General features: G+C 34.1%; 1 protein-coding gene across 1 annotated transcript; it reads right to left on the bottom strand.

The window, feature by feature from the left end:
- Positions 1-33,215: 33,215 nt before the first annotated feature.
- On the bottom strand, positions 33,216-33,566 carry LOC129219514 (uncharacterized). The gene has a single exon (XM_054853873.1). It carries the CDS (start codon positions 33,564-33,566, stop codon positions 33,216-33,218), a length of 351 nt encoding a protein of 116 aa, XP_054709848.1.
- Positions 33,567-72,089: the final 38,523 nt, after the last annotated feature.

The raw sequence follows: 72,089 nt of genomic DNA, 5'->3' as shown, positions 1-72,089 counted from the left end.
TATTAATTATTAGATTATTCCAATTTTAATCAGTATCTCGAATTATGTTAAAACAAATACTTTTCGTGAAACAAGTAAAACCAAAAAACTTAAAATAAAATATTAGTTTAAAAATTAAAAAAAAAAAAAAAAACACGCTTTTGTTCCAAAAAAAAAAAAATTAAATAAAAATTCAGTTGTCTAAAAAGTAAAAAATAATCTTTGGATGTCAAGTATGATAAAAAAAAATGACCAAACAGGCGATTTATCGGACGTTTTTAGAGCTCGACTCTTACACCTTAAGGGTAACAGTAAGGAATAACATTATTCTTTTTAGAGTTCGAGAGATCCCCGCTTCGAATGTTGCCTGAGCCTTTTAGTCATTTTGGAGAGGTGGGAGGGGGGGGGGGGACTTCATGAATATAGGATATCTCAAATTATGTTAAAATAAAAAAAAAAATGGAAAACAAGTAAAACTAAAAACAGAAAGGAGAATAATATTTTTAAAAACTATAGAAAAAAACACGCTTTTGTTGCAATATGAACTAAAAAAAAAATCTTTGGAAGTATGATAAAGTATGATAATGACTAAGCAATTAACTTTGATACAAAAAAAGCGTGGAGGGCTTCATATCAGTTGTCTTAAATTTCTTCTATTTGTTGTCCTTGCAAAAATGTAAAAAAAAAAAAAACAGCACCCCGCGGTTTTTTTTTATACTGAAGTTAACTGTTTAGTTAATTATTTTATTATACTTCACATCCAAAGATTATTTTTTAATAGTAATAATTTTTATATTGGTAACGAAAAACATTACCCTCACCACAAAAGAGAGAGAGAGAGAGAGAGAGAGAGATTGTAATCAAAGTATTTTTTTTTTAAATTTCAAATGCAGAAATCAAACGTTACAATGCTTCTTCTTCTTTTTTTTTTAAAGGAAACATTAGCCTATTTTGATGATTAGATTAAATTTTAAGGGTAACTATAGCTGGGAGAGAGAGAGAAAAAAAAAGAACTTCCGACCGATGTGAAACAGACAAAAACAAAATACAGATGTGTTTTCACAAATCTTTATCTATCTTTGTCGCAAAAAATTTTTCATGACGATATTTTATGTTGGCACTGGAAAAATAAATCAAGTAGGTTTAGTACATCGTAAATTGCGAACAAACATGGCTGCCCTTGTAGTTTCGTATGCAACTCAATGAGGGCATCGTTCGTTTTTAGCTTTCAGTTTGGCAGACGATATCAGCTGACGGATTTAATGTTCAGATAAAACGAATGAGCTCTGGTTCCATTTGTTTACTTAAGTTATTTCATTGTGACGTACGAACTCTTTCCTAGAATGAAATTGTAAAATCGGTGTGTCAGCTCCTGAAGCTCCGTCCTTATTTCAAAAATTTCCACATTTCATTATTGCAAAAATGTGTGCATGAAACCAACTGCATTTAAATCCATAAGTGAATTATTTGATAAGGAAATTTATCTTTATATATAATTTCAACAATATGAAGATTTTGAAAGTGAGAAATCTGACTTAGAAATTTAAAATTGAGTTTTCACTATTCTTTTTTACAAACACAAAACTGTTATTTCCTTTGTAATACTCCAGTAGATTGATTTTTGATCACTTTTTCGATTCTTCATTCTCCTAAAACGAGTCTTACCAGTCAAACAGTTAAGCTACCGGATCCAGTTTAGCCTTGTCAAAATAAAGCATTTCCCTGCACGTCAAACATTGCCAAAAAATATTATCAAATATCATACTTTGGCGCGAATTTCATGGTTAGTGACGTCAGCGTTATTCGATTGGTGCATTGGCTATTATAGATATATATGAGGATTGTATGAATTCAAATCAAATGAGTTGTTGATTCTTTCATCACAAATAAATTTATAATATTTGCCACAGAATAATTGCTGTAAGTTTCAAATGTAAAAACTGAATGACACGTTTACAGAAATTGACTTCACATCAAAAAGTATTATAGAAATGATGTATTTCACTCCGACAACAGAAGTGGTACAGCTAAAAAATTTGAAAAAGTGTTTTTATAATTGATTCGAATCTAAACTTCATGTTCTTTTTTACCACACAACTTGCACAAAGTTAGTTTATAGTGTGTAGTGGTGTATTAAAGATGTAATAAATGCTAACACATCATAAAAATTTCATTACTTAGAAAAAAAATCGTCTTTTTAAGTATACACTATTATGCCTTGTCTAGTGATCAGAGAAGTCTGTCTGCTGATGGGGAGGTTCTGGGTTCGAACTTCGGCTCATGCGTGTATGTATTTTCTCTCTCCTTGTACTGGTCATTTCTTTGTGTGAATGTGTTGTTATGCTGCGAATGGTTGTCCTCTATAAACTGGTCGTACTGTCTTGTGTGTACTGTAAAAGTCGAACTTTGCACCTAATTACGGTACAATTGAGAAACTGAAGCAGTTCACCAGAATTTGCCAGCCTAGCTGGCACGAGACAACAACAAGGAATGAAATAAAATCAAAGTAGTTTATTTTAAAATTCAAAAGCAGAATTTAAAAAGTATGGAAAATTAATTCCGCTAATCAATAGCACAGCCAGGGGTATGCTCTGGTGGGGGGGGGGGGGGTGGAGAAGGGACACCTTTTGACTCTGGCCCGATAGCCTGAAGAGGGCACGAGTTTTCTCATATGAGGGGTCAAATAAATGTAGAAGCGTAGGGGTAAACGATCTCGGGGGGGGGGGGGGGTAAAAGTCATTCATGACGGGCCCCAAAATTTCTGTACACGCCCCTGAGTACAGCTATGAACTTTTCTAGAGGGGGAGAAAATTGCGTAGTATTTAAAGGGTGTTCTAGGTGTCGTTATTAGTCAAGGGTGTTGAAAGATTGTTGTTGTTACTAATCTCAGATTGCCTAGCAAAGCGAAACAATTTCCAGAAACCTAATCTGAAGGAAGTTCAGGAACAGCAGTGGATCCCAGAGGATCTCGTCTTTATTAGTGAAGTACAAACACTCCAATATATATAGTCTGGGGAGGCCATGTCGATTGTTTTAAGCGTGTTTAATTTAAATTCTACTTGTTGAAATGAGGTTGTTTCCTTCAGTCAAAAGTAGTAATTTTTGTCACTAAAATTGATAGAATAAGCAACAAATAAATAAATAAATAAATAAAATAAAATAAAAAAATAGCATGGACCCAGGAAATACTTTCATTTTCCCCATCAGTTACTTTTCAATAATCTTTTTTAAAATGTCCTATTTTTGAAATAAAGCGTGGTCTTGACGACGTCACCAATGATGTTCTTTGGCGCATCTTTCTACCGCGTTTCCACGTTATGAAAATCAAGAAGCGAATTAAAATTGCGCTCTACGCTTGCTATCAACCATATCATTGCCAGTGAGTAAAGATGCGAGTTAAATATTGGGCTCTGTGAATGGCATTTCATCATTTGTGATGTTGTCGGACAGAAGCGTAAACAATAAAAGCGCACCGATTTAAGTATTTTTTTTTTTAAAATATTGAACTTAAACAAATTATTTAAAAAATGGTCAGATCCTATGTTTTTAAACATGTTCTTTTAGAAAAAAAATACTTTTAAAATTTTGGAAACGACCCCATTGCAACACATTCAAAAACGATTTAAAAGAATATTATGTCCTCTGAGAGCTTTGAGGCTTTAACCGCCACATCCTTGAGCGAATACTTAAACGCTATGAATAATCATGACATGTGCTACGCAGTAAGTTACCGTCCCTTTGCCGGGGATGTAGTGGAACAGCTATCTTTGGAAACCTGAGCTCATTCCACTCTACAATAATGAAATTCCGTAAACTTTCCAACAAATTTAACAAGATTTGTAAGAAGTAGATGCAACTCGGTAAATCTTTTTCTAAACCTACTGCAACTTTTAATTCCTCTTCATCTTCCACAATTGCCAGGAAATAGAGCTCTGATGAATTGAATCTGCAATCTCTCTCTTTATCTGTTGCCGAAAATTCCAGGGTTTTTCTTGTGTTTTTCCTGTTTAGAATCTTAGTTTTAGCTATTCTTTACGTTTCCAAATCTCTCTGGCGAATTTTTAAAAAATTTTATGCTGGGCCAAAGTCGGTCTTAAGTTTTAGGTTAAGAGATATAATGTCATTGTCAATTAAATAAAAAAAAACCTAAACAGGAAGGAGAAGTACAACTATACTACGGCATAGAGCATTAAATAGTGCTCATAAATGGGTACCTAAAAAACTCTTAGCTGATGTAGAACTGTTTCTACATGGAGAAGTTTGATAGGGTTATGAAGGCACATGTTAGCACAAGGAACTTAAAAGCGCTAGTGTTGGTTTTTGAGCAGAGCTATAGAACTGTTTGGTATATATAATTGAGTACTTGAGGATGCTTTGTTGTGGAATCTGCCAAAATATGTTGAAAAAATTGCGCCCTGAATGTCGACAGAGGACGTAAAATCTTTTTCTCCATTTGGGCCAAAGAAGGACACTAGGGCCAAAGTAGCCCGCGTTTACGGTAGTAGTAATAATGATAGTAATAATAATAATAATAATAATAATAATAATAATAATAATAATAATAAATCAACTACCTAGGATGTGACATCACATTTGCCCACGACAATGATGTCCAAAACAAACTACATAGGTTTCAATATTTATGTGGAACCCTTACAAGAACCCTAAAGGGAAAAACGAGAAAGGAAACACAACTGAAGTTCTATAAGGTTATGGCGGTGCCAACCTTACTATACGGCTCTGAAACATGGACTTTGAACAGTCAAGAAACTAGTAGAACTCAAGCAGCAGAGGTGAAGTATTTGCGATCACTGAAGAACTGCACTATCCTAGACAAAATAAGGAATGAATCTATTCGAAGGGAATTACAGATATTCAGCCTCAATGAAAAAATTACGAAATATCGTAACGATTGGAAAAACCATGTTCGACGTATGGCACGAGGGAGACTTCAAAGAGCTGCCTTTTATCAGGGGTGGACTGGCCCTGAACTTTTAATGTGGAAAAAAAATTTATGCCGGCCCCATCCAAAAAAGTTTGGCTATAGTTTTCCAAACCTAAAAAGTTTCTAGTGTGTTTTTCAAAAAAAAAAAAAAAAAGGTTCCTCCAGCACCCCCTCCCCCCCCCCCCCCGCTGAAATACCAAGATTTTATTTATTTATTTTTTTTTCAGAAATCCTTATTTAACTTTTCATTTCAAGCAAACTAGTGGGCAGATTGATTTAAAACAAGCATGCAGCAAACGCCCATAATATATAGGTGATATTTCAAGGATCTAACTTTCTCAAAAATATTTGCAAGCTTAAATTGCTCTACGCAATAAAAAAAAAAAAAAAACACTGAAAACTGTGTGGCTTCTTTGAAAATCCGCATTTAAGAGTATTTCGTTTATGTAAAAGTGAATAAAAATCTTATTTTAAAACAAAACGTAATACATTTGAGGGAGTGAGAAGCAAAGGGGTGTAAATAGACATTTTCAAGTTTTGAGTAAAACTCGTATAAAGATTACATCTTAGGTTGGCTTTCATTGAATTTTTTTCTAAATCATGCTGTACAGCGGCACCTACCAGGGTTACTAGTACTATCTCTTGCCCCAAGACAGAGGAGGGGTCCACCTACCATTTGTACTGGTTATTTCCAAATTTTTAATTTTACCTCTTGTGCATCCCTTTGCTTCTCACTACCTCATATGGCCATGAGCGGTACTATTTACCCGTTAGAAAAAACTCTTTATTTTAAAAACATCTTTCCTTAAAATTGTATTGTACGTATTCAAACTAATGAAAATTTTCATGTAAACCAAACGTAATACATCCGTTCAGAATGAATACATCACAGATCATGAGACAGTGAGAATTGATCGGAAATATCGGATAAGCCCGAATTACTCTACGAAAAAAAAGAGTTTCGCTCGAAAAAGTCGCCATTTGTCTCAGTGAGAAAATTGATTTTCAAAGGTATCTCTCAAAATGTTATCTAGTGAATGAAATTTATTTGTCAGGTTCTAAGAACTAAAGTGAAAATCGTGGGGCTTGGGGTGGGGGGATTGCGGTCTCCTCCCCGGGCCCTTGGTTTTAACGTAGATTTAGATTGCCAATAATTTTAATACGGTAGTTTATATGCATGTAAAGATGGTTATGATCAAACTCCCCTCCCCTCTCCACAGAAGGCAAGTTCTGGCCGCGCTTGTGCTTTATGGTATATGTGTGGCCTATGCTACATATTAACTTGCCTTTAATAATAATATTCCACTGACTCACAACGTTTTCAAGTAAGAACAATTTATTTATCAGCTTCCAAGATTTAAAGTGAAAACGGAGAAATGTATTGGGAAAAGCAATAAGATATGCGCATTCTTTTTCGTAAGTAAATATGTTCAACTAGAGTTTAAACCGATTACCCCCAAAAGGTTGATTTGGTTCCTCCAGGGGGCAATGAACATTCAAAACAAAAATTTAAATGATAATTATAATAATAAACATAAGTAATAAACATAAATCATTATATTTTTTCAATTTTTAAATTCTAATGATTTGTGTTTATTAATATTAATAAACATAAATCATAAGAATTTAAAAATTGAAACAAAACAGCAAATATTCAAAGTGAAAACGTATGCAAAATCGATGGTCCAGAGTTTAGACAAAAAAGAGTTTGAAAAAGAAATGAAGTTTAAAAAAAGAAATGAATTAAGTTCAGGAGGGCCATGCACATCCTCATATCTTGGACAAGTACACGAAATCCTAAATTTTATACAAAAAAAAAAAAAAAAGAAAAAGAAAAAAAAAATGAATAAATAAAAATGTTTTGCTGTCTTTGAAAAGGACATCAATAATCTTAGTTTATTATCTCCCTTCAAAAATTAATTACTCTTGGAAAAAAAACATAAAAAATGTGTGTAACAATTAGTGGATAAAATTGGTAAAGTATTTAGGCTTTAAATTAAAATTAAGTACAGTAAAACCTGTAAAGTTGACTACCCTTGTAAGTTGACCTCTTTTGTCAGGAACGGAATTAGTCCTATCTTATATAACGAAGGAAAACCTCTGTAACTTGACCACCTGTCTATCTTGACCACTAATGTACGCCAAATTTGGTTTGGAGTATTGTAAAAAAAAAACCTTTGTAAGTTTACCACTTGGTTTATTTTTTAAAACTTTCTTCAGTAAATTATTTTATTTTATTATTTATCAATTTATTATTATTGTATTATTATTATTATTTGATAGCTTTCTAAGAATGTTTTTAATGCTTTGGAGACGGACTAGCATTTTACTAACTCAACAGCAGCATAAAGCTTATGCTGCTCTTTTTTTTTTCAAACTTGTTTTTCATTTGTTGTTCTATTTGAGCTAGTTTTTTGTACTTTGTTCAATAAAAATAGGTGTCAGTAGAAAAGTACAAAGTGTTTTCTCTCAGTTGCAATAGGTTGTTGCAATACTGGAGTTGTGCTAAGGCTTGGATCTGTACATTTTGGGCCCTCTGCAACAAAATGGGTAGGGCATCTCCCTAGTAGTCAGCAGAGTCTATTCGTTAAAGTTAATAAGTAGTTTTTTTAAATAACTACTTAATGCTAGCTTTTTTTCTTCAATTTTTAGGGTCGTTAGCTCCCTTGAGGAAGTGAGCTCCCCGCACTGTGGGTACGCAGATACGGGCTTGCTAAAGAGCCCTTCTGGCTTATTTCGGGTGCAAGGGATTAAGATATAGGACATTTTAATTTTGCCTTTATGAACTGAGAGATCGAGCTTGTTGCTCTTTGTGCTATAAGTGTTACATAAAAATAAAAAGTATGAAATATTAAAATGAATTGAAAAGGGAGAAAGCCAGAGAAAATTAGCTGGCACGTATGGAATTTCTAAAACTAGAGTGTCTAATATAGTTTAAAACAAGGAAAAAATAACAAAACTATTTGAATAGTATTTTTAATTATGGTTTCACTTTCAATAATGTTAAGCAATGAAAGTTAGTTGAACAGAAAGAGTAATAAGGGTGAATTCCTCGAAAAATGAATATACGGTGCAAGAAATGACAAAAAATATTTCAAAAAATCATTTCTGCCCTTTATGAGTTGACCACCGGTCTAAGTTGACCGCCAAAGTACTGCACCGCGAGTGGTCAACTTACAAAGGTTTCACTGTATGCAAAAAATACCTAATATTGATTTTACGTAGCTCTAAAATTTGCTTTTTTCAAGGAAAAGGGTAAGGGGGGGGGCGACGGATAAAAAAATGTTGGAAATCACTGTTTTAAATATTTATACTTTTGTGAATTTTATCTTTGCTAAACGGAAATAGATGAATTGGACGGTGTTATACAAAAATGAGCTATCCAACAAAAACTTTCAAAAAAATAATGAGTTATTCACATAGGTTGGCTGATAAACTGATACACAACGGGGATACAAAGACGATTTAAGCCCAAATTCTGAATTAATATACCATCTATGAAGTTCAGCTTAGAACTCAATTTACTCAAAAGTACTGCTTGGTGGGTTGACCCATTTTTGTGCAACACGTCAATTTGTTTTTACTATAACCGATAGTTCAAGTTCTTATTATTTAAAGTGCTGATGACAGAAAAAAAACATGATGATTAAAAATACTTACTTAACTCACTTAGAACCACCTAAAAAAGATTCTTGTCACCCTTGGATTTAAAACACATGCAATCCCATTGAGCAGTCAACACGGTGTATGACTCGTTTTTTTCTTCATAGACGAAATTGAGGAGATCTCAAAATTATCTAATTGGTTGAGAAAGTCATGGATCTATCTATTGCAAAGTGCTGGGAAACATAACAAGAAAACGAAGGATGAAAAGGAAAAAAAAAACCTTTTTAGCAGTCGTTTTGCTCCTATACATTCTATTCTTAGGATGGCGCCTTTCTCTTCTTTCATCAGAAAAAGGTTCAATGTAATCTTTTCCCAGACAGTCTCAGATGGCCACAAAAAAAGATTCCCACCCCCAATAAAACTCCTTACCAGAATTCCAGGAAACATCAATCCCGAACAGATACGAGAGACACCCATGGACCCTGAAGGCTTCGCTTTGGACGAAGACCACCCAACAAAGACATTGTTTCGTTTTCCCTACGTAACAAGATACGGTAATAGTTAGGCAAGAACAGAGTAACGTCCTGAGAGTGACCATTGGAAAAGGGTCCTCCTCTCCCTCCCCCCCCCATTCAAAAAAGAGCAGTTCTGGCTGTAGCCCTCGACACAAGAACGGTCGGCCTAGCTAAGAACTTTTTTAAAAAAAAATAAAATTGAGGAAAACGGTACGTACACCTTGAATGCACAGAAAACGGCCCGAGTTAAGGACGGCCCATGTGGAAATTTCCACATCTCACACGTGGCCAGTCCGCCCCTGCCTTTTATTAAAGACCAAGGGGCAAACGAGACCGTGGTAGGCCCAGGAAGCGGTGGGGCGACCAAGAAGCCGGAACAGGCTTCTTGGTCGCCTGATCCTTGAAGAAGAAGTTTGTAACAGAAAATTAACTATTGAAAATGGAGACGAGTGTACGATAACAAATTTATCTTATTTTGCTCTCTATTTAATGAATAGATTATACTTAAAACATCTTATATTTAAACGAAAATAGCAATGGAATTTTAATAATGTCTACGAAACTAGTTTTTCAAAGTGTTATTTTTCATCATCAGCTTTTTTTTCGTTTTAAAGCTTCAAAACACTTTTCGTTTAATTATGCAATTCCAATTGTGTCGTTTTCGAGCATAAAAGCTTTCGTGTATACACGATTTGTTTACTTAGAGTACAATGGCTTTTATGTGAATGTGACTCTACCTTTATGTAAGCAATCGCAAGGTAAGGACTCCAGCTGTTTTTCAAGGACAACTTGTAAACGATGCAATTTTGTTTGCAAATGCTCTGCAATTTAAAAACAGAGCTCTTTGTTAGTGTTGTAGATTTATTTCTATGACACAATGGCAATCACTATTCGCGCGACTTTAACGCCAATCAAATCGCGTATTTTTTAAATTATTTGACCGACTTTTATTTTTTAATGTATTTCTTCCCCCTTGATTTCAGCGTTAATGTTTTTTTTTATTTTTATTTTTTTTTTTTATAAATAATGAATTTCATTTTTTTGGAGGAGTACTGGAAAATATCGAAGCGATTGACATATATCTTCGATTAAAAAAAAATAATAAAAGCGTGTAAGTAATGAATATTGATACTGTAGAGAAATCGCTCCTCTGAAGCATTTTGTTCGAAGTACTGATGGGGAGGTTTGACTCACCCCATCATATTTTCACATTTAAACACATTTTTAACTGATGAGCACCGGAGGGCAGCATGATATTTAGTTAAATCGAAAGCCGTTTCCATTTTTTAGCCAATTTGAAGTACATTTAAGAAGAAATCATGTGTAATAGCTGTTTTACGCAAAAAAGTAAAATTCTTCGTTGCTAGTTCTACTACTCTGTGCGATTTACCATTCACTTTCAGAGGAGTAAGCGTTTTGCTAAGCACTTTTAGAGAAGTAAGCATTTTTTATGTACTCTGATTCAAGGGCGCCCATATAGGGGGGCAAGGGGGGCTCAAGCCCCCCTTTAGAAATTAGAATTTTCTTGCTTTTAATACTTTTTTCTTTGCAAAAATGTAAAAACATTTCTTTTCCAGCTGTTAATGAATAAGTTATTAAAAATGTCAAATTTTTGTGACTCTAATCTGTCCTGAAATCGGTTTCCATGGGGAAAATATCCTGCTAAACCATGGTTAAAATATTTGAGCCCCCCCCCCCCCTTACAATTTTGCATATGGGCGCCCATGCTCTGACTAATATGCTAAAGCCTGTATACATACTTTTAAGATTCACAATTTATTTTAATACGTTTTTTATTATATTTTCTAAAATAGCTATTAAGGGAGGTTTGACCCGGGTGAAACCTTCCCATTTAACTTCGTTTGATGGTGTAATATTTTTTCAACGACGTACTTTATTTTATTTGTTTTAAGTGATTGTGTTTAGTTCAAATGAGAAAAAGTTGCTCATAACTTGTAATTAAAGTCATTTTACATAGTACAGATAAGAGTCATTTGAAACACTTTCTGTTTGTGAATAATTCTGATCAAACTAAAAACAACTGAAATTTGCTTTTCTACTTTGTTTAATATACTTATTAAGATATTCAACTTTTACAGGCCCTTATTAATCCAATCCACAACTCGTAACATCTGAACAGCTGCGTCCATTTGCCAAAGCAGGACCTAAAAAAGTCAAAGGAGGTAAAAAACGGATCACATCTAGCATTTTGACAGACACCCCTGTCAAAGCTGAGATAGAAAAATGCACAATATGAAAAAGAGTAAGAAAATGTCTAAAAACATTTTTAAGAAGCAAACAGTAAAACGAAGATTACACTCGTGTTCAAGCAGTGAGTAGAAACGTGAAATATTCTCATGTCATTAAATAAATTTATGGTTTTTCTTTTGATATAATTATTGCTGGTATCATACAATAGTAGTAAATCAGACATATTTACATTTTAATAGTTTTTATAACTTTTAATCTCTGTGGGTCAAAACTCCTTCAAGTGGGGAGGTTTGACCCAGTTTGGACCCTCTTGAAAAATTGCTAATAAAGAAAATAATTTTTTATTTAAATAAAAAGCAGCAATGTAAAAAGTTGCTCAGATATATTTACTTTCGAAAAAAGTCAACCAGGAATTTTTCTTTTGGAAAATATTTAATAAAAAAAAATACCCTTGTAAAAAATGGGTCAAACCTCCCCAGTTTTTCTTAAATATCGCATTATGTAGCAAAACAGTCTAAGATATGAGTAAAGTTAGACAAATTGAATAAAGGTTAAAAGTACGAATGAAAGCATAAACAAAAGTTAAAAGCGTAAAGTTCAAGTTTAAAAACAAAAGTCTTTTTAAATTCTTTAATTTGTACTTTTATTCATGTTGCCTAATTTTACTCAAATATTGCTTTATTTGATAAATTTGCAACACCTCCTTCAGACAATATCTTAGATTAATTTAGTTTTTCTCGTTATGTTTTACTTCACGGACAAAATCTGCATCTTTCCACATTTTTCGGAGTTTAATTTTTTTTTTAAATTAGAACTATTTTTTTATTTCTACATAAATTGTAAGAAATTTAAGTACATAAAGTGACATCTAAACATAATCATCAAGCTAGGAACAAAGCCAGCAGTTTAGTGCATATAACATAAAAAATTTATAAATTCGGATAAAATAGAAAATCTTATCTTTCTTCTTTTTAAAACTGCAAGCCAGTCGTCTGAAAATAGGTTTCAGTTACTGTAAATGAAGTTTTTTAAAAAATCGTGAAAATGAAGATATCGGTTATTTTGCGAGAAGAAAATTTCGCGAATTTTATATGAACAAAACAGAAAGTTGAAACAAAGCAACATTTCGCGAATCTTAAATTTTAGCGAATAAGGCTGACTAGCAAAAATCGCGAAAATTAAAGCCTCACGAAAATAAGTGCATTTTCAGTATTCAAATGTTCGATGCAGAATAGTTTAGTAAAGACATTAAAAAAAAAAGAAGTTGTTAGGGGATTTTAAAAAGGAGCGAAGTCATTGTGGAAATAAAGTTGTTGTAAAATGAAAAGTGGAATAAAAAAAGAAATGGTAATAGATGCATAAAAATAATGAACTAGCTTGAAAAAAGTGTCTGATGCAGCAGTACTCAACCTTCTCTTTCTCTCTCGGGTCTTATACACATGAGAAATACTGCACATAGGCTTCAACATTAAAAAACAAAATGTGCGGGGGTTTACTATTTATTTTATTTCAAATTATTTTTTACCAAGTCTTTGAATTCACCTGACAGACGATCGATCTTAAAATCATCCAAATTGCTTTTGAAAAGGGGGGAAAAATGTTTTTGAGTGTACCAACAAAAAATAAGTATATACCATGACCATTCAAATAAATTTTACTGGGCTATTCATAAAACTCGGCGGGGCGCAGATTGAATAGCCCAGAGTAAGAAACTTTAGCTTTTCCTTTCGTCTTCAAGCAAAAGCTATGGAACTTGCAATTTGAAAACGAAAATATTTACGTCAAGAACAAGCTATTACGCCGCAATTCAAAGTTAAGCAACCATCGAAAAAAAGATTATTAACCACAGGACGAGAAACTTTCCCCACGTAACACCACGGCTAGAGGGAAAAGCCGACTAGCAACAAGTTGTGAGGGAAATCCCGGTCTCCAAGGTCAGACATAACTGAAGCGAACGACTTTGGCACGCTATTAAACGCTTCGATGTTAACCTTTTTTTAACCTCCAAAGAGGTGATAAATGCCATCAACCTCAATGGACTTTTGCTAACGTATACTTACTTACTAAACGAAGCATGTTTCATATTTTACTTTTGTTTGAAGAAGTATTACTATGTAGTTCTGTGTGATGGACAGGTTTGTTTAGAAAATGAGGAGTCTAGAAGAGAACATTTTGACAGACTGTTATTTATAACTTAATCAATGTTAGTGGCATATTGTAATGGATTAGCTGTTACAATGAACTTAAATGATATGACGATGTACTTTCCCACTACATGACTGACCAAACATATTGCAAGTTTGAGAAATCTATCGTTTTTCAAGATAAGTCACCAAAAGTAGTATTTCTGAAATTAAACAGATTTTTTTTTAAATGCAAATGTTGATAAGAAGTTTAAGGAAACAGTTAGTAAAGTCTGGCACCGTGAATCAACTAAAAAAGTGTTGCAAAACCTGGTACCTTCCATGCCTATAAGATCGGCTCATGAAATCAAGCGAGAAGCGGCCCAAAAAATATTGTTCTTTGGTTCAGTTGCACTCACTTTTAAATTTCTTTTTCCTCAGACTAACGTAAAACTGTATTTTTATTTCTTTTTATTTGAAGGGAGCTGAAATATGGATTCCAATTAGTGATAACAGGATTTTTTTTTTACATATTATACTAATTTTTATGAAATTAAATAGTTACTTGTATTCACTAACTAAATGGTATCTTGTCTTCAAACTAATTTAATACTTTGACGTAAAAAAGTACCAATTGAATTGGAAAACAAACAAACCCGGAGGTCTTATGTTTGGAAAAATACTAGAATTCTCAAACTCGAAACACTTTTGTCCAGTACTGGACAATGAATTTACGTGATTCAAATGTAGTGAGAAGCAAAGGGATGTAAGTGGACGATTTCAAGTCTTGTGTAAAACGCGTAAGAAGTTCTAACCCTAAGTAGACTTTAATTGAAAAGTCTTTTTTAAATCATGTTGTATGGTACCCAGTAGCGGCGATTGGGAACTATAAGTGCAAGGGAAAGAAATTTTTGCAAGCTGATTTTACTTTTGGCTATTTTTGGGTGACTTAAGGAAAGAGAGGCTTCGGAAACTCTTTGCAAAAAAAAAAAAAAAAATCGAAGCTGAAGTAATATACAAGAAAGGTCTTTGGTGATGTAAAGGTAACTTCCCGCAAAAATCCTGAAATTGGTATCTTAAAAAGACAAATTTAGGACATCTTTAGCTAACTAAAGGCAAGGCGTTCTGGGGTTCTCTCCCGAAAGTTTTGCAAAGTTGAATCGTTTTAAAAACGCTATTTCATGATATCTTTGAATGATACAATAAAGAAAGAATGGAGTTCGGAGCAGGGCTGTGGAGTCGGAGTCGGAGTCGAAGAGTCGGAGTCGGACTGATTTTGGCGTAAAGGAGTTGGAGTCGGAGTCGGTAGAAAATATGCCGACTCCGACTCCGGTCTACTTTTTTTTCTTTAATTTTCGCTGACTCTCCTGGCATTTTTTGAAAAACTGACTACCAGTTGATTCGATTACATGTATAAAAGCCTACTAATAAGAAAACAACTGTCATTAACAACCAGCTGGCTTGATTGTTCATCGAATTTTCTGTAATAGCCACCTACGCTGTTCCCTAGTTTGCTTGTTTTTCAACATTCTTGAAATAATAGCAACTGTGAGCACGGTTTTCTTACCTAACATTTTATATTTTTTTAATCACTTTAAAACAACAATAATAAATTTTTTTAAAATCACTTTAAAACAACAATAATAACATTTTTTTTACTTCGACCTCAGTTATAAAATTGTAAAAGGAATGTACCCCTTGAGCAAGTTGGAGCCCGTAGTTCGAGAGGTATCTTACGGTGTTCTGTAATTCAACTTAGTGTTGGCGTGCAAAGGCGCAAATCTAAAAGACATGATAAAATATATCTGTCTTTTCAATTTAAGGACAACATCTACAAGCTTGATTCTCAACAAAAGTATGAAATAGAACAAATATCTTGGTTACAACACTCAAATAATTGCAGTTAATCTTAAAATCTTCATTTCAAGATTAATTCTAAAGCAGCCAGTAAAATTAAAATTAAAAATTGAGGGACTAATTATAGGAAAAAGAAAAGCTATTTGTACAAAGCTGTATATTGCCGCATTTTCTGTAAAATTTTCTCCAAGCGTACATGTACCCCATATTTTCCCTCAATACAAGTATAGTGCCTTATTTTCGTTGAAATTTTATAGATGAAATATAATTTCAAATTTATTGGGGATTTTTTTTTTTTCAGAATTAAAGTATGTGTATTGTTTTTATAAACTTTGAAATATACTTGAGGTGTCACCCACCAGATGGATCTCGGCCGGAGCGGACCGCCCTCGCTCTAGAAAGGTTTTTTGACTTAGCAAAAAAAGCGTTTTTGAAAATCACACGATTTGATCAACATCTATTCGTTAAACATTAATGGGGAGCAAGTTAAACCTTTTCAATTTTTTTTAACAATAGGATGATTATGTGATTTCAATTTTAAAATCGTAATTATTGGAACAATTTGATTTTCAAATTCAATTTCTGACGTTGTATGCTTCTTAATTTTACAAAAAAAATACAGCGCTTAAATTTCATAAGAAACAAATTAATATTTCAATCTATGTATAGAGGTTTTCCTCCCTTCTCATGAGGGGGATAGGGGTTGAATTGAAAAATAAATAAATAAAAAAGCCGGAGTCGGAGTCGGGTGTTTCGAAACCCCGGAGTCGGAGTCGGGGTCGGAGTCGGCTATTTTCCTTCCGACTCCGCAGCCCTGGTTCGGAGGATCCCCCCGGTAAATCTTTTGGAACTGATAAAGCCTTAAAAACTCAATTTTAGACTTCCTTCGGTAACTTCAAAGGAAAATGTGGAGGACTACTCCGGAATTTGTTTCTCTATTGGAGTCTTAAAAACGCATTTTTGCATTTTACTGATGTTAGGAGGAAGCAGGTTATCTTCCTAGAAAAAAAAAAATCCGAAATTGGAATTTTAATAACACACATTTCGGCTCTCTTTGAAGATGCAAGAAGAAAAGAGCGTGTTTACGGGTTCTCCCCCGGAAGTTTCTCGAAACCAAAGTCTAAAAATTGCAATTTTAATCTATCGTCCGGTGATCTCCCCAGAATTTTTTCCAGAATGTCCGGTGATCTCCCCAGAATTTTAAAGATTTTAATTTAAATTAAAATCTTAAAAACGTTCGGGCGATCTTTAATAATAAAAAAAAGTGCGGGGGCTATCGCTCTTTTCCCCCTCTTGCCCCCTCGAGTCGCCGCCACTAGCAGCACCGACCAGCAAAAACGTACACAAGAATTTATTTTGGGAGGGACCCATATATCTATATCTTTTTTGACTAGGTGGGTAATATATTTTTGATTAGGTGGATGAGCCTAATCAAAAATATTCTGCTTTCAATAATTTTGTCTATGGTGCAATTATGACTCGTTCTTCAGCGGGACTTCTTAATGCGGAACTTAACTATTTTAGAGCTGTGGTGAGTTCGATAGAGACTATCCGCCTACTTTGATTGATTACAACTATCAAAGCTTTCTAAAAAATCTCAACGTAATGTTTGATATAACTGAATGTTTGAATTACTGTTTGATAATGATGTGATAAATTCACTTTATCTACCAGCTTGTTGGCACTCTCATCTTCAATGGGATGACATCTGTCTCCCAGCTCGGTTATTCACTATTCCTGACTGAGGAGTTTTAATAAGAACGAAACTGCAGTCTCAGGATGTAATAACCGGGCTGTCTGGTATATTACTTGTATTGTTTTTGTTAATTGCTATTTTTTCTATTTAAGCTGTCTACTGCTCATTCTTGTTGCTCTTACCAGGTGTCTTTACATTCAGAAGCTCCCAATTTTTGCATTGAAAAAGGGGCTCTTTGAAACCCCGAAACATTTTTTGCAGTAATCTATATTTGTGCTATAGCTACTTTGGTTTTCTCCAGTTACTTCTCAGCACAAAGGTATTTATTTATTTCTCATTCATGGTTTGTTTTTAAAACGGATTTATCTATTTATCTAAAAACTTTGCTTTTAAATGTTGTTTTTCATCATGTAGTAGCATGTTTCCCATACATTATATCATTTCACAAAACATAAAGTGATAATTTACGTTAGCAAAGTTTGTGAAAGTGAAAACATCGAGTTCCCAAAATATCGAATTGATAGCCAAAATATGCAGAATGAAAGTATGTCAAGCAAAATATCATTGTTAAATTGTTAAGGAGAAGAAAACCTATTTCATCAGAACCAAAACGGAAATTTCAGTTCCAAATTTCGCCTGAAGAAAAATCCTGATTGGACATCAAGGATTTTTCAAGGGATTTCGCCAGATAAATCTTATCTCAATGGTGGTTTCTTCCCCAACGTGAAGGTCACGCCCCCTTAGTTACCTCACTCACTTCTATGAAATAGGAAAAGAGGAATGCCTGCTGTGCCAACTTATATTGGGAAATAGTTGAAACGGGAAAATATCATTTTCAGTAGCAATAGGAATCGAGGAATCAGCAGTAAGCTGGCGATTTCTAAAACGGAAATACTTTTTGTATTGAAGGAAATTTACTACAGTAATATGAAAGTTGTTGATGGTTGTAAGAGGGTACTTAGAAAACATAAGAAATCCACAAGATTCTGGATTTGTGTCTCCAAGGGCAGATTCAACTTCTAGTTTTAGAGGGAGTCATCATTAAAATATGACCATAAATGGTAAGGAGGAAGGCACAAAGTGTAATATTTGAGGGACCTGAGACTCTTCCTCCGGAATTTCCGCGAAATTTAAGACCCCCCCCAGATTAGTTTCAGGCTATTTTGGGGGGCTCAACATCTGACGTCCTTCTGAATTCACGGTTGTGTCTTGATAATATTTGAACATTGCTTGAGAGAGCTGTTCAAATTTGATTTGGAATGCATAGAGATATTGATTGCAACAATGCCTTTGACTGCAAAAAAAAAAAAAAAGTATGAGCTGCAAAAATAAATAAATAAATTAAATAAATAAATAAAAATAAAAATAATAAAAAGATGATAAAAATGCACGATTTATTCGGTTTCTACAGAAGGAAAGCCTCCTTCTGGTGACCTTGGAGTAATTTTATTTATTTGTCTAGAAAAGAAAAAGAGAGAATGAAATAAAAAAAATAAGGAACCTCGGAACCAAATAGTGGTTAAACCAAGCTCATTATTTCAGTTGGTTAATGAAATCCTTTAGATTAAAAAAAGGGTAAAAAATAAACAGCTTTGAACACCCAATGGGGTTGTTTCCTTTAGCCAGAAGTACTACTTTTAGTCACTGAATTTGATAGCATGAGAAAAAAAAAAAAAAACATGGACCCAGAAAATACTTCTATTTTCTCAACATTTAATTTTTAATTATTTTTTAAAATTAATTAAAAATTATTCAGACAATTTTTCAAACAAGGAGTGGTCTTTATGACGTCACAAGTGATGTACTTTCGCGCTACCCTACTGGTACGCTGAATGTTTACGCTTGCTGCTTGCTGTTTACCGCGTTTCCAGGTTATAATTCAGAAGCGAATTAAATATTGCACTCAATGCTTGCTATCAACTATATTGTTACCACTACATATAAGTAAAGAAGCGAATTAAATATTGCTCTCTGCGCTAATGGCATCAGTGAATGGCATTTCCTCACTTGTGATGTCATGTGCAGAAGCGTAAAAAAGGAAATTGAATCTGCGCACGGATAAAAATGTTTGTTAAAAAATACTAAACTTTGTCAAACTATTTTAAAAAAATGGTCAAATCCTATGTTTTTAAACATGCTTTTTCAGAAAAAAATACTTTTAAAATTTCGGAAACGACCCCAATATTGCATAGATTAACTCAAGAAGTTGAAATAAAACAACACCTCAGACTCTGGTATTAATCACTTTATCTGATTTTATTCCATGCTTGATACTACACTGAAGTTGCATTCTAGATAACTAACAAAAAGTGATCTTAGAATGAAAAAAACGCACCGTAGTACTAACTTCGAAATTATTCTTAGCATCGTTATCAGAAATATATTTTTCTTCTTTTTTTTGACATAAATGTCGAGCGTGCCAACACACGCTCAACTAACACAGCTGTGAATTGTAGAGTTCAAATAAGTTAGAAAACACTATGAGGCAAGTAAGGTTAAAAATTTATTTACATTAAAAGAAACTAGTAAAAATTAGACTTGCGCCTTCAAAACACAATTCGCAATTCCAATAAACTATAGGGTGCGTTGCAGCCACTGTCTAATGGCGGATGAAAAAGGTAAAACAACTTGACGCTTAGTGAATAACAGTAATTTTTCATCGTGTTTGTGGGAAGCTTTCTTTTCTATTCTTTTGAAATCACACTACACCACAAACTGTCTGAAGCCTGTAATTTCCCTCAAAGAAAACACTTGAAATGGAATGTTTTGCCTTTTTCGGTACTATTATTAATCACCGCAAGGTAGCGTATTCGAGCTCTGGAGTGGCGAATTGAAACAACCAAATTTCGAACGATGCAATCTGTTTTTATCTCAAGCCGTTGCCAAAAACACTTTACAATACTTTACCGTAACGGCGCCCTCTACTGAATTTATCTGGCCGTGACAACAGCTCTGATAAGAAGTTGTGTTGCATATTCGTAATGGTCTAGTCACCAACGAAAATCCAACGAAACCCACAGTTTGCAACAAGGTAAAAACCACATCTGTTCCGTAATTGAATTAAACCTGTTCGTTGTTGAATGCCGCAATAAATTGCGTCATTTGATATTTTCCTGTTTCAGATATTGTTCATTTGCATATTACGTGGGTTTTTGTTTTCGTTTTTGCTAAAATTCATCTCGATGACATTGCTCGAAAACTTTTTTTTTTTTTAAGAGAGCGGTGCCGCTCCTGCAAAGGAATAAGTTTTATTGTATTAATCACTTTAAAAAAAAAATATGTAATGCTTGAATAGTTTCTTCACTTCTCTTTTTTTTGCTGAGGACAAGAATTTGCGAACGACTCGATTTTGTGAACCTCTAATTTACGAACACTCACAATTTTACGACCAAAGAATGATCTTTCATTAAAACGAAAGTATTCGGTTTCATGAAACCTCGATTTTATGGTCATCATTAGTGGTTTTAGTGGCGGCTCGTGGGAGGGGCCAGAGGGAGCCCGGGCCCCTCACTTTTTTCAGACAAAATTTATAACTTTTTAATTTCTTATCATTTTTCTCCGTGTACGTGCTTGAAATTTTTAAAAAAAAGGATTGTACCGTATTTTTTTGCGTATAATTGCTTATTTGCGCTTATTTGTTAAAAAAGTAAAATTAATGAGGTGCGGTTTATACGCTGCTGCGGATTACCTGTGTGTGTGTGTTTTTCTCTCTACACCAACGCATTGAACCTCAATATTTACGGAAGGATTCGCCGAGACCGTTACCAAAGAATCCGTTACGCAGCTTTATGTTGTTTATTTTACATAGCTTGAATGTTATTAATATCTTTCCTGATTTACTTATTATATGAAATATTTTGTAGCTCGTCCTGTGTTTAAAAGCCTGTATTAAAAGCCCGGGGGGAGGGGGGACTGCGAGGGCACCCATGATCCTGCCCCCTCATTTTTTCAAGGCACGACCCGCCACTGAGTGGTTTCTACGATTTCGTTCGTCAATTAGTAATGATAATAATGGTAATGAAAATTAAAAGAAAGTGGGAACGACCTTCCCGCATAAAACTGCCCAAAAGAGAAACTCAGGTTCGGCCAAATGTTTAAACCCGTTTTTCTGGCTCACGTGCAGAGTGGCGCCGTCAGAAGGGGAAGAGTATTTTTAGCACGTGGTTGGCAACGTGGGTTTTTACTCTAGCAAAAGAAGAAAAAAAAAAAAGGAAAACTGATTGTGTCATGTTGAAACAAAGATTAATTTATAAGGCGGGTTCTTTGAATGAGAAGGCATGGAAAAGAATGCATTCGCTTTGCACATAGGACACTACTAAAGGGTTCATTTTGTTTTTTTCATCATAATTAGCATAATAGAAGGATTGTTTTAGCCTCTCCGTCTGCTTTCCCTTTATGTCTGTTCATTATTTGACCATTTCAATCTACTTTTGTTTTGAATCACTCCACACTTTCGCTGCTTCCAGTAATGATCACGCAAAACAAATGGTGCTGTTACAAAGGAAAACCCAACCTTATTACCTTTTGGAATATGAGGGCAGCGACATTTTAATCGTATCACGTGTATAAAAGCCTTATTTTGGAAACCTTTTTATTCTCTCCATATTGTGAGCACCAAATTTTCAGAATTTTTGTAAATTCAGTAATTTTCTTCGCAGAATAAAAATATTCAATACACAACCTTCCAATTCCACCCTTGCTTGCAAAACTGCAAGATTGCCCAGATGAAACGAAACATTATTTCATCGCTCTGAATTGATTGGTTATAAATTGCTCGTTCAAAGTTTTTACTTTGGTTTTGTCAGCTTTGACAAAAAAAAAAATGTATTGTTACAAATTTTGTAAATAGTAATTATTTTTATGATTACTTTGTTGTAATCGGGCTGAATTTGGCGTTTGTTCCATTAATTTTCATCAAAAATTATCGTAGTAACTTAACCTGTAAATTCTTTCTTGTAATGAATACACAGCCCCCCAACATTCGAATGTAGTATATGGTCCCCTGATAAGATTTGTGATTGAATAAAAAGAAGATGAAATGAAACTTCGGGAATCACATGAAGCATTTGGAGATTTCTTTCGTAGGTTTAAATAGCCGTGTGGCATGTAAATGAGAGTAAGAGTTAGTCTGGCTTTTCAGCAAGAACTGCACTTCTGCGCTATTTTTTTTCTTTCCAGTCCTTACCATGTTTTAAACACACAAACCCTTGAATACTAACTTCTTAATTTATTTCTCGCATAGATGAAAATATAAACGTTTTCATATATTTCTGTTAAGGCACTTTCAATTCACCTTACTTTGATTCAGTCAGTATTTACCTTTTCCCCATTTCAAGTCTATAGCATTTTGGTGTTCATTATTTCCGTTTTTCTAACGTCTTGAGGCAATTAATTAAAAATGCATTTTTTTTTTGATTTTTCGGTATTAATATTAATTTTTATATTGTAAATTTTTTAAATAATGATGTTTGAATTTCTTCAATGAGCACTGCTGTTAAAACTTAAGGAAATGTTCAAAAGATACCCTTAAAATAGCAGAAACATTAAACCCTTTTTTAGAGTATATTTTCTTATGTATCAGAACTCTTTCTAATAAAGTTGATTCAAACAAATCCACTTTTTAATTCGCCGAATTAAACTCGTTGAAATTATTATAGGTGAGCAGACAGTAATTTTGATTCAGAAAAGAATTAAATAAAATAACAATGTTCAGAAAAATGAGGAAAATCCAGTTACGCTATTTTCGAAAAATTTATCTCGAAAATCTTCCACTGAAACCTATGGTATATTGAATAATCATTCCTCAGTAAAGTTAACTTCCTCTACTGAACTACGGGCAAATATTCTGCTCCGTGACTTTTTTTAGCGACCAAATATTCTTCACGTAGATGAGTGGAAAATTAATCTTTAGTTTGAAGAGAAAAAAATGTGCTAAATAATTATTTTCCAATTAAATTATGAGTAGCTTTTTTTTAGCTACACTTTCATCTGATTGATAATCGATTATTTTATTATTAAATCTTTTTAATCTTTTGAGAAATAGGGACAAACCTTTCGCAAATAAAAAGTGATTTTGTTAATTTAAAGTATCTTCCTTAATTTCAAATCTAAGTGAATATTTCCTGCATAATAAGCAATATTGTAATTAGATTTTTTTTCTGAGCTATGCTTCACACATTTATGGTTTTAGACATTCGTATTCGTGTTAAAAATAGGTAATTTAACTTACTTTAATTTCTCCCTTGCGAACTATTTGTTTGAGTTTAACTTTCACGGCGTAATAAACAGTTACCTAAAAGAAAAAGGTAAAATAAAATTTTCTTTGACTGACTAACGGTAAAATTCAACAACTTATTATTTTTCTGCACATGAAAGAGCTAACTGTTAAGTTTTGGATATAAAAATCATTGTCATATTATATTACATCCATTTATAATCAAAAACACATAACGAATTTTTTTTTTCCGTTTTTTACATGCCAACTGGTGGAAGTATTTTTATTGTCAGAGTAATATCACACACGCACGCGCACATCAGTGATGTTCCCATCAAATTTTCAGAGGGTATACTCCCAGTAATCCATTACGTCCAATTTGTATATATGAGCCGCTCAGAAGCCAATGCGGTTAAGTCCAAAACACAAAAATTGAGAAAATTAATGTTTTTTGATACATTAGGTTTTAAAATTCTTGGTTTATTAATTTAATTAGAAAAGGGTATAAAATCTTTTTTCGAAATGTAAACTCTGCAAAAAAACAAGATATGTACAGGATGTGTAAATAAAAACGTAAGTATTTATTAAAATAATGATAGCACCTTAAAAATTTTAGGACTTATACCTTTTGGCAGTTGAAAAATATAAGAAATTTATGTAAAAATAATAAAATAGCATTTATGGTCCTAAGTTTTATGCTTATTCATCATAACAAACACCATCTTCTTCCGAGTTATTCAAATGTAAATCTTGATCTCCATGTGTTGTCCTTAATATCCTGTAAAAGTCGTGTTTAATTGTAGGTGTATACTTTAATAAACATATGATGTCTTTTTTTGTTTCTCTTGAAATTATTCTGAATATAGGTTGAGTTATATTCTTTAAATTTACTGGCCTACCTATTTTTTTTTTTAATCAATTACATGAAAGGTATCATCCTAGTGAAAATTATGTTTGAACTTAATGCTGCTTGGGTTTGACCTTTCCAATTTTATCCATCTCATATTAAGTCAATTGACTGTTAGTCCACTTGTTGATTTTTTGTTCTGTTGGTAGCAGCTTCTTCCAATGGTTTTGTGGAAAGACATTCTTGTGGACTCATTTCGACAACTCTGAAAGGGTTCTTTCTTTTATACTATTTTGTATTATATGATACCAGTCACTAAGGTTATAAATATATGGAATTTTTTTACATAAGCTTCTATAACTGCGAAATCAGCATCATTGGACAAATAACTGTGCCCACTTAATAAAAATTTAAGCTCAATTGATTCAGCTTTTATATCTCCACTCTGAACCAATTTCAGTAAACTTAACACAGTTTTTATATTTAAATATCCAATATACCTCTAACCCAAATGGTGCCATTAATCATGGCACCAAGATGGTATACAAATAAGTTTCTCTTGTAATAAGCCACTGATGTAGATAGTTTCAGAAATAATAATGCTTTTTCTAAATCAAAACTAAACACATATATTTCGTCTGAAGCTCTTAGTCGATCATTAGTCATACAATTACGGGCAATTTCTGCATTTCGCAAGTGTTCGTAATGTTTAACTTCAGCTGCAATTTTTTTCTTCATCTGATGTAGATTTTTTTGTTTTTAAACCAACAAATCAGATTTTGCACAAGTATCTTTTGAAGGTTGCTTAAAATGTAAGTTAAATTTTGTCGAAAATATGTGGTAATAAAACTTTTCCTTTACTTGTACAATTTGCTCTTCATTACATTGTTCGACATACAGGCTATACATTTTTGCAATAGAAAGATCTAAATTCAAGTATCTGCCACTGCGATTAGGACTTCTTGTACTATGAATTTCTTCTTTTTCAGTGTTGTCAACAAACATCGAAAGAAGAAGAATATTTTAATTTTTATTTCAAAGTTTATGTAAAAAATTATTGATAAAAGGTGGACTTATTCACAATGGCTTCTGAAGTTATTATACAATATATTCAGAAGCTATTTAAAAAGGGCTGTCTAATAGGGTGGGCCGAAAAAACTTTTTTTGGAAATCTGTTTTTGGATAGTGCGGAAAAGTTGCTATATGGACCCGTTATTACCCATAAAAAATTTCGCTAAATTTGTTTAATATTTAGCCGGCGCTATTTGACCTTGAAAAACTGAAAAAAAGGGCAAAAATGCACTTTTTTTCAAAAAAAAGGGGGGGGGGGGGCAAAAATAAAAGTTTGAAGCTAGTTTCAGCAAACATTAGAAGTATCTGGCAGTGAATTAGTTGAAATCCTCAAAGACTTTTATAAATTTCGTAGAATATTTAGCTACGCTCCTTTAGAACTAAAACATGGGAAAAATGAAAAAAAAATAAAGTTTCGTATTAAGTAAATACTGAAATGTTACTTAATACGTTACTTAGAAAAAACTGAAAATTCAATCAATTTTATCCGACATTTGTACGCCAATTTTAAAAAATGCACACACTCAAACAAAAAATAGTTATATAAGATGCTAATTTTTTAATCTTCGGTTCCAATTGTTTCTCATGGATAATAAACGGCGCTCAACTGCTTCTATTATTCCTAAGATTATTTTAACACTATTATATATATATATATATATATATATATATATATATATATATATATATATATATATATATATATATATATATATATATATATGACAAATAGAGACAAACTTTGACTACAAGCCCTAACAACCCTAAACAACAAAAATATGTAGTCGATAAAAACAAAGTAAGGATAAAAAAAGGAGCGAGCTAAGAGAAAGGGACTTAAAAGCAGTTACAGGAGCAGCTATAAAGAATTTGTATTTTGACGGCCGCAAAGATGACACCCTTCAAATGACATTTAGCCATCAAAAATTAGCATGTGAAGCACATGTAGCACTGATAGAAGAACCAGGTAGCAAATACATCGGTCATTTATCACTAACAGTTGGTGAAAGTGCAAAAGAAATTTCGCAAGGGCTTTGCAAAAAAGTATAATATGAGCTTACTTAACTTATCGGTTATTGGATGCGAAGGAACAAATGTAAATACGAGATGGAAAGGTGGAGTAATTCGTTTACTTGAGACATACCTCAAAAGACCTTTACAGTGGAACATATGTCCGCTGCATACTAATGAGTTGTCCCTGAGGCATCTTTTTCTGGAATTGGACAGTTGCACAAAGGGGCCACATTCATATTCTGGAGCTATCGAACAACTTCTTAGAGGTTGTAAAAAAAATCCGGTGGTCAAATTTGATAAAATTGACTGCAATCCTCTGGTTTCGGACGTGGAAGATTTAAAAAAATTTAAGTACTGAACAACAATATTTGAACAGAATCTGTTTTGTCGTAAAAGATGGTAGTTGTCCTTCTAGCGTGGCTGTCAGTAGCCCAGGCAAACTCAGTCATGCGCGATGGCTGACAACTGCAAACCGTTTGTTGCGTTTGTATATAGGCACTCTAACTCCATCAGAAAATCTTACAATGCTTGTAAAGCACGTAATGTTAGTTTATGCTCCAATGTGGTTTGAAATAAAAATGAAACCGAACTGCCAGTATGGTGCCCAACATTTTTGGAAAATGATTTCTCTTGCAAGGCAGTTTCCAGACAACGTTAAGGAGATAGTTTTCAAAGTTCACTCAAATAATGCATATTTCGCTCATCCTGAACAGCTACTGTTGACAGTGTTGTTTGACTCAAGAAAATACATTCTGGAATTAGCTGTTAGGCGCATTCTGAACTCTAGATATAAGGAGACGAAGAGCTCGGATGGTGTACGATTTTTTAAGCGTCCTAACTCAATTTTAAAGCCGTTGATTGTGTTGATTTAGTTGATTGGACAAACTGTGTTGTAACAGAGCCAACTCTTACAATGCATCTAAAAAACCAACAATTGAAAGAAATGTGCAAAGAACAGCCTACAGAGTTCACTTTCGAGAAATTTCTCTGTCACACGCAAGCTGTGGAACGTTGTGTGAAACTAGTAACGGAAGCTGCAATAAAAGTTCGTGGTGAAACTGCTCGAGATGGATACATTCGTGCCAAACTTCAAGCTAGGAAAGAACTTCCATCATTTGATAACAAGGGGCAATATTATTCCAAAAAATAATATTCATTATGCATGAGGTATTATAAATCAAATTAGAACATTTCTTTCTCAAAATTTTATTATCTCTATGTGTAATTCTAGAAAATGTATGATACTATTGCGTGAAAATAATTGCTATGATTAATAGTGCTATTTAATTAATTTGTCTATATATTTTTGAAAAAAAAATTTCACATTTGTTTTTAAAGAATTTCAATTTTTTTTCATTTTTCTCCAATTTTTGATATCGGAAAAGAGCGGTTAAATGCTAATTAAAATCAATGAAACATTTTATTGGCTCGAACTGGTTCATTATATAACATTTTAGGTTCATTACAGCAAAATATTTGGAATTTAGTTTTTTAAAAAAAATTTCGACAAAAATTCACTTTTCTCTTTTTTTTCGGTTTTTCAGTGTCAAATGCGCCGGCTAGATATTTTTTAATATCCAAGAAATTTTTTGTGAGTTCTAACTAGCTCACTACGCAACTTTTGCGCGCTATCCAAAAATTGATTTCGAAAAAAAAAAACATTTTCGGCTTATTTCGGCCCACCCTACTGTCTAACCTAGAAAAAAAAACCAACGAGTAAATCCTTTAATAATTAAGAAGATTATTATTTTTTTCATCAAAATTTCCAAAAATCAGAAAATATCCAAAAATGGACTTAACCGCATTGGCTTCTGAGCGGCTCATATGATCATATACATAATATGTCATAATATGGAAATTAATGAAGCTTGAGAGTATAAGCTATATGTCTAAAAAATGTTTGAGAGTATACGCCGTGTATGGAGGATTCCCTAGTGACCCCCCCCCCCCCAGTGTTCTTCCCTATGGGAACACCACTGGCGCACATACACGAGCATAAAGACTTGCAGTTAGTTGCTTTGGATTCTAAATAAAACGAGCAAGGGTTAAGGTAGTCTGACTAGTAAATGAACAGGAATAAGTGCAATTTCATTTTCCGACATTCATAATATCGTTAAAAACTGTAGCACCACATTTAAAATATCTTATTCATCATTTGAATTTTGACGCCTTGAATTCTCAAACTAGGTTTTTCGCAACCACGAACGGCGATAGGACCTTACTCCTTACCAGGAAACATCACGAGTTCAGTAATCATGAAAAAAGTTAAAAATGGTCGCATTCGAAAGAGTATCTTTAGAAAAAAATTTGACCCAAATATTGTGTGCCCTCGTCCTTTTGTTTTTGAGATATGGGGGGTCAAAGTCTGTCGAAATCTTACGAAAATTCGCCAAATTTAAAGACTTGGCAAGAAATGGAAAATACCACGTGATTTCATCGCCTGCGTCTAGCAAGACTCTCATTTCCATTTCTGGTCATCTGCAAAGCGCGTAAACGATGTTTCGAATTAACCCTTTACTTGTGTGGGTAAAATTAAAAAGTAACTACGAAGTCTGTGAAATGGAAACTAGAGAGCTTTATCCAGAGGAGCTACAACTTTATAACGAAATTGAACGTAGGATTTAACTTTGTAATCGTGATAATAATGCATTTCAGAATTTAAGTGCATTTCAAGTGTGTTTTACTTAACTAATTTGAGTTTACTTAACTAATTTAAGTTTGTACTCTTGTATTGAAATGTGTTGTAAGTAATTAATAATTATGTACGAGAGTTAATATGAATAAGTAAAAAAAAACATGCTTATTAAAGCTTATATATTGAAAATAAAATGAATAGTTTTTGATGTTGAAAGAACATGATCATGGATTGTAGTATCCCAGCTCTTATTTATTTTTTCAAAAGTTATTATCATTCATGAAGTTTTATTGTCTGACCACTGCTAGCGAAAATGTTTAATTTAAAATCGAAAAAAATAATAATTAAAAAAAAGAAAACAACGGATAGTAAATGTCAAAAATTTGCACAGCAAAACTAACGATGTCAGAAATTACTTCATAACAGAATCTAATCAAAAATTTTATAGTCGACGTTCATTACAACAACCCCTGTAGTTCGAAAAAGTCTGTCACTGCAACTGAAAGTCGCTATAACGTAAATGCACATCATATTGCATGTTATTTAGTCATTTTTAAAAATACTGACGTCACTTTTACCAATTATGTTTCACGTTAAAAGGGAATTCTAATACGAGCAAAATAAAAATTAATACAGTTTTTTTTTTTTATTTGACTTGTTAGAGGGTTTACACATAACTTGAAAACGATACACATAACGAAAAACACACTGGAAATAACTGACAGAAATCGTTTTTTTTTTAATTTGAGAACATGGTTTGAAATCTTTAAAAATGTTGTTTTCTTCGTATTTAGATACTGTTGAAGACTTCAGATTTACGACTTTTCAAAAAAAAAAAAAAAAAAAGACTTTAAAGTGTGTTTACCGTTTTTCTTCGGTTATCATATTTTTTTCAAAACAGTTTCATCATCGAATAAACTCTTTCAGTGGAAATATTTCACCCGCAGAAGCATAAAAGTTTTAAACATCAGTTTTTTAACAGTCTTAAGAATAATAAAAAAAATCCATTGTTTTTACAATAAAATAAAACAAATATTTCGGGCTGTGGCGTTTTCCCCTATACAGTTGCACGTTAATATCCCGGAACACAAGCCCCTAAAAATTTCAATGCCGCAGTCTGTGCCACGACACCCCGCGCCATGGTAGTCACCCCGAGTAAAGAATTAATGCGATATTTCTCACGCGCTTTGGTGGTGACCAAATATGGAAGTGAAATGTCTTGTCAGATGCAGATGTTGAATTCGCGCCGTACCTTCCATTTCTGAACAAAACTCGCTAAATTTGGCGACTTTACTAAAAATTTCGGCAATTTTTAAGACATCATATTTCGATAACGTGGTCACGAGGGCACGTAGTTTCAGTGCCATAAACATGTTTTCCAATGTTCTTTCGAATGCCACCAATTTGGAATTTTTTTGAATTTCCTTGATCGTGATGTTTCCTGGTTAGGTTTCTTGTTTCTGCAAATGGAATGGAATGGAAATGGCCAAGAAATTTGCATCCGTCATTTTATAACTGGTGATTTTCTAGAATAGGTAATACAAGATATATCTATTTAAAAAGAAAAAGAAAGAAAAAAGTGATCTGGATGCGGTAATAAAGACTTTATGACCGATATCCACCAGTACAGTTATCATAAGGATTAGTTGCAGCGTTTAGAGTTGTGTATTTTTATTTCTCATCAATATTAAAATGATTTGAGTTAGCAATCTGGAATTTTTGTATTTAGAAGAAGTTTTGCTTTTTAAGTTCATATATGTTGATATTTCTCCCGAAGAAACGCAGTTTTATGCCCAAACCCCCCACACCCTAATTTTTAAAAGTAAAATCTGCTTAAGTTTTGAATGAACACAAACAATTTGTAACCTTAGCGACGAAAATTTGTCATTTTAATAAATATTAAAAGACCTATTCTCGTCGTCATGGAAATCTGAAAAATCAGAGCAATGTCAACTTTGGTATTAAAAAAAAAAAAAAAAAAAAAAAAAAAAAAAAAAAAAAAAAAAAAAACCCTCTGAAATAGGCATCACATATGGTTGCTCCTAGATTCTGCTTCAAAATTGCTAGAAAATAGAAGCAACTTTTAATTCTACTTGATACTATGCTACCATATGATGCTCAACTATAAAAATATTTTAATATGAAAAGGAGAGGGTGAGTCGAACCTCTCTAGTTTCTCCTACTTTTCACCGCTTATCCAAAATCTCTATCCGGATCTACTTATCCGTCAACAGCTGTAGAAAGTTCTATGCCAGAGGCAATATCCAGAATGAGAACTACTGATTATTATGTTACCTACTATTTGCATACAAACAATAAACTGTGGCGCTTTCATGCTAAAGTAGTTCACGTGAAATTTCTACCTTATGTTACGTGACTGAATTGCTTAACTGGTTATTGTTCGACTGTTTTAAATTCTTAAATAGTAAACTTTATTGCACTTTTAAATTGTTTTGTTGTGCTATGTTCACTTAATTCAACAGGCTACTTTATTTGTTGGAACTAGAAAATCGCCCGTCAAGGTATGACGGGTGAAAATTGCTTCTACATTAGAATGAAGTGCCGGCCACCTTGTCTAGTGGTCAGAGAAGTCTGACTGCGATTTGGAGGTCCTGGGTTCGAATCCCTTGCTCGGGCATGGATGTACTTTCTCTCTCTCCTGTCCTTGTCCTTTCTGTGTGTGTTGTTGTGTTGTGATTGGTTGCCTACCCTATAAACGGGTCCTTATGGCATGTGTGTACTGTGGAAGTCGGACTTCAAACCAAATCACCAGTGGGCTTGAGAACTTAACACTGAGGGTTCCACGCTCGGCGGAACACCTGACCGGAACATCACCCTTGCACCCCAGAGCACTTGGTTTCGTAAACTGAGATGAGCACAGTAGGCCTTGGCCCACTGTTGCTGTTGCGCCGCTGAAGTTAGTTTTAGTAAAATCTTCTCAATGGGTTGAATCATCAACCCATCAATCTCATTTGGGTTTCCAAAATTTAATTTTCATTGCCAAATGCTTCGGCGATATTTTGAACTCCTAAAATTACGTGGCTTTTAACCCTCGCCAAATTATCCATTCTCAGTTAAATGGGGTTTTGATCAAATTGGACCATTTTGCTTGTTGACGGCAGTGCTAGTTTTTGTTCCTAGAAAATCCTCCAGAAAAACATTCAAATCTAATAGTTTAGCCAATTTAAGATAAAGCATTTGGTTTGGAAACTTTTGAATAGTGCCAAATGCAAAGCATCAGTACAAAATTTTTACAGGGACATATCGGTCAAAGGGACCATGAAGCTAAAATTGCCAATGCGTTCCAAAGTCAAGTTAACTGATCCCCAAATCTGCTAGTATAACTAATAGGGGGCGCTTATTTTCAGTTATTGTCAATTTGAAAATAATGGTTTCTTTAAATTTACCCATGTATCTCCAAACATTGAGTTATGTCAGCAACGTTCGGGTTGGCGAGAAATCAGAATAACAACCGCCAAAAAATTATACATGTAATCTATAAGTAGGGTAACGACACCAGTACAGACAAGGCGACAAGGGTCCCGTAACAGACAGTCATAAGTTTGGATTTAAATAATAAGAATTTTTGGCGGGTAAAACTGACGTTGCTGTGGCTCATGAATACGGTTCAACCATCTAGTGTAATTAGAGTGTATTTTATGAGCCAGTTGGTATTTACTAGGCAGTGGTGGAAGGTTATGAACAGCTACCACGAGGTCAGCTGCTGTTTCATGTTCATTTAAATTTATAAAGGCTTTAGTTCTAAAAATAAAGAACTTTTGCACATTTTGAAGAGAAAAAGGGAATTTTGTCCATTACTCATCCTTTCTTCATCCTATCTGTTACTGGGTGTCATCAGATTTTTCGGTATCTGTTACTGGGGCTCGGAACCTTTTTCGAAATTGAGCAAATAAAAATGGAATTAACTAATTCAGATGATCCAGAAGCAGCCAAACGTTAGATGAAATGTAGTTGCATGAGAGATAAATACTTTAAAAAGTCTAAATTCATTAAAAGGCTCAGAAAATTGAGTTAAATTGAGTGCGACTTCGGGGATATTTCAATAATTGGGAATCTGGCGCGGTCGTCTCATTTTTGGCGTAAATAATTTTATTTTGGTAATCCTGCTGATTTATGGTAACCCTAAGTGAATAGATGTTTCGGTTCTCTTTGTTTAGATTTGCAACGAAAAATACCTCTCGCGTAGGCACTGGAGCCAAAAATTGACGCCAATGAAGAAAGATCGCCAGATTCCCAATTATCGAAATCTTCCCGCGACTTCTTAAGCATGTCTGTGATTGGTACCGTTACCCTACCTTTTTGAAGAAATTTGAAGTTTGAGGAAAATAAATGAATTTGCGTTTTAATACACCACTGTATTAAGCATCTTATAAATATTGAGAATTTATTATATGTATAGAAACATCAGTATATCCTTGGAACTTAAAAAGACGGGTTGGAACGAAAATCAATCAAATTTTTGAGGTGGTATCAGAGAGCCATCAGCTTAATCTGGACATGTCAGTGAACGAAGCTACAGCTTTTCGGCCTTCGGATATTGCATGAGCGGCAACTTCTCCTTTTAGGCATCGGAAAACGGCGCACTGGATGTCCCATTCTGTCATTGTCCGCTTTCCTGTGATAAATATGAGGTCCTTAGCTTCAGCAGCCACTTTGTGGAAAACATCGAACACTAATGAATCAACAACGGACGCTGCATTTTCCGCAATGCTTGATTGCGAGTATACTCTGGACAGTACCTGGCGGATGTAATCTCGGAAAGAAGAATTCTTTATGTATTTAATTTGTTGTCTTTTGCGCTGTTCCTTTCTTCTTTGAAAGTTAGATGCCATGGTGTAAGCTGTCAGTGATTAAGCGCTTGCAATGGATTTTACTGCTTCAGTTATTCTAATCATTTATTTTGTAAAGTTACATTGTTGCCACTTAAACTTCAAATATTTTGCCTGGAAACATGTTCTTGGCTTGTTATGGAACAAAAGGCTCCACTTGCAACTTAAAAAAATACCAATCAGTTAAACGTTTTGTTAACCAAAACTCCCCGAGTTCGCCAGCTGCTATTTATTTTCTCTATGTATTAAAAAAAAAGTAACGTCAAAGGAATTGTGAAAAGAAGTCTGTGGCGGGCCTGGGTCCAGGACTCTCCATAGCACCTATAGCCTTGAAATTTTGTACAGAATTACTTCGGGCCCCGGAGAGGTGCACCTGGGGGTTTTTATTTAAAGTTTCGAATATATATATGTATATTTTTTTATAATACATTTTTCAAGCTAAAGTTTCACTTAAATTACCGAAAAGGATGAAAGATTGCCAAGACTCCTTAAATTTCTATGTCGGTAGAAAGAGATTTTTCTTGCATCAAATAAAGTTTGTTAATTTTTGTAAATTAGTTGGAACAGCAGAAATAAGGGTTTCTGTTTTAGCGAAAAGTCCTAGGTTGAACTATGGCCCCACTTAATTCTTATAGGCTGTGACAACCGCTGGAAACCATGGCAACAAAGAAGGCGTTACAGGGCAACCTGTTTCCATTATTTTGCCAGTTATTATTGGATGCAGTGACGTCCAATCGGAAATATAAACAAACTTTGAAACATTGATTATGATTGGTGGATGCATGAGCTGCATTGAAACGTTGACATTGTTTGTTGGATTCATGAGCTGCATCGGTTTAACACAGAAAGGTCAAAACTTGTCAAGATCTGTAAGTTTATTTAGTGGGACTATGGTTGAACTCAGTTTAAGCCTGGAGTTAAAGAGCAAAATATGTTACTAGAGACCACGAATTTGAAAACGAATTTTCAAGCGTACAAAACTGCTGTTTTGTTATGCTCAGAAATCCCTTAGCGTCTATGACTGTCAAATTTGGTATATTATTTTTTACTTCGGGGGAGAGGTGCTCTTTCGAGCGTTCCCCCTTCCTCCCCTTCCAAATTCGTTTGCAGCTGCTCTCATCTGGATCAAGAATATAGATCTTTTGACACACTCAAATGATTGTACATTTAATGGTTTAAACTAAACCACTCAATTTATTTGGTGGATTTTTTTTTGGAGCAATCACGATTGCTTATCGTACTCACTTGACCGATTTTGATGTTTGGTTCCTTTTTCAGCTTGAACCAGAGACCTCTGCAGCACCACTACCCACCGGCAGGCACGGCTCCTATGGTCCTGAGCACTGTCCCCCGGAATCCGCTTCTCCTGGTCGGTAGCGTCCATGTCCTACACACACGCACCGCACGCTCATGCACATACGCACTCACACGCATCTAACACACACAGGCTGCTTTACACCCCCTCACACACACAACTATACACACCCAGGAGGAGGAGTAGGCTTGGGGGGGGGGGCAAGAACCATTTCTAGAAACAATAACTCCAATGAGTTGTGTCTTGTGGCAACTCGTGATTGCGAAAAACATAACTTGAATTCAAAATTTCAGAATTCAAATTTATTTATTGATAGAGCAATCACATTGCTTATTGTTCTCATTTGACTGTTTTGATGTCCTATGATTTTATCCCCCCCCCCGAAAGCCTCTGCAGCACCACCGTCCCCTCCCGATGCTGCTCCTCTAGCGAGCACTGTCTCCAGGTTGCGTCCATATCCTACACACACACGCATACATACACACCCACATAAGCCTACACACTCAGGCCTGCACACAGACGCAAACACACACATACGTACACACACACACACACATACCCACACACACACACATTCGTGATTGCGAAAAACATAATTTGTATTCAAGATGTCAAACTTCAAATTAAGTTTTTATTTATTTATTTATTTTATTTTATTTTATTTATTTTTTTTTTTTTTTGAGCAATGCGCATTGCTTATTACCCTCATTTGACCGCTATTGACGTTTCGGTTCTTTTTAAAATGTTCCCACGTAATGATAATCTCTAGCAATATATAAGGCAACGCCTCATCCATATTTGTAATGTATTTCAATTGTTAAATATATTTATTCATTTCATTTTACACAAACTGCCGAATGGCAACGCCTCACTGTTGAAAAGTAAAAGACGCACAAGATCGTGTTCGATAGATTTTAAATTTAATTAAGCGACGACTTCTGGAGGTGTCAAAATTTTCAGATCATAATTATTTGTTTTATTTTGTATAGAAACATGGGAAGATTTCGATAATTGGGAATCTGGCGATCTTTCTTTATTGGCGTCAATTTTTGGCTCCAGCGCCTGCGCGAGAGGTATTTTTCCTTGCAAATCTACTATTCACATAGGGTTTCTACAAATCAGCAGGGTTGCTAAAATTAAATTATTTACTCCAAAAATTGACGCCAATAAAGAAAGATCGCCAGATTCCCAATTATCGAAATATCCCCCAGAAACATCATTTAGCACAAGCTGTAACTTTTAGTTTATGTATTCACTGTTTAGATATTAGTAAATCAATTGTTTTCCTTAAACAAACCACATTTGTTTAGGGAAATTATTACCAAGCGCTTGTGACATCTCAAAATACTTTGGGTCTAAATAAGTCTAATTCATGTCCAAGTGCTTCTTCGGACTCGACGTTAAATCCGGGTTATCACAAATTTTCCATTTCAACTGCGCTTGCGCACGGACTTGGCTTTTTGGGCTTTCTGTTTTAAGATTTCGTGTTGCTTGTTTATATTAGGTTGTGCTAGAGTCCCAACAAATTAATGAATGCGATTATAATATTTTCACAGCCATTTCGGGATACATTATATGAAACTACGAATATGAATAACTGATAATCTTTAAAAAGAAAAGAGAAAAATGACACTTCAATATTTATTGGTTTGGAAATATTTATTTAACGTAAACGTAAAACACGTTATGTACTTCAAAAATGATCGGAATATTACAAATATCCGTCTTTTGCAGATATTTTACGTTAGGCGTAAACAGCTTAGTATTATACATTTGTATTTGGGTTGAGGGTTCCGCTTTGTATTGGAAATGATGCTGCAGATCGAGTACGCTCTTCTGAGGTTAAAAATTTGACCCTGAAAAGGGCCTTTCTTTGATAGAAAATCAGGCTCCGAATCCATTAATAATTAAGACGCAAAACTCAATCTTTACTGAGGCGTAAAAACTAAATCATAGACAGCTTTGTAATTTCTAATTTTTATCTGTTCTTATCTCATATTAACAAATTTAAATGTTTTCCATTAGTTTGAGCAAGCGTTTTGAAATCAGCGAAGTCCGCGCGCAAGCGCAGTTGAAATGGCAAATTTGTGATAACCGGGATTTAACGTCGAGTCTTCTTCGGGGAAAGTTATTGTGTACATTATTCATCAAATTCTTAACTGTTAGATTTGCATCAATTACCACTCATACGCTCTCAAAACCACCTTTAGCAAAATTTTGTACCTACTTGTTTTCTCTTCCTTTATTTTTTTTCCTTTCATTTTTTAGCTGCCGCTAAAAATCCTATGGTTTTCAGTTGTCATTTTTTTGCTACCCCCCCTCCCTCCTCCACTTTTCAGTCTCAATCACCGGCTCTATTTTCTATTTTTATTTTTATCAAAGCTCGTTGTTTACAAAATTTCCACTGCTGGTTGGACAGAATTATAATGTACCACGATTAAAAGAACGTTGAAATATGCTGTTAATATCAAGTTCTGCTTTCGTGTCATGTATATATTAGCCCGGTTAAAATAGACATTCGAGTTCGGAAAAATTCCCATAAAGCTGAAAATTGGTACAGACCTTAAGAACATCATTATAAGTCAAATGTCAAAAGTCCTCATTGATCCGAGTGGAGCTAAAAATTTTATGCAAGGTCAAAGGTCAAAATTGAAATTTTAAAAAAAAAATTGAAAACATTCGTACAGTGCTGAAAATTGGTACAGACTTTAAATGCATCATTGTGAATGATATATGAAAAATTCCCATCGATTCCACTTGAACTAAAAATTTTATGGAAGGTCAAAGGTCAAAATAAACGAAGAAAACTTAAAAAATCGGAAAAATTCACATAGAGCTGAAAATTGGCAGAGACACAAAATACACAATTATAAATGAAATATAAAAAATCCCCATCGATCCTACTTAATATAAACATTTTATGCACGGTCAAAAGTCAAAAAATGCTTTTTTTTTATTTTGCAATTATTTCAAAACATAACTGTTATTATAAAAAGCGCATATTAATTTGTAAATTATACAATATGTTGAAAAGACGTTTTTATATGAAGTTCAACTCTTTCTGGTTCAAATTATGTGAAAATGGTGAAACAAGTACAACATTATCCCTTATTTAACGGATATAAGGTGCCTCTCAGTACCTATTATCCCTAATCAGATTCTTCAGGTGCAGCAGCAACAATTTCTCTAGCCTTTGCATACAAAGGTTGATCAAAAGTAACAAGTAATGCTTTGTATTCTCCAAAGCACAAAGTAAAGTAGTGTATATACTATTGTAGTTATTTACAGGTTGGTGAATAAATGGTAAGAACAAAATTCTCGACATTGAAAAATCCATATTATTCTTTGTTAAACCTTCAATATAACCGTTCCGACCTGATAGCGATAAATTATTCCATTTCCCATACAACCATAACAAATCTATTTTCCGGAGTAAGAAAGAAGTTGTATCACTTTCATAAGCAAAATTCTGAGCAGTTATTTTACTATATCCTACTACACCATTATTGTGGTACTCTTGTGCTGGCACATGAGCTTTTTCTGCAAAATCTTTCGCTGAAATAATTTGTTTCATTCGCGATAAAGGATCTTCTGCTAAAACTGAACTTCTAGGAGTAATAATTTGGATTATTCCCATTATGTGTAGAGTGTTATGGCCATCTAAAGTGTGTACGTTAATACTAGCATTGTCTGCTGCGTATTGAATAAATGTCCCGGTTTCTGGTGGTAAAATATGTGGCTGATGGTTAAAAACTGTAGCCGCCTCATACGCCATAGTATCATTATGCGAAGCACTTAAACCAAAAGACGAGAAAATTTGTATCAAACGTTTAGATCCAAATCGTCGATGAAAAAAAACTGAGAGACCCAATTGTAATATCGAGATGAAAGATCTAGGACGAACAGCAGCCATAATACAGTGGCTGACACTAGTACATATTAATTTCAAATGTTCCAATTTAGATCGTTTTCTTTTTAAGATAATTTGCTCCAAAAAATAAGTCAATGACTCCGGAATGTCACTATTAATATTTTCAAACATTTGACATGGCGGGGGATAATTGTTAGTGTCGCACACGACAGATTGAATATCTTCTTGAATAATTTCTGCCGCAATCTTTAGTACCCTAAATCTTTCCTCTTTTGCTGTTTTTTTTTTTATTTTCGTACCAAGCTTTGTTCAGTATATCGTACTGAGTGTAAACAAATCATTGCTAAACTTCCACGTTTCTCGGTTATAATCATTCTATTGCCATACTTTAACTTTAATCTGTTTTTGATTGTTTTATCATCAGGGGTTTCAGTTTTACAAATATTTTTTAGTTCTTACAGTGAAAACTGACAATCATCATTATTTTCAATATAATTAAATATTTCTGTCATCGCTATAGTAACAGCGGAATTTTCAGGACGACCTGCTTTAAGACCTACAGAACGCTTTAGAAATGAAGTGTAGCAATTAGAATGGTACTCCGCTTCAGCAGCAACTAAATCGTATTCATATTGAATGCGTGAAATAACAATTTTTGCTACGTCATCTGAACGATTATGTGCAATCTTTAGAATATTATCTTTAAAGGAAAGAGTAGCAACTTGACAAATTCTACGCCGTATATTCTGCTGTTTTTTCTTTTCAGTCTCTTCATTTGCTTCATCATCACAAAATAAGCAACAGTTTTTAAAACAAAATGTTGTCTCACCTGATAGGACTCTAGTACGAGGTGGACTACTCAGAGATGTACTGGCCTCTGTCTCTTGTTGTCTTTTAGCTGCCGCAATGCCCACTTTCGGGAGTACATTTCGCGACACTACATGAACTGATCCACCAACTGTTAGTCTTTCAAGTATTCAAAAAACCCATCGTTCCTTGCACTACTTGAATCAATTATAGATTTTAGTCCGCGTTCAACAGTAACAATTTCACCGTCAGTCAATGATTTATTGCAAATGAAGCAATCTTGCGGCATCTTTGAAGAATTATTTGTTAAGGGTACGTGTTCATATCAAAAATAGTATCAATAAACCCGACTTTTCACAACAAAGAATCACTCTCTGTTAATAGGAGCATTTGAACGATTGACTTTGCTCATACAAAGGAATCTAAGCGCATCCACTCTCCCCTGAATGTAATTTGATCTTTTCAATTTGAAGGGGGGGGGGAGGTGAATCGTAAGGAGGGGATAGGCATAGCGGTCAAGTGTAGTTTCTCGAGGTCACTCGAAAGAAAGAAAAGGAGCTTCAGTACTATTGACAAGTTTCAAAAACTGTGCTACCTTATGAATGTTATCATTTATTGGGGGGGGGGGGGAGGAGCACGAATATTGGGCTTTTTTGACACCTAGGGCAGATCTAGTTTCTGGTTTTGGAAGTACTTGTTATCAGAAAGGGATCAAAGTAATTTTAGGGCACAAATAGGGGGTTTAAGGTCAACGAAATATGTCATCAAAATGCAGCTTTAATTTTGTCGCTTACGGGGGGGAGGGCTGGGGGGTAAGACCCTCAAGGCACAGCCTCTAAATCTCCGCTTGTATGTACATAAATACATAGTTTTCCAACTTTGTATCCTCTATTTTAAGACACTTATCGTTTAAGAGATATTTGTGAAAAATTGATTTTCTGAACTTCGACCTTGAATAAAACGTTTAGCTCCACTGGGATTCGTTGGGAACGTTTGAAGTTTCGTTTGTAATGATGTCTTTAATTATTTCTATGGTAATTTCATAGTCAAAGTGCAATATTTGGACAAAAATTGGGATTTTAGGGTGAATTTTTAGAAATTTGAGTCTTTGAACTGCAGTTTCAGGCTTTATTTTATCGCTTTAGGGAGAGGGGGGTATGACCCCTTGGACCCATCCACTGAATCCCCTCCCGTTTGTGCATAATTATCTATTAATTATTTATTAATTATCTATCAATTTTCAATCTTTGTATCCCCTATTTTTACAATTACACTTACCGTTTAAGAGATAGTTGCGAAAAATCGGTTTTTGACCTTTGACCTTGAATAAAATTTTTAGCTCCACCGGGATCGATGAGGACTTCTGACACTTCACTTTAGTGTTGTCCTTAACTATATTTGTGTTAATTTCATAGTCAAAGTACCAAATAGGAGTACAAATAAGGGGTATAAGGGATTTTTTTTTAAAATATGTCTCCAATGCCATTTTAACCTATATTTAGTAGCTTTAGGGTGGAAGGTATGACCCCCATGACCCATCCTCGGAATCCCCACTTGTTTGTACACAATTGCATACCTTTCAAACTTTGTAACCTCCATTTTTTCGCTAACAATTATCGTTTAAGAGATATATATGAAAAATTGATTTTTTGACCTTTGACCTTGCATAAAATTTTTAGCTCCACTCGGATCGATGAGGACTTTTGACATTTCATGTATAATGATGTTCTTAAGGTCTGTACCAATTTTCAGCTTTATGGGAATTTTTCCGAACTTTCGCTTTTTTTTGGTCTATTTTGACCGGGCTAATATAGGCATAAAAGATTACCCAAAACGTCCTGACAATACTTTTTCCATGTACATACAGATAACTTATAAGCAAAAATCACGATTGTGTGCTTCTATCCGAGCACATGAAGATATCATCGGATTGTTTTACGTTTTGTCGTGAAAAATATCACAAAAATTCAGCACGTATAAAAAAAATTCAATCCTTGAGGTATTTACAATGGGAATCTTGCCGTTTTTAGCCTATTTTCCCAGTAAAAGTCAGTGAAAGAAGAAAAAAGCATGAAAGAAGGCTTTTTGCTTCTTAAAAATATCGCGAAAAAAAAAAAAAAGGTCAAAAATAAATAAAATAATTGTATAAATTTCGAAAAATTAAAAACTGGAAAATAGGGTATCTAAATGGGGGAAAATGTCTGTCAGTCTGTCTGTCTGTCCCTCCCCTCATAACTTTTGAGTGAATAGTACGATTCGAACAATTTTTCTTCTGTTCGAAAAATCTCGGCGAGGGCACCTCATTCCCATATTTAATTTTTTTTATTTGAACAATTTTTCGTTCAATTTTGAACAGTTAAAAAAAAAAAAATAGCATTAGAGCTTACGAGAAAATTCAAGAAAATATAAATCCCGAACTTGTGTGTGTGTGTGAGGTAAATCTGCTTCAAACGGTCTGTGTAGGAAAAAGTTTTTGAAGAAGAGTATGTAGAGAAATTTACTTTTTGATTTGAACAATTTTCCGTTCACGGCGAAACTAAAAGCCATTATAGATCCCGAACTTAAAGGCGGAGTTACTTCAAACAAATTTGATTGGAAATAGCACTTAATGACCAACTCCCGACTCCGACTCCTAGTATTTTAGGGAAGTCGACTCTGAATCCGACTCCCGAACCCGAAAATTAATCGACTTCGACTCTAACTCCGTAGCTTTGGGGAAAATGTAGATACGAAAGACAAATGACTGACTCAGACTCTTAGAAATTTAAAGTCTTCTACTCCGACTCCGGCTCCTTTATCCCAAAATAAGTCCGATTCCGACTCCACAAACACTGGCAGAGTTGCGGATTTTAAGGGAAAAATGATCGATTCCGACTCCGAGTCTTTGAATTTAAAACCTTCGACTCCCGATTCTGACCCTTTTACCCTTATAAATGAGATTGACTCCGACTCAGCAGTCATGGTGTTTATTTTGAAATGTATTGTTGATATGATATGTTTTTATTTTCACGCTAACGTTTTAATTTATGTATTCAGTGTTTGGTGGAGAAATTCGGAGTCCTTTATGTTTCTTTATAAAGATTTGCGCAGACGGATATTTCTGATGATCAAAATTATTTCTTTAAGTTGACATTTCGTTTTTTTTTAAATTTATTTTTAAAGTATTTATTATTTTTCAAATTACTTTTTGGCAACAAGGGAAAAACAAACGATTTTTTGGACATATTTGACTCCCTTTCCCCTTTGTCACAAAGTTTCACACTTTACCATACCCCTCCTCTCTTTGTTTATGAAAAATAGCGTGACAAATGCCACTTTTATTTAAAAAAAAAACGCGCGATGTCACATTTTTCCCAATGTAGGTTGTCTCCCATTGTCAAACTGTTACAATTTCATGAATCCCACCTTAAAGCGTGACTTCATTCTTGGACAGCACCCTGCTTTGTAATAACCCTGTGCAAATAGATATTTTCCTACTATTTACTTACGTATGCAAAAGAAAAACAATTGTCGCGCTTGCATTGCTGCCAAAAACTTGACGCCAATGGATAAAGATCGCTAATTTCCCAGAAAAATTGATACTTTACTGAATGAAATGATACCGTAAAACTCAGTTAATACGTAAAACCTCTGTATAAACAAATTTCATTTCTTAACAATCAAGCGAAAAAGCTTTTTTTTTTTTTGCTTCTAGCTTTTTTTCTAGTCAATTTAGCCGCTTAGCGTTTTCTTGTTTCAAAGAATTTTTTACGAACTTTCCAACCATATCCTCTTTCCAGCATACCAAGCTTGAAGCAATAAAATGCATTTTTCGTGTAGAAAGAATGATTCAAAAAATCAATTAAAACTTAATGTTTCACTCTTCCAACATTGCGTTTCAACAATGAAAAAGAGGCAAAGTTAAAAATTATGAGTTTCGCTAACCGAAAAACGCTTATAACTTTTTTTTTCTAGTGGATTTAGGTTATTGGAACTTCGGCGCCCTGACAATTTCTTCACTTAGAGTATTTTTTAAAAACTACCATATCAAATCCGAAAAAATTGGACCATCCATTCGCGTAGAAAGAGCCATTTAGGACAAAAATGTGTTTTTAATTAATCTCTCCGTTAATTAGCGTCTGATTTCAAAAATTTTTATTGATGACACTAAAACTTGGCAATAGCTATTGAACAAAAAAAGAAATGAAGAAAATTGGTGCCCAAACAGAGGAGAAAACGGTACAGGAAGAAAACGCCTTGCCTATCAATATATAAAGATTCGTTACTGTTTTGACATTAATGATTTACAGTAGAACTCCAATTATCCGAACTCCGACTATCCGAATCGCTGATTATTTTAATCACTTTCAGAATTTCAGCGGCAAAAAAACACGTTAACGTTCTGCAATTCACAAAGTAATTGATGATGAGTCACCGTCTGATCCAGCAGTTCTATTATTGGCTTCTAACGTGTAGCACTTGTAAGTACGCTTTACATGGTAAAATATTGCTTTTCATTTCATTAATTGAGAGCTATTTTCCTTTGAAAAGCTTTTCCCCTCCCATTTTAAACGTATATAGAACAATTAATTAAAGTAAACCATTTTTCCGGGAAAAATTCAATCATCCGAATTTTTATTATTCGAATCGAGTCCGGTTCCAATGGATTCGGATAATTAGAACTCTACTGTATTAGTGCCATTAATTGTAGATCAAAATCATACTAAGTCGGACTGCTTCTTAAAAATACAAAGTTACTGAAGTACAGGTGTCCCTCATATAACACGGTTGATTCGCATTGTGTTGTATCAAAACCGCGTTGTATAAAACTTTGAAATAATGTAAACCAAGGCAATGTATATCGTGTTGTATTGTGGTCAAGTCTTAAGGTGTAAATTTGGCTGATATTTGAAACTTCATTCCAATAAAGCATACAAAACGCACTTTTTACTAAAAAATAATAAAATAATTAAAACAAACCAGAAACAAGAAAAGGGGGGGGGGAAAGTAAAAACTTTACCAACTTCACTTACAAAGAACAAAACGCATACAACCAAAAAGGAAATCAGAGAATTTCTTCAACAGCAATAAAGTTTGTCCGAGCAACTAAGTTTGTCCGTGCAACAACAACAATAAAAAAAAAAAATAAATAAATAAAAAAAAAAACAGAGTTATTCTTTTGCTACATTATTTTTTTCATTTATAGTTTGCCAAATTTAGCTCAATGTTATGTTCTATGTTTTTTCTAATAGTAAATTAAAACAAAAATGATATTTATTTATTTTTTTTTAAAGCATTACATCAAAACCGTATAACATTGAATTCCGTGACGCGAAAACCGTGTAATATCGAATCCGTGTTGTAATAATCGCAAATTTTGTTCCGTGTAGAATCGAAGCCGTGTCGTAAATGTACCGGAATAAATGGTACCGGTGACATCAGCTGACGAGGGATACATGTATTTGGCAAACTTGACACTGGTGGGATGGTCAAGCATCATACATTGACCTGATTGAACATGCAAAATTTCTTTGGTTTGGCAAAAAATACAATAGAATTTGAACGGGGAAAAACCAAAGATATGACAGTTCCAACTACATGAAATGGCGCAGGATTCCAAGTGCAAGGACGCAAATTGGAAAACAGAAACTAAAGTTGAACTTTGATGGTGAAATTCAGTTGATGACATCGAAGATCAATCAACTGACGCAAACCTCGAAAAAAAAAAAAAAAAAAAAAAATCGTGCGATTTTTTCCCCTTTGACGATTTCTTTTTCTTCTAAATGACAAGGTCTTCCGTCAGGGAAGATAAAGAGGAGGAAATCAATCACAGAAAAGATGTTCTTCGAGGTAACTAGAAATATGTCAAGACTTCATCATTTTTTTTCGTATCTATGCTATGAATAGATAGAGAGTAAGATTTGAGTTGTCTTTCTAAAGAAAAGATACGGCTTTGAGTACTTTTGCGAAGTTTTGAATGGAGTCGTCTAAATATAAACCTAATTTGAAGATCTTTTATTAACTTTTCAGTGTATATCTTGTATGAGATTATTATTTTCATTTATTTATATGTTTTAATGAAATGCGTTGTCAATATACGTAGAACTTTTACCTTTAAGGTCTTATCTTCTTATCATTGTGTCTATATTTTAAGATTCTTTCCTCTTTATAATTAGTGAAATATCTTTTTCGGCTATCAACTTGGAAAAAGGAAGCAAGAACTTTCGAGGAAATTATAAGAGTTGATTGATATTTTGTATATAAATAAGTATGCGTACTCAAACTTCAACATTATGTTATCTTTTAATGCAGCGTTTCTTAATTTCTTTCAGAAATGGAACCCTTTTTAAGATCACTCCCCCCCCCCCCCGGGACCTTGGTTTACCATCAATAGCTTACTTTGAATTCAGCATTAAAAATGGCTTACTGGCTTACTAGCAAATGAAAACGAAAATTATTTCAAAAAGTGAGAATCGTCCTCAAAAAGTAACACAAAATTTCTTAAAATTAATTAAATATCATTCAATAAAAATTTCGTGTTATTGTACTGACATAGTCGAAGGTCGTACATCGACAATAAATGGGATTTTAATCCTTATCTTATTTTGATGTTTCCCATGCTGTTCATTCGAAAAATACTGATTAAAACTTCACTCGAACCTTATTTTTTATCGATTTTAAAAGCAATTCATATGAATTAAAAGAAAGAGCAACAGTTTCGAGGATCTTTTGAGTGCTTTCCATGGAATCCCAGGTTCCATGGAACACATTACTCCAAAATGAATTTCCCTCCTCTAAAAAAATGTCAAGGAGTTTTTTCACGTTTTGAAAAAATATCCGAGGACTATATCTGACGCCTACTCTGTCTGAAAAACGGCTACTGAAAACTCGAGAAGCTAGACAAATTCAAACGATCTAGTCCAATGGGGTAGTTTCCAAAATTTAAAAGTTTTTTCTGAAAGAGCATGCTTAAAAACATAGGACCTGACCATTTTTTGAATAATTTGTTTAAGTTTAATATTTAAAAAAAAATACTTAAATCGGTGCTCTTTCATTGTTTACATTTCTTGCCGATGACATCACAAATGATGAAATGCCATTCTGTGTTGCCTTTCACAGTGCAAAGTATTTAATTTGCATCTTTACTCACGTGTATTGGCAACGATAGGGTTGATAGCAAGCGTAGAGCGCAATTTTAATTCGTTGCTTGATTGATGATAACGTGGAAACGTAGTAGAAAGATGCGGCAGAGTGCATCATTCGTGACGTCATGAAGACCACGCCTTGTTTGAAAAATCGGACATTTTAAAAAATTAATTTTAAAAAACTGTTGGGAAAATGAAAGTATTTTCTGGGTCCATGGTTTTTTTTTTTTTTGCTCATTCTATCCATTTCAATGACTAAAAGTAGTACTTTTGACTGAAGGAAACCACCCCATTGTGATGCTTTTCTGCAGTGGGCAGGTAAAGGGCAGTAACTGCAATTTTTTTTTTTTTTTTTTTTTTTTTGTCATCTATTGTACGTTAGCTTTATTGTACAAGCTTGCTTATTTAGTTTCCGCTGAATAGTAATATTAAAAAAAAGCGCGTGAAAGAGATCTAATTCCAAAATTTCTCAACTGCTAGTATTGAATCCAAAACAATAAACATCTCGCAATGTTGCCAACCTTGGAAAAACACTTTGAGGAGCATCTGTGGTGATTTTGAGAAGCAATTTAAAATTTTACGGAGCAGTTCAGTGTTTTGTATAAAAATCAATAAAAATAACTAAAACCTCTTACCTAAAATTATTTTTGAGCTTTAATAATCGTTTTAAGCACTAGTAAGAAACAATTATTTTTAAATTAATACTAGTGGTACCTGCACAACTTTGCTCGTAAAAGGTCTTTTGGTTCGCCTGTATATTTACAAATAATGTATGGTGAATTTTTTCACCAATTGGCTTGTGCCCATGTTAAGATTCTACGTTATGATAATTTCGTAATTTACTCGTCCATGTTATGATAATTTTGCTCGGGAAAATGTTCCTAAAATTGGAACAGAAAAAGAACCACATCGAATTTTTGAACAATCGCTTCAAGGTGCACACCCCCATGCTACAAACTAATTTTTTTACCAAATTTCATGAAAATCGGCCGAACGGTCTAGGCGCTATGCGCGTCACAGAGATCCTGACAGACAGACAGAGATCCGGACAGAGAGACTTTCAGCTTTATTATTAGTAAAGAAAACAGCCTTAAATAATGTTTCAATCTTTGAGTGTAAGCATGTTTGTTATGATAAAATAGCACAGTATTAGCTTGAAAACGTTCGGGCGGGAAATGCAGAGCAAAATAACCGCGGCTCTTTGCGGAGCCGCGGAGTTTCGCCATTTTTGAGGAGCAACTCCGCAAAATTCGGAGCAGTTGGCAATCTTGATCTCAAAAACTTATTTCACCAGTTACTGCTGTTTACCTGCCGATTGTCGGTATTGTACCTCAAAGTAACAAAAGTTTTGTTTAGAGTAAATGATCCTATTCTACCATTTTTTGACATTAGTTGCGGTATTTTCTGCTCATAGTTTTTCAATGCTCTTTTCATTCTTAAAATTTAAACACAACGTTTATAATAAAAAAAAGTAAACTATTATGATAACAATATCAAATGTATTTGCCCAATTTGGTAGTATTTTAGTAAAATGCTATAGCTAAGATTTTCAAAAGGTATGTGTTTTTGCTCAAAGCATTTTTCTATTTCAAGTCTTGGTTAATTTCACGAATTCCAAAGGAAGCAAAGGCATATCAGTTAGTGGCTAATATTGAGCAGTTATATAACTTTTAAGACTCGAGTATGAAGTATTAATTGAAAATTTGAACTTGATAGTTTTCATGAAAGCTTATTTACGAACAGAAAATTTTGCGATTAGCTATTATTTCTTTTTTTCGTTTAGCAAACAATAACGATCATAGGTAGTTGTTTGGATGTATCATCTGTTAGATAATCGAATCCAAGCTGATGAAGTTCTATTTCTTACTACCTATTAAAAAACTTAATTAAAGTATATTGAGTTAATTTAGTGTTTAATTACTCATGCACCAATTTTTGAAATAAGGCAGTAAGAAGTAAAGGGATGTAAGTGGCAAAATTAAAAATTTGAAGATAACCAGTACACATGGTTGGTGAACCTCCCCTCTGTCTCGGGGCAAGAGATGGTACTAGTAGCCCTGGTAGTTGCTACTCTACAGCATGATTTAGAAAAAAATTTCAATGAAAGCCTACCTAGGATGTCATCTTTAAACGCGTTTTACTCAAAACTTGAAAATGTCCATTTACATCCCTCTGCTTCTCACTGTCTCAAATGTAAAACATTGTTACAAATTCTGTAAATAGTAATTATTTTTGTGATTAATTTGTCGTAATCTGGCTAAATTTGGCGTTTGTTAAATTATCTTTTATCTAGAATTATTGTAGTAACGTAACCTGTAAATAGTTTCTTGTAATGAATATATAGCCCCCGTACATTCGGCTGAAGTTCGGCCCCTATCTTTCATTGATAAGGTTTGTGAATGAATAAAAAGAAGGAAACTTCGGGAATCTTGTGGAATATTTGAGAGCTCTCTTTTGATGTCTATAAATAGCCGTGACGCATGATAAAAAGTTAGTCTCGATTGAGAAGTTGTACTGAAAGTGTATTACTTCTGTTTATTGCGAGGCATTTCGCTGTTTTGTTTTGCGTATTTGGATGTAAATACGTGTGTAACCGTTGAGTTTACGGTGTTGATTGATATTTGCTTAATTGCTGATGATTAATTTAGCAGTTGTTAACGATTTTTCCTGTACATAGTGTAAATAAATCTCCTGTGTTTTTCTCCAGAACTGTGTCGTCATTTCAAGAAAGTTGGAAGTCGCACCGGATCCGTAACAATATTTTCTTTTAATATTATGCATAACTTAATGTTTATTATGTGTACATAATTAGCCTTTTCATTAAAAAGACTTTGTGTTATGCCAGGTTGTTCTCACCAAAATTATTAGATAATTCTTGTCATTGTCTCATGGGTGTGTAAAATTTGAACTATTATACTCGTAATATAAACTGGTGTTCATTATCTATTTTTTTCATTTTATTATATTTCTTCTTGTGAGTGTATTTTGACGTTTAACATTCTTAAAAAAATTGTTTCTCTACAACAACTTTTGTGTTTAGAAAAGAGAAAAAGAAGTGCATTTTAATGAATTCCTTTGTTTTGTAAGTTTATGTTTAAAATAGCAATGATGATGGAGATAACAACAAAGGATATATGTTGCAGTCTAGAAAGAAACATTGAGAATAAAAGTAGTGATTATTTTAAAATAGACTACTGGTCATTAAAATTGCTACACCAAGAAGGAGTTGTCCGAATGAAACAAAATTTTGTACACGTCACGTGATGGCAACATTTACACTGGGAAACGATTACAAAACAAAACCAAAATGATCATTTATTACTGGAAAAATTCCACGTGAATGGAGGTTTAAGTACCCTGTTGCGCCACTTGTAGCGTGAATGTAAGAGTCGATACAGTCAGAAGTTTCGTACGATGTCTTACGTCCTCTCGTACCACAGTTGCTGTAAACGCGCCACTAATTCGACCAAACTTGCAGGCTGTCCAATTTATCGTTTCAAGTGATCCCAGATATGCTCGATTTGTGACAAATCAGTGCATCGCACAAACCAGAGAAAGTGATAATGTGGAAGAGGACATCCTTGACATCCTTGCTGTGTGTGATCGAGCATTGTCATGTTAAAAAATGGCTCCTGGGAGCCCCGTCGTGAGTGCAAACACATGCATATGAGTTTGAACGAATGATTGGCACGTTTACAGCAACTGTGGTACGAGATGACGTAGGATATCGTAGGAGACTGCTACGCCTCAATGCCCGATTGTATCGTTTCGTACATAGTACGTTCGCGCTAGAGGTGACTTAACAGGGTACTTACATCTCCATTCATTTGAGATTTTTCCAACAATAAATGATCAATTTGCTTTCATTTTGTTATCACTTACTAATGTCAATTTTGCTATCACGTGTGCAAAATTCAGCTTCATTCTGGCAATTTCTTCTTGGTGTAGCAATTTTAATAGCCAGTAGTATATAAAAACTAAGATAGAATTTGAAAACCTTGCAAACGTTCTCTCTTCGGGTTTAAATCACTTTTCTAGAGAACGGATTGCAGAGCTCTTGATAGAACTCCAAATGTGTTTTGTAACGTATTTTTTTTTTTTTTTGCTCAATGCCTCTTAATTATCAAATAGTTTGAAGCCGCATTCATTCCTCAGACCACTTTTGCAGGGATCCATGCTATTTAGTGGAATTAAATGTTTTTTATTCATTGCGTTCTTCTCTATTAATCGTACGCTATTTCTCAGAATATTTCTTGGATTCAACCCATGGCGTTCATAAGAATAAGATCTTCTTTCGTTATTAGTTCATTTAAGTACTATACGTAATAAGATCATCTTACGTCCATATCATTTTCCAAAACAGAATTTGGAAAGGTTTTTAACGTAAGACTCGCGTGCCAAAGTAAATACAGTGAAACCTATGTAAGTTGACCACTCGCGGTGCAGCACTTTGGCGGTCAACTTAGACAGGTGGTCAACTTATAAAGGGCGGTAATTTTTTTTTTTTTTGTCATTTCTTGCACCATGTATTCATTTTTTGAGGAATTCATCCTTACCCTTTCTGTTCAACTCACTTTCAGTGTTTAACCTTATTGAAAGTAAAACAATAATTAAAAATACTATTCAAATAATTTTATTTTTTTCCTTGTTTTTAACTATATTAGACACTGTAGGTTTAGAAATTCCACATATGCCAACTAATTTTCTCTAGCTTTCTCCATTTTTAATTAGTTTTAATATTTCATACTTTTTATTAATCTCAAGTTCAACTAACTTTCTTTTTGAAGCCTTTTTATGTATAGCACAAAGTGTAACAAGCTCGACTCTCCCAGTTCATAAAGGCAAAATTAAAATATCCTATCTCTTAATCCCTTGCACCAGAAACATGTAACTTTACTCATTAGCAGCCCAGATCTGTGTACACGCAGTGCGAGGGGCCCGCGTCCTTAAAGGGGCTAATGGCCCTAGAAATTGAAGAAAAAATAGAAAAAAACTAGCACTAAGACTTATGCACTTTACAAATAGACACTGCTGGCCACTAGGGGGGGGGCGACATATTTTGTTGCAGGGGTGGGGACCCAAAATATATAGATCCGGACCAGCTCTTTTTGCACAACTCCTGTGTTGCCACAACATATTGCAACTGAAAGAAAAGATTTTGAACTTTTCTACTGACACCTATTTTCATTGAACAGAATACAAAAGGCTATCTCAAATAGAACAACAAATGAAAAACAAGTTTGGAGAATAAAGAGCAGCATAAGCTTTATGCTGCTGTTTAGTTAGTAAAATGCCTGTCTGTCATCAAAGCATTAAAAACATTCTTGGAAAACTATCAAATAATAATAATAATAATAACAATAAATAAATAAGTAAATAAATAATAAAATAAAATAATTTTCTGAAGAAAGTTTTAAAAAATAAACCAAGTGGTCAACTTACAAAGGGTTTTTTACAATACTCCAAACCATTTTGCGTTACATTAGTGGTCAACATAGACAGGTGGTCAAGATAGAGAGGTGGTCAAGTTACAGAGGTTTTCCTTCATTATATGAGATAGGACAAATTCCGTTCCCGACAAAAGTGGTCAACATAGACAGGTGGTCAACTTACAAGGGTGGTCAACTTTACAGGTTTTACTGTATGTAGTAATTTATTGACTGTGCATTATTTTTTTTTTTCTAAACAGCTACGCTACAGTTATGATGTGAAGTCATCACATCTGTTTCAACAAATCAAACGACGATGCACCTGGAATATATTGTATGATAACCTGATCTTGATCTTGACAACCCAAGGACAACATAAATGCCTTTGATAGTTTCTACGCAAATGTATTACGTGAAGTTATGATCTAATTTAATTTGCAAAATAAATAAATAAATAAATAAAAAATAAATGTGCTCCTGCTCTCAAACCTTGGACAGATAAATCTTAAAAACACTTCTTCAGATGAAGTAATTCTATTTTCTAGAGTAATCATTACAGCTACTGGATGGAACTTTTAGTGTGTTTTGCAAAGTAATCTTTTTTTATTCAATACCTTTAAATTTGTCATTAAAGTTTTTTAAATCGTAATCATTTCTTCAGATTTTTTTGGGGGCGTCCAAGGGCGTTCAGAACACAAGATATTTGAGAATTTCAGTTTTCTAGAGCAAGGATTACAGCTTGTAGATGGAACTCCAAATGGGTTTTGCAGAGTAGTCTTTTTTATTTAATGCCTTAAAATTTGTTATTAATTTCTTTAAAATTGTATTCATTTCCTCAGAATTTTTTATGGGCTTCCAAGGGCGTTCAGAAGATACGATATTTGAGAATTTCAGTCCTTTAGAGTAAGGATTACAGCTACTGTATGGAACTTCAGATGGATTTTGCAGAATAGTGTTTTTTATTTAATACCTTAAAATGTGTCATTAAATGTCTTGAAATCATATTCATTTCGTCAGAATTTTTCTGGAGGCGTCCAGGGGCGTTCAGAAGATAAGATATTTGGGATTCTAGAGTAAGGATTTTAGCTACTGGATGGAACTTCAAGTGGGTTTTCCAGAGTAATCTTTTTTTAATACCCTAAAATTTGTCATTAAATTTTTGAAAACGTATTCATTTCCTCAGAATGTTTTTTGAGACTTCCAGGGGCATTCAGAAGATAAGATATTTTGGAATTTCAGTTTTCTAGAGAGAGATCAGCTAGTACATGGAACTTCAAATGGGTTTTGCAGAGTAGTCTTTTTTATTAAAAACCTTAAAATTTCTCATTAAATTTTTTTAAATCGTATTCATTTCCTCAGAATCTTTTTCGGGGGCTTCCAAAGGCGTTCAGAAGATAAAATATTTGGGAGTTTCAGTTTTCTAGAGTAAGGATTACAGCTTGTAGATGAAACTTCAAATGAGTTTTGCAGAGTAGTCTTTTTTATTTAATGTCTTAAAATTTCTCATTATTTTTTTAAAAATCGTATTCATGTCCTCAGAATTTTTTTGGGGAGCTTCCAAGGGCGTTCAGAAGATAAGATGTTTGGGAATTTCAGATTTCTGGAGAGAGAGAAGCAAGAACATGAAAGTTCAAATGGGTTTTGCAGAGTAGTCTTTTTCATTAAAAACCTTAAAATTTCTCATTATTTTTTTAAACATCGTATTCATTTCCTTCCTCAGAAGTTTTCTGGAGGCGTCCAGGCGCGTTCAGAAGATACGAGATTTGGGAATTTCAGTTTTCTAGAGTAAAGATTACAGCTACTGGATGGAACTTCAAGTGAGGTTTTCAAAGTAGCCTTTTTTGTTCAATACCTTAAATGTTGTCATTAAATTTTTGAAATCGTATTCATTTCCTCAGAAATTTTTTCGAGGCGTCCAAGGGCGCTCAGAAGATAATATATTTGGAATTGATCTCAACTTAAAGCTTCGCGTGCCGAGTTAAATACGTAGCAATTTATTAGCTGTATATTAATTACTTTTTTTCTAACCAGCTTCGCTATACTTATGGTGAAGCTGTTACACCTGTTTCAACAAATCAAATGACAATGCGCTTGGAAGACATTGAATGATAACACGATCTTGATCTTGAAGACCCAAGGACAACATTTGCAGGCTTGTACGCGAACGAATTAAGGAAATCAAATTATGATCTAATTCAACTTACAAAACATTTTCATTCTTCTAACTAAACCGTTTATAGAATCTAAATCAGGCGCATTGTTTTGGAAGTTATCATTAATCGGAACGGTTCGCCATTTTCTTGTTCGTCACCTAAATAAGATCATTAAGAATGATAAGATCGTAAATATTGCGACATTGTGCTGTTAACTTTTCTTAGTATCATAGAAGGAAGTTGTTTAATAAAATAAGTCGTTAATCATGCGATATATAAGCTATTAGGCTGATTTTTGGAAGAAAACGTTTCGAGTCAAACAATGTATGAATTTAACAAAAGGAAATTCATTCGTTTATTGGGTGACCTCACCTCTTGTGGATTGAAATTGAATGTGATTTGTCTGTATATAATACTGATGTAATAAAATGATTGTTTACAAATTTGTATTTTTTTCTTTTCAAAGAGATCAATATTTTTAACTATCACCCAATTAAATTTTTTTTAACTCCAGAGTTATGTAATATGAACTACGTAAAATTATTTATGTGCCCTACTACAGGCTTCGTTGGAATTGTTGGCTGCTTTTATCTGATGATTTTTTTTCCTTCTTTATTTATCAGCGGAAATCAAGATACTTTTCTGAAGGATCGTAAAACAAGTAAATTAATATAATCGTGCACATATGCACTATTATATTAATGATTTTCCAGTACAGTCTTTACATACCTATCGGAGCGTGAATGTTACAAGTAGGTTACTACAGTTCAGCTTTTTACTTCCTTTTACAAAAAAGGAAATATTGTATTCGCAAAAAATTTTCACTCAAAAATCGACCTTAATTTTAATTTTGCTCACCTCCGAATTAATGTTGATTGATATTGTTAATTAATGTTGATGTTGTTTTATTTTCGAACCACACGTGCATAGATACCTAAGAACGTATAGACACCCGAAATATCCATTTTGGCAATTCCCGAGTTAATTACAACGAGTTTTCTTGTGACGTCTGTATGTACGTATGTATGTGCGTATGTACGTATATGCGTATGTATGTCGCATAACTCAAGAAAAGTATGTCCTAGAAAGTTGAAATTTGGTGCGTAGACTTCTAGTGGGGTCTAGCTGTGCACCTTCCTTTTTGGTTGCATTCGGGTGTTTCTAAAGGGATCTTTTGCCCTTTCTTTGGAGGGGGGGGGGTGGAATCGTTAATTTCGATGCAAACTCAAGTGGTGTTATAGTTTAGCGAACACTTGGCGATATATTGCTAGTCTTTTGGTCGCCAAGTTTTGTCGCCAACTTGTCGACCACTTTGGCGAATTTTTTTTAAAAATCTGGTTTCAATTTGGCCACTGTTGGTGATATTTATAGAGTTTACAATTGAATCACATTAAAATTGCCAATAATTGGGAAATAACATTAAATTTTTGTAAAAGGAAGTTATGTGATGCACACATCAGCTAGTTTCACACTGCTTTGAGATAAAGGAGAAAGTCAACAAACTATTGTGTTTTTACGATTTTTGTGGAATATAAAAACTTGATTCAAATGTTATGGATCTACCAGGTCTAGTCTTTATTTAAGCAGTAGTATTTACTTACCTAGTTGTAGCAACGGTCCTTGGTTGCAGTACTCAGTCTACGACATACAGGTTTTTACAAATGATACATTCGTTTTCTTAACGCAAGACATTCAGCAGTATTGCAAGTACAACGTTGAGAAATACATAAAATGCCCTAAATCCCAAAAAGTTTTCGAAATTTGTTAGAGAGCAGTATTTCATGAAATGGCGACAGAGAAAGAAACGAGCCTTTGTGTACTACAATTAGCGCAATGGCAATTTGTTATTGCAATGTTTTGTAAGCATGCTAAAAAGATTGTTTATGTACAGACACTACCAAAAAGTTAGAGCTAAAGGATCGTATTCACATGCAACAGCGATGACCATTACCAAGGCAACGCGATGAAATCTGTAGAACTATAGTTAGTGCAAACCTAACATGTTAGCGTTGTAATGTTATGTAGGGTCTGCGTAGCTTTCACAATGCTGCCAGGTTATGTATGCCCGAAGTATTGTTACTTCACCTTCTGGATACGTGTCGGATGACCCAGGGCAGAACCTTTACAGAATCTACAAAAAACTTGTTCTATTGTAGTTCCTTTTATGTATTTCTATGGTTGTACATTTAATAACGTTAAGGCAGGGGTAGCCTAATCGGTAAGGGGTCGGACTCATAATCAAAGGGTACCGGGTTCAATGTCAGTCTGTCGAAGATCCTCCGTGTTCGTTTATGGTGACTGGGGCATGTTAAATGTTAAGTGGTCACAAAGCTCTTATGTGAATCAGTGCTTTTGGGGGTGCTGGACCAGGGATTGCTCGGCTTCCGGTCTGGGTAAAAAGGAAAAAAAAAAAAAAAAAAACAGAGCTACTACCTTCAGCCTCTCATTCAACCGGTAAAACCACAAATAGTTGTAGATACGGGGGCCCTGGAAAGTGGTGATGATGATGTAATAATATTGTACATGTACTTTTAACTCGTTAAACTTTCGTGAAGAATGTATTATGTGTAACTAGTCTGTGTATATTTCACCACGCGAAGATTACCGATACGGCATAAAATCAAGTAATAATTGGGGGGGGGGGGATAATCCACCAACCCCCTCATTTTGCAGCCCTATTTTCCGATGTTAAACTTACTGTTTTTCTTTCGTTTTTCAAAATAAACTCAACTAGTTATAAGATAAATAAATACTTTTGTGCTGAACAATAAAGTAAGAAATAACAGCATCAAAAAAGCACAAATTGCAGATTACTGCAGACACGTGTTTCGGCGTTACAAGGAACGCCTTTTTCAATGCAAAAGTAATGAGCATATGGTTGAAAAGACAGCCGACAAAAGACTCATTACTTTTTGCATTGAAAAAGGCGTTTCTTGTAACGCCGAAACACGTGTCTACAGTAATTTGCAATTTGTGCTTTTTTGACATTGTTATTTGTTACTTTACTGTTCAACTACAGTGAAACCTCCCTTAACGGACACTCCCGAATAACGGACACCTCTAATTAACGGACATTTTTGCAAGTCCCAGTCCCTCAATGTAGGCCATTCCATGTAATTCACTCTGAATAACGGACACTCCGAATAACGGACAGTTATTTCACAAAAAATTTCCCTTGCGAATGTAGCACTTTCGGTTTTTTTTTCTTTTCAAAGAATATCTTAGTAACTGCTTGCCTTACAAAGCTTTTCATCCTCCACAATTAACCCTCCCCCCCCCCCCCCGTCATTTCCTTATCACTGTTTCTTGGAATTAAAAGAGTGGTAATGGGCAGAAGCAGGGATTGGGGCTTAAAAGTAGGAGGCAGAAAAAAGTAGAAAAAGAACTAAAAGACATGGTACTTTTTGCGAGCAGCAAAAAATGAAAAAGGAAAAAAAAGTCATAATTTTGTTATGGCTAGTTTTGAGAGTATTGAAGCAGATAAGTGAAAACTGATGTCAGTCTAACAATTAACGTACGTTTTCTTAAGATTTTAATGAATTTTGTACACAATAACTATTCAAAAGTTAAGATAAAAAAGGGGAAACTGGGTGCTTTTTCTAACTGGGGCTCTCGGGAGATGCAATTGAGCAGACCGGCGCCGGTAGTAGTCGGCTTTATGGTGCCGTGGTTTCGTTGGGTTGTTCAATTTTTAGATATGACAAAGATTTGCCCATATTCAAGGTCATATTGCCAACTGTCAATCATGCAATAGTGATACTCCAGATAAAATAAATAAATTAATCATAAAAAGTAGAGAATTTTCGGAAGCACTGAAATACAGTAAAGAATTGAAAAACTTTTTCCTGAGCAAAGGGTACACTGAAAGACTTGCTAAGGTAAATGATTTAAATATTTATATTGAGAAACAGGCTTGTAATGCAAAAAAGAGATGTCAAACTGTTTTAACTGATTACTTTAATTGATTAAATGCTTTTTAAGACAAGTGTGTGCTGTCAGTATACTTTTATTAAGAAAAAACAGATTAATTACTCTTGACGTAAAATGTAGTAAACCTTTCGCAATTGTTTCGATTGTGTTCTACAAAGGGGACAACAGCCCATTTTGAAAAAGGTAAATTAAGTAGTTCCTCCTAATAGCGGACACCTCCCAATAACGGACAAAACTTCTAGTCCCTTGACTGTCCGCTATTCGGAGGTTTCACTGTAGTTATGTTTCCTTCTCGTTAACAGTGTTTTAAGTTTACTTCATTGGAAAAGTCGGAAAAATCAGCGTTTTAGAAAGGACACGGAAAACGTCCTTAACCCTCTTAACCTGATGCGTTTCCATATTTTTGTTCTTCTCAAACAATGCCTTCCCCGCGTCCTTTTGCGTGAAGGTACCCGGGCCCCATCACAATGAACGATCGCTTTTACCGCCTAGTCAATTTCACAATAACTTGTCCCAAAAGAGTCTCCGTTCGTCAAACAGTTAAGACCGATGCCATACACCTTAACCAGGTCGTAAACTTTTATTGTCAACGGTGGGTCAGTTTAAGTGCTTGAGGATAAATATTGCGACTCTGGAGGAAATATTGAAGTTTGAAAAATATAATTGAAGAGGCTTGAATGGGGGAAGAAAGGAAATGAACTTGGGAAACCCACGAGCTTTAAAAATAATTACCTGTGAGGTTGAATATCGAACAATGGATAGACTTAAGTTTTGAATTTACTTTTTGCGTTGTTCATGGGCTTGAGTCTCGGAAATCCGAGGTGATTGGGGCTCGCGCCACACAGTGGTTCAAGGGCGGAAAAAATAGCCATTTTTAAGGTTTAAGATAAAAAATATTTTATACCGTAATTACTTAGCCCTTGAGTTGTAGTAACTTACTCCATAAAAGTTTTTTGAAAAGAAAATTCCTTTTTCACAAAAACAAGGCAAGATTGTTGAACAATTACAAAATTTCAAAAACTCAAAATCTTTGGTGGTGATTTTTTTTTCATTTTTTTAAATTCATTTATTTTTATTTATTTATTAATAAATTTTAAATTTAAATTATTTATTTCATTTTATTCTGTTTACATTTTATTTCATTTATTTATTTAGTTTGTGTGTGTGTGTGTATGTCATTGGCGTAGCACTGAACTTTTCTAATAAAATAATAATTAAAAACAAATAAATGAATAAATAAATAAAAAATATTTTTAAAAAATAAATAAATAAAAATATTTAAAAAAAATAAATGAAAAAAATTAAAGAATTAAAAAGGGAAAGCGGATTGAGAAAAATTTGTGGGGGAAGGGGGAATTTGCGCCATTGAACTTGGAGGGATGGGCACCTCTGTACCTCACATAATACAAAAACGTTAGTCATAGCAGGAGAAAATTTCGTATATACGAATCGTACAGCGCCAAGTTTTACACTTCCCTTTTTAATTGCAATCGGATATTCTAAATGAGATATTTGTTCGTTCTTTGAGGCAAAACAATGTTTTAATTTCAAGTTTTTTTTTTTTTTTTTTTGTATCGACCAACTTCTTACTTTCTCCAAGGCATCTCTTAATCCATCTCTAACAGTCAATATAAACATTTCTTGGCGACTGTTATTGACATAAACTTTTCAATATCATGTTATTACCTTATTATATGTTGTTAGGAAAGTTCTACATAGCAAAATATTTCGATTTTCAGATTAAAGTATTTTTTATCTGTAAAAAGTATACCCTAAAATTATCAACCAAGCACCTCGAATTAAGCGAAACCTCGGATTTTCGGGACTCTGATTTTCGAGACTTTACTGTAATTAATATTGCCTCAAACTATTTCTAACTGTTTAAAAGTAGTGTCAATTATTTCGATACAGTATCAATTTAATATTTCCTTTTCTGAAATACGTTTCACTATTTTAACATCCTCACCTGATTCCTAGTCGTACGTCAGATCAAAATAACTGCAAAATATTAGGTATTATTATAATTATTATGTTTGAAAGTACAATTTCAGTTTAATATGTACCAGCTTAAGTCTCAATTCAGCATCAAAAATCAAGTTCATGATTTAAAATGAAATAGCATGTACTTTGATTATGTTATGAATTTCGACATGTATATATATTTTTTGAATTATTTGTATTATATTTATGAGTTCCTATGGATGATTATCTATTAATTTATTTTATTATCTTGTACTACATACTGGCCATAAAAGTGGTTCATATCGGAGTGGTAGGAGCTGGTTAGGGTGTTGCTATATCCTTTATCTATTCAATAAGGGAGTTTCAAATAGACTGGGGAAAATATATAGATATGTTTGTACTTTCTTTCCCTTTATATTTTATTAACTAGACGTTAAATCCCGGTTATCACAAATTTGCCATTTCAACTGCGCTTGCTCGCGGACTTAGCTTTTCGGGCTTTCTGTTTTAAGATTTCGTGTTGCTTGTTTATATTTAGGCTGAGCTCGAGTCCCAACAAATTAATGAATGCGATTAGAATATTTTCACAGCGATTTCGTGATATATTATATGAAACTACGGGTAAGAATAACTGATAATCGTTATAATGTAAAGAGAAAAATGACACTTCAATATTTATTGGTTTGGAAATATTTATTTAACGTAAACGTAAAGCACGTTATGTACTTTAAAAATGATTGGAATATGAGTACAGATATCCGTCTTTTGCGGATATTTTACGGTAGGCGTAAACAGCTTAATATACATTTGTATTTAGGTTGAGGGTTCGGCTTTGTATTGGAAGTGATGCTGCAATTCGAGTACCCTCTTCTGAGGTTAAAAATTTGGACCTGAAAAGGGCCTTTGTTTCATAGAAAAATCTCTGAATCCATTAATAATTAAGACTCATAACTCAATCTTTATAGAGGCCTAAAAACTAAATCAGAGAAAGCTTTGTGATTTGTAATTCTTATCTGTTGCCATTTCATATTTATTAACAAATTTAAAATGTTTGTAATTGATTTTAGCAAGATTTTTGAAACCAGCTGTCCACGCGCAAGCGCAGTTGAAGTGGCAAATTTGTGATATCCGGGATTTAACGTCGAGTATTTTATTAACCCCCGACACACAAAGGAAGGGGGTTATAGGTTTAACGTGTCTATATACCTGTGTATCTGTGTGTCTGTCTGTGGCACTCTAGCGCCTAAACGGGTGGACCGATATTGGAAAAAAACGAGCTGATGTGTGCATCACATGACTTCCTTTTACTCCAATATAATGTCCTTTCCCCATTACTGGCAATTTTAATGTGATTCAATAGTTTACTCTCTAAATATCACCAAGAGTGGTCAAATTGAAACAGATTTTAAAAAAAAATCTTCAAATTTGTCGCCAAGTTCGCGACAAAACTTGGCGACCGAAACACTAGTGATATATCGCCAAGTGTATCGCCAAATTATAACACCACTTGAGTTTACATCGAAGTTAACAATGATTTCCCCCCAAAAAGGGGCAAAAGACCCCTTTAGAAACACCCGAATGCAATCAAAAGGGGATGTGCACAACTGGACCGAACTAGAAGTCTACGTACTAAATTTCAACTTTCTAGGACTTACCGTTCTTGAGTTATGCGACATAAATATTCACATCCGCATATCCGCACATACATACATACGTACATACAGACGTCACGAGAAAATTCGTTGTAATTAACTCGGGAATCGTCATTATGGATATTTCGCGTGTCTATACGTTCTTATGCACTTATCCACGTGTGGTCGAGTCGAAAAAAAACTCAATATTTATTCGGGGGTGAGTAAAATGGAAATTAAGGTCGATTTCTGAGTGAAAGATTTTTTGCGAATACAATACTTCCTTTTTTGTAAAAGGAAGTGAAATTTTGTTCGAAAGGAGAGTTGATCGAGAGTGTTCTTAGCAAGGTTGCATATTTGGATGACATTAATAAACTAAGATTTTAATTAAAAAAACCTATAAAAAGTTTTTCGCTATTTTTGCAGTGAAAACATATTTAAAATTTTAAAATTTAATACCAAAATCAAGAGAATTTTTTTCCGCGTCTGATAGAATGTGTTTGGAACTTCCATGTTGCATAAAATTCGAATTATGACGTTTTTTGTAAACAGATTTCAATAACGGCTAAGCTTTTATTCACGCGATTGATCACCCAATTCATTGTTGGCCGACAAGGAAATTACCGATTCCGAGTCACAACTGACTACAACTGTATTTATGTCGAGGACTGCATACTAAGTGCCTTGCCTCCATTATTTTATATACCGATAGATGGCAGCACCATCACCAGATCGAACAGTTAATGAGAATTTGGAACTATTCCTGGAGCTAATAGCTACCTGGTGCTAGCACCCCCAGAGGTATGTTTCACTTGGAGGACATTGAGACCACGAGCATATTTAACGTCGCCCAGTCCCCTTTAATGACGACGGTGGGTCTTCGACCATCGAGGTTCGAACTCAGGACCCTCCGGCCCCGAATCCGACACTCTACCGATCGGGCTACCACGGCCCCGACAAGGAAATAATTCTATTCTATTCAAGAGTCACAACTGACTTCAACTGTATTTATGTCGAGGACTGCTTACTATGTGCCTTGCCTCTATTATTTTATATACCGATAGATGGCAGCACCATCACCGGATCGAACAGTTAGTGAGAATTTTGAACTAGCCCAGGAGCTAATAGCTACCTAGTACTAGCACCCCCAGAGGTATCGTTTCACTTGGAGGACATTGAGACCACGAGCATATTTAACGTCGCCCAGTCCCCATTAATGACGACGGTGGGTCTTCGACCAGCGAGGATCGAACCCGAGGCCCTCCGGTCCCGAGTCCAATGCCTTACCGATCAGGCTACCACGGCCCCGACAAGGAAATAAACGCAATGATTTAAAATTTTTATCTGTTGCCAGTTTCTGTTTAATAGCAAATAAAATACCTGACATCGATTTTTAGTAGTGTAAGGCTTTCAAAAGGATTTTCAATTTACCCTCTTGATTCTACTGTTGCGGCTCAGCCGGGGTTTTTAAAATTTTTTAATTTTAGTTACTTGTGTGAAATGTATTTGTTAAATTTTGTTGCTTGAAAGAAATTCAATTAAATTATTTTATGTATAAATGTCTTTAAGTACAATTTCAATTTAATACGTATAGGAAAGAGTAGGGAGAAATGGAACAGTGGCAGAAATGGGCATTTCTTGTTTTTCGACTGGACCGGGTGTGCCCAATCCAAGGCCAGCGGGCTATAGTCGGCCCACCGAGGTGATCCATGTTGCCAGATGTTATGTTCAATGTTTCAAATAGAAACCTATGTTCTGGTACCTTACCTTCTGGTACCTTTACGTCTGGTACTGGCTGATCGTCATTATCCGATATTCAGAACGATTGTTGTTGCAAGTTTGGAGCCAAATAATCGGAAACTTTTTTCTTTCTTTCTAATGGAGCTTCGTTAGAGGCACTGCCTTTTGCAGACCTGCAGACTTAGTGCAATGCCCGGCATAGCACTCACTCTTTCACACCGCACCATTATCGTTGGGATGCCATTGCCGCGAGAATTTTGACGCCCTGTTTCCCCACTAGATGGAGGCTCTATTTAATGCGAAACTGCACTAGGAATTTAATTTTGCCTAGAGATACTTCATATCAAACGAGTACTCGAGGGCAGTGATGTTCCCATCAATTTTTCTGAGGGTACACTCCCAGTAATGCATTACGCACAATATATGTATGTGATCATATACATACCGTATTACCCCGCATTATCCCGCATGCCGGAAAAAAAGCGAGGTTGACGAGCATGACGGAAAATTCGAATTTTCCAGCATGCTGGATAATTCGAGGTTTATTTTGCAACAAAACAAAAGTAAATGAGAAGCCAGCGTCTTAACCACTACACACGCTGTCGGCATAATGAGAAACTGGTTTAAAAAATGAAAACATCGTATTTGTAAACAAACATTTGTCGTAACAAACATTTAGAAATGACAACAACGATTCTTGGTTTGTAACTCACTTTCCTTTTCCATGTTTTCTAGAAGAAAAAAAAAAAAGCATGTTTAAATTTTCTCAATGTTTTGGCCCGTGAGATATATCTTAATATGAAATGTGGTCCTTGAATATATCTCTGCTATGCCCATGTTATATTAAATTACTAGCAATCACTCTTACTGTTCCTGTAGAAATGAAGAGACTGCATTAACTGGTCGTTATAACAGAGTTGTCACTATAAATGATTTCACTGTAATGAGGTTCAAATGTATTTAGTACATTATTGTGTAGTTCAAATATATTTATTACATTATTGGGTAAATCAAATAACTAATAGATTTTTTGGAGCAATCACGATTGCTTATTGCTTTCATTTGACCGTCCTTGATGTTGTGGTTCCTTTTTCAATGTGGACCAGGGACACCAACACCACCGCCCACCGGCCTCTGGAGGCGCGGCTCCGAGCACTGCCTCCTGGAATCCGTTTCTCCTGGTCGATGGCGTCCATGTCCTACACACACGCTCGCTCATACTAACACACACTCACACACACACACGCCTACGTGCATACACACAGGTCTACGCACACACACAAGCCTACACATGCACGCACGCGCGCCTACACATACACACACGCCTGCACACACACACACACACAATACACACGTAACCGCCCAGAAGAGGGGTAGGCTTGGGGGGACAGGAGCTGTTTCTAGAAACAATAGTCCCCAATGAGTAGGGCCTTGTCGCAACTCGTGATTGCGAAAAACATAATTTGAATTCAAAATTTCAAAATTCAAATGAATTATCTTTTTTTTTTTTTTTTTTCATTTCAGTAACATTGACTGTCAAAAGTTTTTCACGTAGGATTATGTTTCAACACGTTTATGCATTGAAACGTTTTCTGTTTTAAGAACAATATTTAACTGGTGGAATGGGATCTTTGAACTTCCACTTAAGGAGAAAATGCACTTTCATTTTATCATTCAGTCCATCTCGCGTCCTGTCACGAAAAGGTCTCTCCTAATATTTTTATTGATTCAGCTCTTTTTAAAATCCGTTTCTCACAATTTTCTCCAAGTTTTTTTAGTTCCTTTATACTGTCTTTAGAGCGCCATGCTTGCAAAAATAGTGTTGTTTATTTACAATTCAGTGGATGAAATAATGCCACCTTGCGTATACAGGGTGTCCACCCTAATCGTGGCATAATTTATAAATCGTTAGAGGTAAGCGTCTAGTTCCAATTGGAAAAAAATCTTTAAATTATGCAAAGAATCAAAATTTTTTGAAATTTTTGTCAGAAAATCAAATTTTGAAAAAATTACAAAATCTAACTTTTTATAGTCCTCCAGTCCTAGCAATTTTATTTAGTAAAATATTCTTGACACAATAACATTTGAAATTAAAAAAAAAATCACTCTTCTTCGACAAAATTGACCGAGTTATGAAGTTTTGAAAAATCATGACTTTCGAAGATTTTATGACATCAGCGAGATAGCTCATAAGGGGATGTATGCGAATTGACCAAGTGTGTTAATAGGTTCAAATTAATTTTGATTCTTGTTACTAGGAAGTATTATTAACGGTTGAAAAGACTTCGCAAGTGCTTTCAAAACTCAAAGTCTATTTATGATTAAAAGCCGTGTTTTTTTTTTTTTAAATCAAAGTAGTTTGTCGTTTTATTTTTAAGAACCTCTAATTTCTATCTTCCGAATATCAGACTTTTTTTTTTAATTTATTCAAAGCAAATATTATTTTTAAACAATTATGTTCTCTTTTTTATTTCCAAAAAAAAAAAAAGACATTAATGTCAGGGGATTTTTTGAAGAATCATATTGTCCTCGCTTGACGAAAGTTGATGTTCTTCTGATTTTTAAAGTTGCCATGACGACGGTTGTTTTAAATAATTATTTAGAGAGTGAAATTTTCGTCGTCATAGTTACAAATCATCTGTGCTTTGATTTTATTGATACGTTTTTCAGGGCTTAACTCAAGCAGACTTGGCATTAAAAAAAAGTTTTTTTTTTTTTTTTGTGTAAAATTACATTTTCAGGAAAAAAACACCTATGTAGATGAACTTAAACAGCAAAACTTCATCTTCGTACAAAATTTCTAGACTACTAATTCCCATAATTTAAAATTGATAATAAGAAATCAAAATACATGACGATATACGCTGTAAATAATCTTTATGATAAGTGTACTGATGGATATCGTGCATAAAATGTTTATCTTTATTATTATTCCTAATCACCATTCTTTTTTCAATGGATATGACTCGTATTACCTATTCTGGAAAATTAAGTCATAATATTAAGACGTGTGCAAATTTCTTAGCCATTTCTATTCGATTCCATTTGTAGAAACAAGAAAACCAACGAATAGGGTCTATCGCAATTTGTAATTGAAAAAAAGAAACATAATTTGAATTTCAGACATCAAAATTCAAAAGAATGCTGGATGTATTTTTTTTCTCTTCGTTTTAGCCATTTGACTATTTATCCCAAGTTTATTCTGTCATCGAACTATCCCATACTTAAATTTAATTGCGACAGTTAAATTTTTACATTGTGAATTCAGATTATGTTGTTCGCAATCAAGACTTGCAATAGGTCTACTCGTTGAGTTTCTTGTTTCAACAAACGGAATTTAATGGAAATGGGGAAGAAATTGGCTCCCGTCAATTAATTTATGAAACACGACAAGCAATCAAATCAGTTTTCCTAAAAGAATAATGAAAATAAGACTAACGAGAATATTTTAGTTTAAGAGCACCTATATAAAGTCTAGTATTGTTTTAGAAAAAGAATTGTCTGCATAAATTGCTAATTGTCTGCTAATATTCTCTGTACAATGTCATTACAACCATTAAATGAAACGCGTAAAAAAAAAAAAAACATTTTTGTAAGCATTACAAATTATCATCTGCCCTCTGAAATAGCATAAGAGAAGTTCTAAAAAAAAATTTACGGTTTTTGTTTTCTTTTAAATATTTTTTCCACAGTACAATGTAACTTTAAATACAGTGATAACCTTTTACATAAATTAAGATATAAAATACCATTTTAAACAAATTCACGTATGAAAATTAGACATTCTTGAAACAAATAAGATTTTAAAAAAAAACCTGTTTAATAGTTGAAAAGACACCGCAATTACTGTTTATAAGCTCAAAGGTCTATTTATGACCTTTGAGCTTATAAACAGTACTTGCGGTGTCTTTTCAACCATTAATAATGCCTCCGGATGACAAGAATCCAAAATAAATTTGAACTATTAACACACTTGGTCAATTCCCATACATCCCCTTAAGAGCTCTCTCACTGAAGTCATAAAATCATAGACTATGCATAAAATCTTCAAAAGCCGTGAGTTGTCAAAACTTCATAACTCGGTCAATTTGGTCGTAGAAGAGTGATTTGTTTTTAGTTTTAAATGCTTTTGTCTCAAAAATATTTTACTACATAACTGCTAGGACTGCGAGACTGCATGAAAAGTTAGATTTTCTACTTTTTTCAAAATTTTATTTTTTGATAAACTTTTCATAAATTAGGATTTTTACGCAATTTAAATTTTTTTTCCCAAATGGAGCGATAAGCTTATCTCTAACGGTTTAGAAATTAGCTATTAGGCCACGATTAAAGTGGACACCCTCTATAGTACGTACATTGTACATGTGTACATCTATCTATCTCTGCAGTAAAACTTCATTAGCAAGTCACTCAAGGACTCAGACTATTTATGACTTTATAACCAAGTTCCATTATAATATTAGCAATCACTATTACTGTTCTTAGAGAAATGTAGATTTTTAATAGTTTCTAGTTAAAGTTTTCAGTATTTTTTCGAGTTTTTTGATCACAATGCTTGCAAAAATCTGTGTTGTTTATTTATAATACAGTGGATAAAAAAAGCTAAAGACTTCTATGAAAATCATTGATTTCTTCAAGGATAATTGCTCAAAATAGTTACATTGTCAGTCATGATACTTACTTACATGCAGATGGGCTTACTAACAAAATAAATAAATAAATAAATAAAATCAATTGAGTAAAACATTTTTTGCTGAAGAGTGCTTTGTAGGGAAATTTATTTTATTGTTCATCAAAATACAAAAAAAAAAAAAAAAAAAAAAAACACGTAGAGTTTTAGTCAGCTTTAACTTAAGCTTGTATGAGTATTATTGAACGGGAAAACGATTTCAAGTCCCCGGGAGGATAAAAAACGGACAGATAAATGGGAACAATGCTGGTCTGCACTTCATTTGTTCACGACGCCGGTCAATACTTATGAATAACTTAAACAGAAAAGATGGAAATAATGAATTCTTTAGAAGGTACTTTTATTGCTACGGTTAAGATAAATGCACTTCAGAAAAATGACGATGATTAAAGTAGTAAAATACTGCCCTTGAAAATGCTTAAAATTGCCAAGCACAGTAATGGTTTAGGTCTGTCATGAAGTGCAGGGGTTCACAAATTTTGAATTTTTGCAACATATTTTTTTAAACACCTGTACTATTAAAAAAAAAAGATAAAATAAAATAAATGGATTTTACTGTTAAAGTTTCTGGCACCGCGGCTGCTCTCAACTAGCTACTAATATCACAATTCGGTGTTCCTGGTCAGTACTGTGAACATACTGTAATAAATTTCACGAGGTGCTACTGTTTGACCATGGATTTTATGGAATTGGCAAACATCCAGTTAAGGCGACTCCATCTGAATGAGGGGAGAAATAAAAATTTTATGCGCGTATTCCGCTCATTTGAATGAGACTCTGCTTAATTTAGAGGCTAACATACATCTGCAAAATCTGACATCCCTGAAAACTAATAGATGCTTCCATTTCCACGTGTAAACCGGATGTTAACTTTTCCATACAATCCGTGGTTAGACAGTAATTCATCAATTTTATTGATATAGATTTACTTGAGAGAATTTACAGCCCAAAGAAGGAAAGGTTAATTCTGAGCGGGGTTGTTATTCGAGCCCATAACCTCAAGTTCACTAAGCAGTCTCCCAGACCACTCGGTCACTGAGGCCTCTCAATAGCAGAAGATACCATCAGTATTTCTCAACAGTATTTCTCAACTCATGTAAGTGTTGCCGTTCTTTTCTTTTCTTGTTGTTTTCATGGAGTATGTGGTTAAAAAAAAAAATTCCGATTTCACAACACAAAAATCTTTCAGATAAGGCTAGAGCTGCGTTGATCGAAAAAAGAAAAAACGCTGCTGTGAAAACTACAGCATTTTTTAGTGTAATTTACAGCTCACCATTTCATCATCCGCGCAACAAAAATGTCAGAGATGGTTGAGTGGATACGGGTTGATTCAGTTTTTAAAGTTGCTGGTTTGACCAGTCGAAAAATATTTTTCTCGTTCATTCCACTAAAAGTTTCAAAACGAGCTGATGTGTGCATCACATGACTTCCTTTTACTCCAATTTAATGTCATTTTCTCATTATTGACTGTTTTAATGTGATTCAGTAGTTTACTCTCTAAATATCACCAACAGTGGCCAAATTGAAACCAAATTTTAAAAAAAATTAAAAAAAAAAAAAAAAAATTACAAAAAAAATCATAGAAAAATTTGTCGCCAAGTTCGCGACAAAACTTGGCGAACAAAAGACTGGCGATATATCGCCAAGTGTCCACCAAATTATAACACCACTTGAGTTTACATCGAAATTAACAATGATTCCAACTCCCCAAAAGGGGCAAAAGACCCCTTTAAAAACACCCGAGTGCAACCAAAAAGGGAAGTGCACAACTAGACCCCACTAGGAGTCTTAAGTACCAAATTTCAACTTTCTAGGACATTCCATTCTTGAGTTATGCGACATACATACACACATACGCACATACGCACGTACATACAGACGTCACGAGAAAACTCGTTGTATTTAACTCGGGGATGGTCAAAATGAATATTTCGGGTGTCTGTACGTTCCTTGGCATATATCCACGTGTGGTCGGGTTGAAAAATAAACTCAACATTCATTCGGGGGTGAGCAAAATTTAAATTAAGGTCGATTTTTGAGTGAAATTTTTTTCGCGAACGCAATGCTTCCTTTTTTGTAAAAGGAAGTAAAAATTACATTCATGTAAAATTGTTGTGTTTTGCTAGGTTCCTCATTGGGACTTTTGCTTTGTCTGTAAGATGATCTAAAAGACATCATTGAAATGGTTGTGACAACGCCTAGTATTGATGAAATAAACCCTTGAGTGATGGACCTGCATCAAACTCTAAGAAAGATGCGCAAAGAAATGCTTTGTCAATAAATTAACAAAATTATGAATCTACTGAGAAGTAATCTGCAGAAGCAATGTCGGCAACTGTTTGCGGGTGAACTGTAGTCTCTAAAAATGATTCAAAACAAATGAACTATTTCAGTGAGATTATCATTCAAGTACGTTGTTTGCCTACCATGAAACTTACTTGAATAGAATACATGATCAGAGGCGGAATTATGTGAGAAGAGTCATTTATTTGAGGGAAGACCTGGTCTTATTTTTAGTTTTTTTCCGAATGCTTTTATCCTAAGTAAAATCATGCAATTTAAATAACGACTAAATAAAAAGAGGCCAGCTCGAATGAAATCATGATAGTGTAAAGATGAGTTGCTTTTCTCCCTTACTTAATCCTTTCATACATTTTTTCCCCTCCCAGCTTTAGATTTCATGATTTATGACTAGCTCTTTAAAATAAGGTTTTTATAGTCTACGTAGAGCTTTTACCAGGGATAAAGCTGTGTAAAAGAAATAAAATATTTCTATAAATTTAAGAATGGTAAACAAGCGTTGAAAAACCAAATGAGTCTTTCAAAGACTTGAATGAATTTCCCTTTTTCTTAAATAACAAATCTTTAAATGGATCTAAGAGTTACAACATAGTGTTTAGTAATGTTACAAAATCAACATCAAAACATCGTCATAACCTTACATGTGAAATTAAAACGTTTGTCTCGAACTGGATCATTACCGCATCCTAATGATATCTCCTGTGCTGTTTTCAATTGCTTGGCCTTGAACAGAAAGAAAATTTCTCCAACAACACAATCTTAACTGCGGATTGTCTTGATGTAAAGAACGGGGTAAAACGAAAGTGTACCTTGCTGTGCAAGTGGACGTGGATTGGCCTTCTGGCTCTGTTTACATACAAGTCATCGTGTTCGCCAAGATACCAACCTTGGTCTGCAGCTTGGGTGAAGGACTTCAGTTGGAGCAGTGAAAGTTGTGAGGATTGCAGACCCAGTGAACTTTGATCGAGGGCTCGTCGTGAATTGTAAGGTTTTTATATCAGAATGAGAAATTACGAGTAAGATTCAGAATTTATCTGTAGTCATAGCGGTATTTGGGATACAGTTTGGAGATACGAAAACTGAAACTAATTTTCCAGAAAAATTCCCCTCCCCCCAAAAAATGTCCTTTACTTTTTCTTTTTATACTTTCTGCTCCAAAAAAAAAACCTGTTTCGTACCAAGAGAGCAAATTCATAGCATCAGATAAATTAATTAGATTTGTTCATACATAGCAGATGAATACCTGCTTTCCATCCTCAAGACGGAATTCCATCTTAAAACAATGGTGGACGGAGTCCCATCCTTCAATTTTAATTATTTTATTTATTTTTATTCATAAATATTTTTTAAGGGAAAAAAAACCATTAAAATTAAAATAACATAAAAAACAAAACATTTTCGTCAGAAATTTTTTCATTTGAAAATAATTATTAAAAAATTACATAACATTCAGAGGCTTATTAAGAAGAAAATTGGGTCAATTTACGTACCTTTCACAAAATCATGAACTTTTAAAGCGGACTTTTCACAAAACTCCAAACTCCAAAACGGATCCTTCGCAAAGTTACTAAGT

Source organism: Uloborus diversus, chromosome 1 (genome assembly GCF_026930045.1).
Source record: "Uloborus diversus isolate 005 chromosome 1, Udiv.v.3.1, whole genome shotgun sequence".
In the NCBI taxonomy this organism is placed as follows: domain Eukaryota; kingdom Metazoa; phylum Arthropoda; class Arachnida; order Araneae; family Uloboridae; genus Uloborus; species Uloborus diversus.
Note: the sequence above shows the minus strand (reverse complement) of the source record. Positions and strands in the feature narration are given on the sequence as shown.

Excerpts from the sequence above, each read along its gene's own strand:
- LOC129219514 (XM_054853873.1), bottom strand. The coding sequence starts at position 33,566 with ATGGCATCTAACTTTCAAAGAAGAAAGGAACAGCGCAAAAGACAACAA.